Raw genomic sequence first — 72,089 nt, forward strand, 5'->3', positions numbered from 1 at the left:
AACGCTGCATGCTTCATAAATCTACAATAATATGAGTCTAACATTACTGGAGATCTGCATTGGGTGACTAGCCAAGCCTTTCAGAGGCTAGGCTAATAAATTTCATCATGGCACATTACCAAACCTTTAATCCAATGGCCCAGGCAGGCTATAAAGATTTAAATGCTCTAATGTTTCAAACAGCACTTCATCAGAGCTTCACACTAAAAGGCAGTGTTGTGTAGCTGAATATATTAGAATTAAAATATACAAAAGGTGTTTTGTTGAATAGAAAAAGTGGTCATCAATTAATAAGCTTGAATGAAGCAGACCTGGAATGTTGTCAGCTAGGTGTAACATTCACTGAAAAGGTTTTAATGCCAAGGAAAGCTTGATCAAGTCAATAATGTTTTGGCACTTGACCAAGGATGTTACATGCGTTCTCTGATGCGATGCCAAAGTTTTCCGATTTGGCACGTATTTACTGCAATATCAAGGTACTTCTGGACAATGGTCTGAATAGTTTTTTTTAATTCATTCGCAGGATGTGGGAGTCACTGCCCATCCCTATACAACTGGGTGGCTCGCCAGACCGTTTCGGGGGGCAGTTAAGAGTCAACCACATTGCTGTGGGTCTGGAGTCACACGTAGGCCAGACCGGGTAAGGACAGCAGATTTCCTTCCCTAAAGGACATTAGTGAACCAGATGGGTTTTTATGAGAGTCTGGTCACCATTTTGTTTTATTTGTTCACGGGATGTGGGTGTCACCGCAAGGCCAAGATTTATTGCCCATCCCTAATTGCCCTTGATAAGGCATGGACTTGATGGGCCAAATGGCCTCCTTCTGTGCCGTAAATGACTCTGTGATTGTCATGCTGATACTAGCTTTTTTCATTCCAGATTTTTTTAACTAAATTTAAATTCTGCGAGCTACTATGGTGGGATTTAACTCATATGTTCTGAATTACCAGTCCAGTAACATCACGCTAGCATATCCCCTAAGACCTAAGGATAAAGCGTCTGTCAGAGTGTCAATACAGAAAACTGTTGGCAATAAAATGGGAAGAAAGAAGGGAATTAGAGTAAGAATGGAAGGATAATGGATTTATGTCAATCAAGGATCTGTTTGTCCACAGGGAGTCTATCTGACAGTAAAAATCAGCAAAGTAAAGGTGATGTCAAAGGCTGGCTGTTAGAGAGTTGGGAAAGAGGACATGGCTAGTGTCTATTTGTTATGTCTGTGTCAGTCCTGAACAAAGGAAAAATAAGATATCACAGACAAAGTAAAAGCAGGGGAAATTAAATGAAGAAAAGACCAAAGACAAAAGTTTAGTAAAGGTTTCACTATTAATTTTCCGTTCAGTAGCTTCCATGTTTCATTGTCTGACTCTAGGAAGGTTTAAACTAAATTGGCAGGGGGATGGGCACCAGCATATAGAAGTAGAAAAGAGGAATAAGGTGCATAAAGGAGTGAGTGTTGGGTAGTACTTGAGAAGGAGGTAGTACCATATTAGATAGGAGCAGACTAAGAAGGGCTACGAGGAATACAAAGACAGGTTTAGAATGCATGTCTGTAAATGCACAAAGTGTAGTGAATAATGTTGGGGAGCTACAAGCACAAATAACTGTGTGGGAATGTGAGGTAGTGGCAGAAACGGAAACATGGCTTAACAATGGTGAGGACTGGCTGTTTAATATTCAAGGATACAAAGTGTTCAGAAAAGATAAGGAAGGAAAAAAGGGAGAGGGTGGCAGTTCTTTCTTTTGGGCCTCCTTATCTCGAGAGACAATGGATACGCGCCTGGAGGTGGTCAGTGGTTTGTGAAGCAGCGCCTGGAGTGGCTATAAAGGCCAATTCTGGAGTGACAGGCTCTTCCACAGGTGCTGCAGAGAAATTTGTTTGTCGGGGCTGTTGCACAGTTGGCTCTCCCCTTGCGCCTCTGTCTTTTTACCTGCCAACTACTAAGTCTCTTCGACTCGCCACAATTTAGCCCTGTCTTTATGGCTGCCCGCCAGCTCTGGCGAATGCTGGCAACTGACTCCCACGACTTGTGATCAATGTCACACGATTTCATGTCGCGTTTGCAGACGTCTTTATAGCGGAGACATGGACGGCCGGTGGGTCTGATACCAGTGGCGAGCTCGCTGTACAATGTGTCTTTGGGGATCCTGCCATCTTCCATGCGGCTCACATGGCCAAGCCATCTCAAGCGCCGCTGACTCAGTAGTGTGTATAAGCTGGGGGTGTTGGCCGCTTCAAGGACTTCTGTGTTGGAGATATAGTCCTGCCACCTGATGCCAAGTATTCTCCGAAGGCAGCAAAGATGGAATGAATTGAGACGTCGCTCTTGGCTGGCATACGTTGTCCAGGCCTCGCTGCCGTAGAGTAAGGTACTGAGGACACAGGCCTGATACACTCGGACTTTTGTGTTCCGTGTCAGTGCGCCATTTTCCCACACTCTCTTGGCCAGTCTGGACATAGCAGTGGAAGCCTTACCCATGCGCTTGTTGATTTCTGCATCTAGAGACAGGTTAGCAGTACTGATTAGGAAAGACATTGGAGTATTGGAAAGAAAGGATGTCCTTAAGGAGGCAAAGACAGAATCCATTTGGTTGGAGTTGAGAAACAAAAAGGGGATGATCACCTTACTAGGGTCTTCTATCAGCCTCCAAATAGTGAGAGAGAGATAGAGGAGTAAATCTCCAGGGAAATCACAAAGATGTACAAGAACTATAGAGTGATGATACTGGGGGACTTTAATTACCCCAACTATCAATTGGAATAATGTTAAAGTAAAGGGAAAGGAGGCGGCAGGTTGGATATTCAGAAATGTGGTCAGGAGAAATTTCTTGATCAGTAGGTTTGCGGTCCAACTAGGAAGGAGGCATTGCAGAATCTGGTGCTGGGGAATGAGGTGGGCCAAGTGGACCAAGTGTCTGCGGGGGAGCACTTAGGTAACAGTATCATATCATAAAGTTTAGATCAGTAATGAAGAAGAGCAAGGAACAATCTAAAGTAGAACTTCTAAATTGGAAGAAGGCTAACTTCGATGGGATGAGAGGGGATTTCGCCAGGGTAAAATGGAATCAAAGGTTGACAGGAAAAACAGTAACAGAGCAATAGGTGATTGTTACGATCAGGTGAGAAAGGGGTCTAGGGTTCCCTTTCAGCCTTCACCTGGTCTTACTGTAACAGGATTTAATTTTAAACACATCACGTTTTTAGCTCCCCCTTGGTGAATCCTTGTTCACCACTTTCCAATTATAAGACAAAGAAACCAGCACAAACAGGCTTACTTAGGTTTAAAGAAGAAAAGTTGAAATTTATTAAACTTAAACTTTAATTCAGTTAATGCCTATGGATACATGCCGCGCCCCACACTAGCATGCATACATGATACACACATGCAAATAGAGACAGAAAAGAGCAGAAGAAAAATAAAGTGGAAAGGTTTGAGGTGCTATCTGAAGAGTTGTTAGTACGGTTCTTCGTGCTCATTGTAGAGTCCTTGATTGTAGGTAGATCTTGCTTTTCATTTGGCCCTGTATTCGTCTTAAATCTTGTTTCCTCTAGGAGACTTTTCTCTCTTGGAGTTCATGTGTCTTCACTAGATCCAGAGGCTTGTGAGAAAGAGATGGGAGCAGACAGGAGAGAGATCTCAGTCCAGGAGAAAACCGACTTTCTGCTTTTTCCCCAAACTGTTTGTACAAGTTCAAAAAACTCAGGTTGCCCAGCAGGTTAGTCATGTGATGAGCTGGTTTGACCATGTCCATTTGTGTTTTCAGCCACCTTAGCAGTCAACCTGGAATGCGAGCTCCCCCACCTTCAATGTCTAGTGATCAAAAGTCCATTGTGGGTTGAATGTGTCAGAGAATAGCTGCTTTGTCCTTCCAACCACTGTCTATTAATATGCAAATGTATTTTCCAGCCACGGCTGATCTGTCACTCCAGTAACAGTTTAAAATCAATGTTCATGACAAAATTAATGTACCTCATTCTTGGCAGGTGGGGGCCTAGCATGACAGGTGCATCAGACCATGATCAAACTAGTTCCCCCAGAGGAGATTAAATTGGCACTGCAGGCAGATGACCATGAGGTCTGCCTGTCCAAGACTTTCTTTGGAAAGTTAGGATGAATTAAATGGATATTCCCTAGCTAAGGCTCAGCGAGCAGACCCAGTATTGTGAGAGTTAGCACAGGCTGCCCAGTCTGAAAGTGAAGCAGAGGGAGTCCCTGATTGCTACTATTTAAAGAATGAGGTCCTGATGAGGAAATGGAGTTCTCCTCACAGACCTGAGAGCAAGGAGTGGACAGTAGTTCACCAGTTAGTGGTGCTGCAGAGGTACCGGAGATAAATATTAAGAAAGGCCCACGAGACTACAGTAGCTGTACATGCCGGTATACAAAAGACCAAAGCCCGCATAAGACAGCAGTGTGACTGTCCAAAACACCACAGAGATGTGGTGGAGTACTGCAGGAGTTGCCACATGTGCCAGGTTGAGAAGAAACCCCAACCTACAGTGAAACCTACACCCCTAAGTCCTGTACCGGTGTTAGGAGGACCCATCAGCAGGGGGCTGGTGAGCTGTAAGGGGCACCCGCCAGGAACAAAAAGGCACAAGGCTGGCAAAAGGTTAGACAGAGAAGGGGAAAAAGTGACCAAGAGGGTAGGTTAAAAAAAGTCCAGGAGGAATCCCAGATGAAAACCCCTACTGTCCGGTCAGCCAACCCCGAAAAATTTGAAAAGTTAGATCCCACACCCTCCCGAGTAAATGCAGATACTAGAAGCACCCCACCCGAGCTGCTAACAGCATTTACAGGAACCTGCAGAGACAAAGAAAGACCTCTAGGGGGCAGATAAACCATGAGGCTAATGCCTCACATAGTCGCAGTGCCACAGGGGAGTGCAGTAGGGTCTGCACAAATGCCTGCAAGCAGGAATGTCCTCTGTGACAAATGGGAGATTAGCAAAGAATCCTCCCCCACAGTCAGAAAAAAAAAGCGAACCACCCATGCCCTGGTCAAAAGCCTTTGCTTGACTCAGAAAAGCACTGAAAGAAAGTTCAGTCTAGACCCACCCACTACTGACTCTTTTAAAAAGAAAATTACCTCAGCAGGAACAAAGCCCCTAGGCAGCCATGGAAATGGGCAAACGGAAGAGAAACTTCCCAAAAAAAAAAGAACCACATGTTTATTGGGATGCCAAAAAGGGGGCAATTAAAGCAGCACTGGCACCAAGAGAAGACAGGCTGTAATAAGTTTTAGGAATTATGAATGAATGGGAATGAATGAGAGAAATGCATGTTTTTTTTTCTGTTTCTTACGTTTTTCTCTCAACCTTTTTAATGAAATACACTTTTCTCAAATCGCATTTCATTCCGCTGGGTGTGGAGATGCCATGCTAGGCCCCCACCTGCCAAGAATGAGGCACATTAATTTTGTCATGAACATTGATTTTAAACTGTTACTGGAGTGAAGAAAGGACTTGTTAAACAGATCAGCCGTGGCTGGAAAACACATTTGCATATTAACAGCCAATGTTTGGAAGGACAAAGCAGCCATTCCCTGACACATTCAACCCACAATGGACTTTTGATCACTAGACAGCGAATGAGGTTTAAGAAGTATTCTGGGCCCCAACAAAAAGAAAGATCAACCTACAATCAAGGACTCTACAGTGAGCTCGAAGAACCGTACTATTGCCTCAAACCTTTCCACTTTATTTTTCTTCTGCTCTTTCCTGTCTCTATTTGCATGTGTGTATCATGTATGCATGCTAGCGTGGGGCGCGGCGTGTATCCATAGGCGTTAACCAAATTAGAGTTTAAGTTTAATAAATTTCAACTTTTCTTCTTTAAACCTAAGAAAGCCTGTTTGTGCTGGTTTCTTTGCCTTATAATTGGAAAACAGTGAACAAGGGGGAGCTAAAAACACGGTGAGTTTCTTCAAGGAGAAGATGTTTCAGCCACAGGCCAGGTACATTCCAACAAGGGTGAAAGGTAGGGGAATCAAAACCAGAGCTCCTTGGATGATGAGGGAGATAGTGAATATGATGAAACAAAAAAGAGGGTGTATGATGCATGTCAGGTGAATTCTTCAAGTGAGAATCAGGCCAAATGCAATAAGTTGAGAGGGGAATTGAAGAGGAAAATATGACTGGCAAAGAGCAAGTATTAGAATAGAATGGCAGTTAACATAAAAGGGAACCCAAAAATCTTCTGCTGAGATCTAGTAAGGGGTAGTAAGAGGTGGGATGAGGCCAATGAGGCACAAAGAGGGTGATATATGCTTAGAGGCACAGGGCAAGGCTAGAATACTTATTGAGTACTTTGTATTGGTGTTTACTAAGGAAGAGGATGCTGACAAAATATCAGTAGAAGCTGAGATGGTAGAGATAATGGATAAAAACTGATAAGAAGGATGTAATGGAAAGGCTGGCTATGCTTAGAGTGGATAAGTTGCCTGGTCTGGATGGTTTGCATCCCAGGTTGCTAAAGAAAGTGAAGATGGAAATAGCAGAAGGGCTTCCCATCTTCCCTAGATATGGGGGAGGTGCCAGAGTGGCAATTGTGACAGCCTTATTTAAGAAAGGTTATAAGGACATTCCTAGTAACTACAATTCGGTTAGTTTAACATCAGTGGTGGGGAAGGTTTTAGAAACGATAATCAGGAAAGAAATCAACAGGCAGCTGGAGAGTTTTGAGTTAACTAGGACGAGTCAGCACGGATTTGTAAAAAGCAGATCGTACTTGACTAATCTAATTGAATTTTTTGATGAAGTAACAGAGAAGGTTGATGAAGGGAAAGCAATGGATGTTGTCTATATGGATTTTAAGAAAGTGTTTGACAAAGTACCACATAAAAGGCTGGTTAACAAACTTGAGGCTCATGGAATAGGAAGGTCAATGTTAGCTTGGATTAAAAAATTGGGTCAAGGACAGAGAACAGCGAGTCATGGTAAATGGTTGTTTTTCAGAGTAGAGGGCAGTAGACAGTGGTGTTCCCCAAGGGTCAGTGCTGGGACCACTGATTTTTTAATATATATATAAATGACTTGGATATTGGAAAACGGAGTGAAATTTCAAAATTTGTTGATGATACCAAACTTGGAGGTGTGGCAGACAGTGAAGGTGATACAAATCAACTACAAGACATAGACTAGCAGAATGGGCAGACACGTGACAGATGGAATTTAATACAGAGAAGTGTGAGGTCATGCATTTTGACAAAAGGGATAAGGATTAAATGGTACAGTTCTAAAGATTGTACAGGGACAGACGGACCTGGGAGTTCATGTGCATAGATGTTTGAAGATGGCAGGACAAAATGAGAGAGTACTTAGCAAAGTATATGGGATCTTGGGCTTCATAAATAGAGGTATTGAGTCCAAAAGCAGGGAAGTTATGCTGAACTTTTATAAAGCTCTGGTTAGGCCACAACTAGAGTATTGTGTCCAGTTCTGGTCATCACACTTTAGGAATGATGTGAGGGTCCTTGAGAGGTTGCAGAGGAGATTTACCAGACTGGTTCTCGGGATGAGGGATTTTAGCTACAAGGTTAGGTTGGAAAAGCTGGGGTTGTTCTCCTGGGAGCGAAAGGAGATTGAGGGGCGATTTGATAGAGGTGTGCAAGATTATTGAGGTTTGGATAACTTAGAAAACGAAAAGCTGTTCCCATTAGTTGATGGTACAAGGACTAGGGGACACAAATGTAAGGTTTTGGGCAAGAGGTGCAAGGATAATGTGAGGAAGAACTTTTTTATACAGCGAGTGGCAATGACCTGGAACTCGTGGCCTATGAGGGTGGTGAAAGCAGAGGCAATGAATGATTTCAAAAGGAAATTGAATGGACATTTAAGGGAAATAAACTTGCAAGGCTACAGGGATAGAGTGGGGGAATGGGACGAACTGCATTGCTGTACAGAGAGCTGGCATGGACTCGATGAGCAGAATGGCCTCCTTCGGTGTGGTTATGACTCCTTCTTTAGCTGCAGTGGACGGTGACCCCATCTCTTTCAACATTTTGTACTTAACCAGTAGGATTTTGACTCCTAGGGTTATTCACCCAGAATGCAGATTAGATTAAGCAAACAGAGAACTTCATAGCAGACCATTTACTTAAACTTGGCTTCAGTACCAGATAAATCACCTTTTACTTTACCCTGCAAAGTTCATTAACAAATACAAGATATTAACTTCAATGTTAAGTAACCTAATTAATTAAATCCCACTTTCCGTATTAACCATTTAAAAAAAAAATCAACATCAAAAAATGATTTTTTGTGAGAAATGCTTAATATACACAGTAAATAATGCAGCTACAAAAAAAGTCCTATTTCCATCACTAGTTTTCTTGCACAATATATTTGAATTAAAGCACTGAGTGGCTACTTTGTTCGGCATCAAATTCTCATCAGTATGCACAGAAACGTCAAAGGTTTCTTTGATGCGTGCCTTATTGTTGAAACTATTCATGGTTATTGTATTCCATTCAAAAATACATTACAATACCATGCAACAATTTGCATTCCTATAGCACCTTTGATGTAGGAAAACATTTCAAAATGCTTTACAGGAGGGTAATCAGACATAAATTGACACAGCCAACGAAGGAGATAGTAAGATGGGTGACCAAAAGCCTGGTCAAAGAGGTAGGTTTTAAGAGGGTCGCTGAGGGGCTGCACTTAGATGAGAAATAGGTGAGGTCCAAGGATACATTCCTGGGGAATTCCAGAGGTAATTATGCAGTAGATTCTTTGTTCACAACTGGATAGGTAAGAGTCAAATGGGGCGAGGGCAGTTCCACTTGGCTGCACAATGGAGGAGAGGTATTGGCCCTTGGATCCCACAACCACACTAGCAGATACAAGGCTGTACCAAAAGCAGGCACACAGACTGCTTCAGGAAAGGACTAAACCACAGAACCCAAGGAGATCCAAATCTTGTAACAATGTTATAAAGTGACAAAGCTATTGGAAGGAATACAACACTGGAAGATATGCATTATAAAAATATTAGCATTTCTCTTGTAGTATTGCTTGTTGGCGGAGAACAGTGTCCTTGAATGAGCAGGGTGGTGATTCAAGACAGGGTATGAACTCACCCAAGGGCCAAGGGTCTCAAAGTGCAGAAAGCCTGGGGCAGGAGCACTGAAGGAGGCTTGGAGATTGGGAGAAAAGTGGTCCACATGAATTAAGGAATGGAGAACACGGGAAGCAGAAACCAGATTGGCTGCATTGTGTGTTTTTGTCTGGAAACAATTTGTTTATGATGATTACATGACTGCCGACAACATGTAATTAGTGTAAACAAAACAGAAACTCTGGAGCCATTCCACAATCATACACCCCCTACAATTATACCATTGTACATTTTACAGACACAAAACAATTAGTAGTATAGAAATAGCCTTTATTTTTCAAGAGATTTTTTTTTAATGACAGCATAATTATTGACAAAAAAACCCTACAAACAGAACATGTTTACAATTTAACTAGAGCTACCAGAGGAATTTTTTTGCATTTATTTGCAATGTTGCTAAACAATAGAGACAAGTGGAAAGCCATCTCAATCATTTCTGCAGGAGAGAGGAGAGAAAAATGGGGGGAAAAATTGACTGAATCACGTCAATAAAGCCACAATCTTTTATATACTTTTTTTCTTTTAGCCTAGTTTGTGAAAGTCACTGGGAACAAGATAACATTGAAGATTCAGTGATCCACACAATAGACTGGTTGCAGCATAATGTACTGTACAGTCAACGTGCCTCGAAATAAATCTTTCCATGTCGTTAATTGCCAACTAGCAGCTTTTGAGTTCCATAACAAAAAACTTTAGACCCAAAATTGCTAGGGCTGTGGGTAAGAGGATGCAGTGGCTGGAGCACTCGAGGTGAACAGGCCAGAATTTCAGGCTGAACCCAGTCCCGGTAGATTCCACCCTATTTTTTCTATGCTTTCACATTGTTACAGAAGTAGAGACTGAGAGCTCCTGGTTGATGCAGGGGTACCACCTACACCAAAACCAGCTCTTATCAGAAATGAGGTCCAGAAATGCTTCAAATGCCATTTTTCCAGTGCCAACTTTGCATTATTGAAAATGTTTAACGTTTGTAACCTGTTTGTCTGGAATGCTGGTGCCCTTAGCATTGCAGCTCAGTGCCATTCCAAAACTCCCACCCCTCCCCAGTCAAGGTGATCCTCCAGGAATAGCTCAAATGACATATCCCATATCCAAATGATCGTCGCCGTGGGATCTAAAGGTCAAGACTGGCAACTCAAAGTCTTGCCCTTAGCAGGTCCAGGAATTTCAGTCCCTTTGTGACGTTTGAGTTCTATTTTCTGCTTTCTGCTCCTTCCATACAGTGAAAACTAAAATAATTTCCACCTATCAATTTGGTCATTTCTAATTGTCAAAGTGGGCTTTTTCCGGTTAATGAATGAATGGAAAAATTGATAAGTGAGCATATTGATTGAATCATCATGGTGGACTGTGTACATCGGATAATAACTAGCTGATTTATTTCATGGAAAGCAGTTGACTATCTGTCATCTAACCTGTCGATAGAAGCTGCATGATTTTTATTGGAATTTTTTTTTTAAATTGTGGTCATCAAGATTAGGAATATCGGTTGTGGAAATGCAACAGTTATCCACTTTGGCTCCAATGTCACTGTCAAGCATTTTGAAGTCATGGTCAGATACACAGTAAAGCTTCTTCTACCCTGCCCCAGCACTGATAAGCAAGGGGGTAGGTGGAAATGTGGAGTAATCAGTTCAGCCGTGAACTTATTGGATGGTGGAGCAGGCTCGAAGGGCCGAGTGGCCTACTCCTGCTCCTAATTTGTATGTTTGTATGCGTCTTACACAACCTTTCTACTGAGTCAGTATGTACTTACTCATTTCCACACCAGCATCTTTCTGTGTTGTCTAAGGGAGGTTGTCACTTTTTGTTGTTTTATAGCAGTTTTGTGCTATTGATGTGCATTCATTCCTGATTGAGGCAGATAAACTAAATTTGACAAAAACTTTTATGTGAGAGAGGAGACTTTCATTTCATTAACCTGCCTGGATCCAAACTCAACGCCCATAAGTGAAAAAACAGTGTAAAATCCACCATACCATGCAATGTCCCAAGATGAGGAATGTTTTAATGTTTTTCCAAATGGCCATACTGAAAAGACGCCAACGTGTCACCGTTTTTCTCCTGTCAGCAGACCTGGTGAAATGGAATCTGGCAGTACTTTGGACAAGGATGGTGATGCATGTTTGAACACATTCCTGCAGCAAGGAAACTGCATTTTTCTCTACTTATATAAACTGGTATGACTGGTATAACTGGTTAAAGAGCATCAGCTTCATTCGGTGTTCTGCAACCTATCATATTTTCAAATTTACCACTTGCACAACATGTAAACGTCAATATATCACTGTGCCACTTGCAGTTCACATAAACATGACTACAAGGATGCACAATGCTTTTGACTCATTTCCGAAACCAAAGCTTATAAAGGAACAACTAGCCTTTATACACCGGTTTTCATGACATGATATCCCAAGCACTTTACAGCCAATGAAGTTGTATTTTTTGAAATGTAGTCACTGTTGCAATGCAGGAAACACAGCAGCCAACTTATGAGCAGCAAGATCCCACAAACAGCATTGAGATAATGACCAGATCATCTGTTTTACTGATGTTGATTGAGATATAAATATTGGTCAGGACACCAGGGAGAACTCTCCTGCTCTCCTGCTCTTCTTCAAATAATGCCACTGGATATTTTACATCCACCAGCAAGGGCAGACAGAGCCTTTGCTTAACATATCATCTGAAAGACAGCATGTCTGACTGTGCAAGACTCCTTCTGTACTGAACTGAAGTATCAGCCTAGATTTTCTGCTCAGGTCTTTGGAGTGGGATGTGACCCCACGACCTTCGGACACAGAGGAGAGAGTGCTACCAGTGAGCTCAGGCTGACATCCGGTAAGCATATTGGAAAGAGAGGGGGCCTCTACTTAGTTCTAGTTGAGAGAATTTAGGGCCTTAGTGCTGCTACCCAAGACCTACCACCACCTTTCACGAGGCAGTCTCGGGGAGCAAAAGTGCAGCAGTGAATGGAAAAACAAAACGTGGACTGGACGCCTGGAGACCCCACAGCCTCCCCCACTGCCCGCCACACCCTGCCATGAGTATTTAACCTCAGACAGCAGGGACAGGACATTGGCAGCACTCCTGCTGGGATGGAAATGAAGCTCGGGTTGCCCAATTTTTCCTGATTTTCTGATGTGATCAGTCTGATTTTGGGAGGGTTCACGGAAGAAAATTCAATCTGTTGTATCAATTCACTAATGTTCAACACAACAGTTGCATATCAATTTCAGAGTTTGAAAATACGCCCTTTCTACTGAATCTAAGAGACCGATAGAAAGAATGAAATTGCACAGTGAAATTAGCAATATTAAAAACAAATAGGTTCATGCTTTTGCAAATTAGGATCTTCATAAAAATGAGCTAACATATTAACATACAAACATAGGCATTAGGAGCAGGAGTAGGTCACTCGGCCCCTCAAAGCCTGCTCCGCCATTCAATAAGTTCATGGCTGAACTATTCACTCTACATTTCCACCTACCCCCGATAAACTCTCACCCCCTTGCATATCAGGAATCTATATACCTCTGCCTGAAAAATATTCAATGACTCTGCTTCCACTGCCTTTTGAGGAAGAGAATTCCAAAGATTCACGACCTTCTGAGAGAAAAGATTTCTCCTCACCTCTGTTTTAAGTGGGCGACCCTTTATTTTTAAACAGTGACCCCTAGTTCTAGATTCTCCCACAAGGGGAAACATCCTTTCCACATCCACCCTGTCAAGACCCCTCAGGACCTTATATGTTTCAATCAAGTTGTCTCTTACTCTTCTATATTCCAGCGGATACAAGCCTAGCCTGTCCAATATTTCCTTGTAAGACAGCCCGCCCATTCCAGGTATTAGTCCAGTAAACCTTCTCTGTACTGCCTCCAATGCATTTACATCCTTCCATAAATAAGGAGACCCATACTGTACACAGTACTCCAGATGTGGTCTCACCAATGCCCTGAATAGTTGAGCATAACCTCCCTACTTTTGTATTCAATTCCCCTCGGGATAAACGATAACATTAGAGTCATAGAGTCGTACAGCATAGAAACAGGCCCTTCGGCCCACCGCGTCCATGCCGACGATAATGCCTATCTATACTAATCCCACCTGCCTGCATTAATTCCATATCCCTCTATGCCTTGCTCATTCAAGTACCTGACCAGATGCCTCTTAAATGTCACTACTGTTCCCGCCTCCACCATCTCCTCAGGCAGCTCATTCCAGATACCCACTATTCTTTGTGTGAAAAATTTACCCCTTTGATCCCCTTGAAACCTCCTCCATCTCACCTTAAATCTATGTCCTCTAGTTTTAGTCACCCCTTCCATGGGAAACAGACTCTGGCTATCTACCCTATCTATGCCTCTCATAATTTTATATACCTCTATCATGTCCCCTCTCAGCCTCCTTCGCTCCAGGGAAAACAGACCCAGCCTATCCAATCTCTTTATAATTCAAGCCCTTCAAACCAGGCAACATCCTTGTGAATCTTTTCTGCACCCTCTCTACCTTAATCACATATTTCCTGTAGTGCGGTGACCAGAACTGCACACAGTACACCAAATGCGGCCTAACCAACGTCATGTACAACTGTAACATGACGTCCCAACTCTTGTACTCAATGCCTCGGTCAATAAAGGCCAACATGCCATACGCCTTCTTCATCACCCTGTCTACCTGTGTTGCCACTTTCAGGGAACTATGTACTTGCACCCCAAGGTCTCTCTGTTCAACAACACTCCCCAGGGCCCTGCCATTCACTGTATATGCCCTGCCCTGGTTTAACTTCCCAAAATGCATCACTTCGCACTTGTCTGCGTTAAATTCCATTTGCCAATCCCTTGCCCACTTTCCCAGTTTATCTATATCCTGTTGTAACCTTAGACAACCTTCTTCACTGTCCACTATACCACCAATTTTGGTATCATCTGCAAACTTACTAATCATGTCCCTTACATTCACATCCAAGTCATTAATATATATGACAAACAGAGGGCCCAGCACCGATCCCTGCGGCACACCACTGGTCACCGGCCTCCAATCTGAAAAACAACCCTCCACTAACACCCTCTGCCTCCTATCACCAAGGCAATTTTGTATCCAATTTGCTAGCTCACCCTGGATCCCATGTGTTCGAACCTTCTGGACCAGCCTACCATGCGGGACCTTGTCAAAGGCCTTGCTGAAGTCCATGTAGACAACGTCCATCGCCCTGACCTCGTCAATCCTCTTGGTCACCTCCTCAAAAAACTCAATCAAATTCGTGAGACATGATTTCCCACGCACAAAGCCATGCTGACTATCCCTAATCAGACCTTGCCTTTCCAAATGCATATAAATCCTGTCTCTCAGAATCCATTCCAATAACTTTCCCACCACTGATGTAAGGCTCACCGGCCTGTAGTTCCCTGGCTTATCCCTGCTGCCCTTCTTAAATAAAGGCACAACATTAGCTATCCTCCAGTCTTCCAGTACTTCATCCCTGGCTAACGATGATACAAAAATCTCTGCCAGGGCCCCAGCAATCTCCTCCCTTGCTTCCCATAGCATCCTAGGATGCACCTGGTCAGGCCCTGGGGATTTATCCACCATAATGCGCTTCAAAACCTCCAACACCTCCTCCTTTGTAATGTTGATATGCTCCAGGATATCGCTGTTCCCTCCCTTGAACTCATTAACTTCCGTGACCTTCTCCACGGTAAATACAGACAAGAAGTATTCATTTAAGACCTTGTCCATTTCCTGTGGCGCCACACATAGATTATCACACTGACCCTTAAGGAGACCTACTCTCTCCCTAGCTACCCTTTTACTCTTAATATACATAGAATCTTTTACGATTCTCCTTTATCTTATCTGCCAGGGAAATCTCATGGCCCCTTTTCACCCTCCTAATTTCCTTCTTAAGTGTACTCCTACATCCCCTATACTCCTCGAGGGACTCGCTTGATCACAGCTGTCTATACCTGACATATGCCTCCTTCTTTGTCCTGACCAGACCCTCAATATTCCTTGTCAACCAAGGTTCCCTAAACTTGCCAGCCTTGCCCTTCCATCTAACAGGAACATGCTGGTCCTGAACTCTTCCTATCTCACTTTTAAAAGCCTCCCACTTGCCAGACGTCCCTTTACCTGTAAACAGCCTCTCCCATTCAACTTTTGAGAATTCCTGTCTGATGCCATCGAAATTGGCCTTCCCCCAATTTAGGACTTCAACCTGAGGACCAGTCCTATCCTTTTCCATAACTATCTTGAAGCTAATAGCGTTATGGTCACTGGTCCCAAAGTGCTTCCTCACTGACACATCAACCACCTGCCCATCCTCATTTCCTAACAGGAGGTCGAGCGTAGCCCCTTCTCCAGTAGGGCCATTCACATACTGCTTCAGAAAACTATCCTGGACACACTTAACAAATTCTTTCCCATCTGATCCTTAGCACTAAGGCAGTCCCAGTCAATATTAGGGAAGTTGAAATCACCTACTATTCCAATCCTATAATTTCTGCACCTATCTGTGATTTCCCTACATATATGCTCCTCCAATTCCCTCTGACTATTGGGGGGCCTATAGTATAATCCCATCAAAGGGATCACCCCTTTCTTATTTCTAAGCTCTACCCACATGGCCTTGCTGGGCGTTTCCCCCTGGATATCCTCTCTAAGTACTGCTGTGATGTCCTCCCTAATCAATAGTGCAACTCCCCCTCCTCTTTTACCTCCACCTCTGTCACGCCGGAAGCATTGGTACCCCGGAACATTGAGCTGCCAGTCCTGCCCATCCCTCAACCACGTTTCCGTAATAGCTATAATATCACAATCCCATGTACCAATCCATGCTCTGAGTTCATCTGCCTTACCTGTAAGGCTTCTTGCATTAAAGTAAATGCAGTTTAGCCTACCAGACCTTCCACGCTCCCTGTCCTGGCCCTGGACTTGCTTGCTTTAACCTCTACATTTGCCTCAACTATCTCATCGGAGAGACTACTACTTTGGGTCCCACCCCCCTGCAAGACTAGTTTAAACCCTCCTGAGTATTACTAGCAAACATCCCCGCAAGGATATTGGTCCCCTTCCAGTTCAGATGCAACCCGTTAATAGTGAAGACCAATGCAAGATATCTGTTCAATTCATCTGCCATCTCCTTATTATCTATCATTAATTCATTAATTCCCCAGAATCACTTTCTGCAGGACCAGAGCTCACTTTGTTAACACTTTTCCTTCTTAAATATCTATAAAAACTCTTACTATCTGTCTTTATATTTCTAGTTAGCTTTCTCTCGTACTCTAATTTACCTTCCTTATCAATCTTTTAGTCATTCTTTGCTCTTTTTTATATTCTGTCCAATCTTCTGACCTGCCTCCCATCTTTGCTCAATTATAGGCTTTTTTTAAAGTTTGATACTATCTTTAACTGTTTTAGTTAACCACGGATGGTGGGTCCCACCCTTGGAATTTTTCTTTCTTGATGAAATGTATCTATTCTGTGTATTTTGAAATATCCCCTTAAATGTCTGCCACTGCATCTCTATTGACATATCCCTTAACCTCATTTGCTTGTTCACTTTAGCAACTATCAAATGCTAATAACACATAGTGCAATTTCAACTTAAAGTACATTTCTCCAGTCCCAAAAGGCAATTCATAGATAGAAACATAGAAAATAGGAGCAGGAGTAGGCCATTCAGCCCTTCGAGCCTGCTCCGCCATTCATTATGATCACGGCTGATCATCCAACTCAGTAACCTGTTCCTGCCCCATATCCTTTGATCCCTTTAAACCCAAGAGCTACATCTAACTCCTTCTTGAAAACATACAATGTTTTGGCCTCAACTGCTTTCTGTGGTAGCGAATTCCACAGGTTCACCACTCTCTGGGTGAAGAAATTTCTCCTCATCTCAGTCCTGAATGGTTTACCCCATATCCTTAGGCCATGACCCCTAGTACTGGACTCCCCCACCATCAGGAACATCCTTCCTGCATCTACCCTGTCAAGTCCTGTTAGAATTTTATAGGTTTCTATGAGATCCCCCCTCACTCTTCTGAACTCCAGTGAATATAATCCTAACCGACTCAGTCTCTCCTCATACGTTAGTCCCGCCATCCCAGGAATCAGTCTGGTAAACCTTTGCTGCACTCCCTCTATAGCAAGAACATCCTTCCTCAGATAAGGAGACCAAAACTGCACACAATATTCCAGGTGTGGCCTCACCAAGGCCCTGTATAATTGCAGCAAGACATCCCTGCTCCTGTACTCGAATCCTCTTGCTATGAAGGCCAACATACCATTTGCCTTTTTTACTGCCTGTTGGACCTGCATGCTTACCTTCAGCGACTGGTGTACGAGAACACCCAGGTCTCGCTGCATATTCCCCTCTCTCAGTTTATAGCCGTTCAGGTAATAATCTGCCTTCCTGTTTTTGCTACCAAAGTGGATAACCTCACATTTATCCACATTATACTGCATCTGCCATGCATTTGCCCACTCACTCAACTTGTCCAAATCACCCTGAAGCCTCTCTGCAACCTCCTCACAACTCATCCTCCCACCCAGTTTTGAGTCATCTGCAAATTTGGAGATATTACATTTAGTTCCCTCATCTAAATCATTAATATATCTGGTGAATAGCTGGGGTCCTAGCACCGATCCCTGCGGTACCCCACTCGTCACTGCCTGCCATTTGAAAAAAGACCCATTTATCCCTACTGTTTGTTTCCTGTCTGCCAACCAATTTTCTATCCATCGCAATACACTACCCCCAATCCCATGCGCTTTAATTTTACATGCTAATCTCTTATGTGGGCCTTTGTCGAAAGCCTTCTGAAGTCCAAATAAACCACATCCACTGACTCTCCCTCATCAACTCTACTAGTTACATCCTCGAAGAATTCTAGTAAATTTGTCAAGCATGATTTCGCTTTCGTAAATCCATGCTGACTCTGTCCGATTCTACCACTGCTCTCCAAGTGCTCTGCTATAAAATCTTTGATAATGGACTCTAGAATTTTCCCCACTACCGATGTCAGATTGACTAGTCTATAATTCCCTGCTTTCTCTCTACCTCCATTTTTAAATAGTGGGGTTACATTAGCTACCTTCCAATCTGTAGGAACTGTTCCAGGGTCTATAGAATCTTGGAAGATGACCACCAATGCATCCACTATTTCTAAGGCCACTTCCTTAAGTACTCTGGGATGCAGACCATCAGGCCCTGGGAATTTATCGGCCTTCAATCCCATCAATTTCCCCAACACCATTTCTCTACTCATTCTGATTTCCTTCAGTTCCTCTCTCTCACTAAACCCTGTGTTCCCCAACATTTCTGGTATGATATTTGTATCCTCCTTTGTGAAGACAGAACCAAAGTATACATTTAGTTGGTCAGTCATTTCTTTGTTCCCCATAATAAATTCCCCTGTTTCTGACTGTAAGGGACCTACATTTGTCTTCACCAATCTTTTTCTCTTCACATACCTATAGAAACTTTTACGGTCAGTTTTTATGTTCCCCGCAAGCTTGCTCTCGTACTCTATTTTCCCCTTCTTAATCAATCCCTTGGTCCCCCTTTGCTGAATTCTAAATTGCTCCCAATTCTCAGGTCTGTTGTTTTTTCTGGCGAATTTATATGCCTCTTCCTTGGATCGAATGCTATCTCTAATTTCCCTTGTAAGCCATGGTTTGGCTAGCTTCCCTGTTTTACTTTTGTGCCAGACAGGAATAAACAATTGCTGCAGTTCATCAATGCGCTCTTTGAATGTTTGCCATTGCTTTTCCACCATCATCCTTTAAAGTAACGTTTCCCAATCTATCATAGCCAACTCGCGCCTTATACATTCGTAGTTTCCTTTACTAAGAATCAGGACCCTAGTCTCAGAATCAGCTACGTCACTCTCTATCTTGATGAAGAATTCTATCATATTATGGTCGCTCATCCCCAAGGGGTCTTGCACCACTAGATTGTCAATTATTCCTCTCTCATTACACAATACCCAGTCTAGGATGGCCTGTTCTCTGGTTGGTTCCTCAACGTATTGGTCTAGAAAACCATCCTGTATACACTCCATGTATTCCTCCTCTCTGGTATTGTGACTAATTTGATTTGCCCAATCTATATGCAGATTAAATTCACCCATTATTGCAGATGTTCCTTTATCGCATGCATCTCTAATTTCCTGTTTAATGCCGTTCCCAACATCACCACTACAGTTTGGGGGGGGTCTATATACAACCCCCACTAACATTTTTTGCCCCTTAGTGTTTCTCAGCTCTACCCATACAGATTCCACATCGTCAGAGCTAATATCTTTCCTCACTATTGCGTTAATTTCCTCTTTAACCAGCAATGCAACTCCACTGCCTTTTGCTTTTTTTCTGTCCTTCCTAAATACTGAATACCCCTGGATGTTCATTTCCCATCCCTGGTCACCTTGCAGCCAGGTCTCCGTAATCCCAACTATATCATACCCGTTTACATCTATTTGCGCGATTAATTCATCCACTTTATTGCGAATGCTCCGCGTGTTATCCTGAGATCACTACCTTTGAGGTCCTACTTTTCAACTTACTTCCTAACTCCCTATATTCTGCTTTTAGGACCTCATCCTTTTTTTTACCTATGTCGTTTGTACCAATGTGTACCATGAACATTGGCTGTTCACCCTCCCCCTTCAGAATGTCCTGTAACCGCTCTGAGACATTCTTGACCCTAGCACCAGGGAGGCAAAACACACCATCCTGGAGTAAAAGCAAAATACTGCAGATGCTGGAAATCTGAAATAAAAACAAGAAATGCTGGAAATACTCAGCAGGTCTGGCAGCATCTGTGGAGAGGGAAGCAGAGTTAACGTTTCAGGTCAGTGACCCTTCTTTAGTACCCCAAGTTCTAAAAAAGGGTCACTGACCTGAAACATTAACTCTGCTTCTCTCTGGACAGATACTGCCAGACCTGCTGAGTATTTCCAGCATTTCTTGTGTTTATACCATCCTGGAGTCTCTTTTGCGGCCAAAGAAATGCCTATCTTTTCCCCTTACAATTGAATCCCCTATAACTATTGCATTCCTACACTTTTTACTCCTCCCCTGTGCAGCAAAGCCAACCGTGGTGCAACGAATTGGGCTGTTGCTGCTTTCCCCTGAGAGGCCGTTCCCCCCCAACAGTATCCAAAGCAGTATATCTGTTTTGCAGGGGAATAGCCACAGGAGATTCCTGCACTGCCTGCCTAGTCCTCTTGCTCTGCTTGGTGGTCACTCATTCCCTTCCTGCCTGTGGGGTCTGAGCCTGCGGTGTGACCACCTCTATACGTGCTATCCATGATACTTACCGCCTCGCGGATGCTCCACAGTGTCCCCAGCTGCCGCTGCAGCTCCGAAACCTGGGCTTCCAGGAGCTGCAGTTGGAGACGCTTCCTGCGCACATACTGGTCCCGGGCACTGGAATTGTTCCCAGCTTCCCACATAGAGCACGAGGAGCACACCACGAGGAGCATACCAATGCTTTTTGTTAGAAGGTTATATATAGATTTTTTGAAAGTCTTTGAAAAACTGATATTTCAGTTTAAAACAAAAGAAATTACACTATGTGGAATGCAGGATATTATCTAATTCGAATCTTATACTCCTAGAAAAAGAACTTTGACCTTGAAAGAAAAGTGAGCAATTTAAATGGCATTGAATGTATAATAATGAACGTTAGGTTACCTACATCGAGAACAATTTTTTTGTTTGCTCACGACAGGCTCACCTCTGAGTTATTACTTTTCAGTTAATGATTAGACCAGTTATGCAGCCAAATTATTAACAAATCTGAATCTACCAATATGTACTCTCTAATATAAATACTGGTCAAAAAAAGCCAGACACTACTTTAATAAACCTTTTCCCTCATCGCCTGCAGCCAAGTCGAAAGTTGCAGCTGGAAAAATGGCATTCTCTGGAACATGGCGGGTCTACTCTCAAGAAAACATTGAAGATTTTATGCGAGCTCTCTGTAAGTTAGAGTAACAACTGTGAGTAATGACGAAACAACAGGGCCACAATTGGTGATCTGGTCCCAAGTTGCGTTCAAAATTGTGCTAGTTTCCTGAAGTGTTTTTTTTTGCATATTGCCAAACATAAAATCAACGTAATTGGGCAAACTATTAGAAAGTAATTTTTTTTTAAAATGCCTTTAAAAATATTCCTTGATGTATTTAAGAGTGGTAACCAGGTGCAGTTTTATTAACGTAGCTGAAAATGGGTTTATCAGCAAGAATAAGCATTTTTAATAATAGTTTCCAATCCACCGCCTCGAAGTAACCCAATTTTAAACTCTGAAAATGACTTTAAAAAACTATACAGAATTTTTTACCAGTCACATTGGTGTACAGTAGTCAGTTTCTTAGTTAGTTAAACAAATAAAAGCTTTTAATATTTAAAGGTGCCTATTCATTTCCTTCTGGGTCCTGGCTCTGCGCATGTGGCGCAATTTTTAATCAGCAGGAGCTTAATTAACCTGGAATCCCATTCACTGCCCAATTAGCAAAGATGGACATGGGAAGGAGGGGGGACTAAGGCTGCAACGGGCCCGATTTAAAGGGGTGGGCCACAGGCATTGCTGAGGCTGCCGTTCGTCCAAAAAATGGAAACACAATCTGAGCAGAAGGCAGTGGGCAGGGTGGGCTCCCAGGATGGGCAGACCACTCCCCCACCCCTCAACATGATCCCATTTTGCTGTTGACTCACTGGAGATGCTGCTGGAGGCGGTGACTGTGCACAGAAGCATTCTCTTCCCTGCCAGCAGCAACAGAAGGCTGGCAAGACTCACCAAGAGGGTAAGGCTGGACATGGAAGCAGCAGAGGAGTGGTGAGGAAGAACTGGGTGCAGTGCCAGAAACACTTCAATGACCTGCTTACATCTGGCAAGGTAAGTGCCAAGAGAGTCCCAGATGGTATGCCTCCTGGTCAGCAGTCACCAGAGTGCAAAAGAGAGGGGGATTCTGAGGGTGAATAGAGTTCTCCTCACCATGTGAGAGGAGTGTGCTCAGATGCCTGGCTGATCCATAGATATAGGTCAGAACCCTAGTGCCGCTGGTCAGGAGGCTGGAGTGCAGATGGTAATATCGCCTGCGAATGAGAAGCTGCAATTGGAGATGGATGGAGGGCGGGATTGTCCAAACAGCATCATTCTTCATTTTGCAGGCCAAAAGGGAGTTGAACACTCGGGAGAACGAGAGGGCATGCCTGGACAGTGGGGTGTCTCCCCTCGCGGTACTGGCACAATTCAAGGAGCAGGCCCTTGATGCGGCCAGAGTGTCTAGCCACAGGGACACTAGGGAGGGAGAAGCAGGAGTCTGCCGCAGACTGAGTGAAAAGATCTCAACATCTCCATGTTCAGGAGATGCATGGCAATGCTCCCGGTGCCACTAGGTGTCAATGCATAAGCTGAAATCTCATTACTTTAAGCAACAGAAGCATCTGTTAACTGTCCTGATCTCTCATTACCATCTTCTCCAATGTCTCTCACAGGGCCAGCTTCAGAGCAGCAGGAGTTTACGCCCAGAAAACAAGTTCCTGTGGAGTCAGAGGAGGAAGAGACCTCGGAGTCTGCACCATCACATCTTACCATTGCACTTTCCACCAGCGCAGACACTAACACCTCGGTGGGTCCTCAAGTGTTATTAGAGAAGTTGGCACAGGATGAAGCAGATGTCACTTCAGAGCAGGAGGATTGGGGAGAGGCAGAGTCAGCTATTGACAGTCCCCCATGGACAATCGAAAACAGGCGGAGCCCTGCTCCGTATTGCCTCAGGATTCACAAAGGGGCCGGCTCTACCTGGAGAACCACTGCGTGATGTGCCCACATGTCTGAGACTCTGCGGAGCTATGGGCTGAGAATGGAGGAGTCCATTCATCTCATGTGCTTCACAATGTCTCAGTGCTTTGAGCACATGAGCTCCTCCCTTGAATGAGAGACCAACCTCTTGGAGAGCCATATGCAGCATAAGGCAGAATGGATGCAGGAACAGTGTACTGACATGCACAGGATGCATGCTGCAGACAGAAGCATTGACCAGTCAGTGGCACTAATGGCACAGAGAAGCATGGAGTGGATGCCAGCTGCACCCCCAGCTGGTGGTCACCTCCAGTGATCAATGGTGCCATGGAAGTGTTGAGAAGACAACAGATTGTGATGAGGGGGCACCCCTCATGGGGCTCCGTCATCATCCTCTTCCCCCATGGCCGCTCTGACAGATGAAGCATCTATAGAGTCACACCCTGTGACAGAGGCTGCCCCTGCAGTGATGTCGCTGCAGCAGCCTTTGAAGGTGTCCCCCACCACACCTCCATGATGAAGACATCCACCATGGGCATCTCAGTCCCAGACAGGCACAAGTGAACAGACTACCTCTACCTCATCTTCAACCATAGGGGGAGAACATCATAGGAGTGGCCATCATCGGAGGCCACCATGTCAGTAGTGTCACTCTGTGGGTCACTTGGGTGTTTATGATGTAAATAATAGTTAACTGTTAAGCAATACATTGCTGGGAAATTTGTAAATTGAAGGCTGACTTGTGCATTTCCATTTCATGTTGGTGAAATGCAGGAGAATGGGCAGTGAAAGTTAGCAGAGTAATGGAATGTGCTTGTGAAGATTATGTTAGGTGCAGACTCTGGAGCCTTCCTGCCCCTCCTTCCTTGCCCCTTTGCCCCTACTGCCCAGGGGTCTGCCTCTGCTCCAGCAGATGCTGCTCCTCATCACTGGGCAGACCAAGCTCGGAGAAGTTTGATTCCATTTCCTCTATGCCCTTCCTTCATTGGCATTGGACTGTGGAATCTTCCTGAAACCCCCCACCCCCACGTCCCCCCCTGCATCCCAATGCCACCACTCCCATCAACCTCCCCAACTGTCTCAAAAAGCCCTTGTCATGAGTGCAGATATGTTGGAATTTCTCCTCATTGAGCACAGCTGTTTGCCTACCAGTGATGGCTATCTCTCAGCCTTCTCCTTCTATGCTGCCCCTTGTCTCTGTCCCATCATTCAAGATCACTCCCCACCAGGCCACCACCTCCTCCTCTCTGTCGTGCTTTGGACGGTGCATCAAAACTGCCCCTTCAAATCAAAATCCAAATTTTTCCCTTAAACAAGCTGCCAACAAGCCCATTGATCTGCTTAATTGGCCAATTACACAAAGTGGGCGGTGCCTCTTCCAGCTCCCATCGGCATCATTCAAAATCTGAGTGGGCTGGTTTTGCGTTGGGAAAGCTGCACACCGACCTGAGGGGTGGGTTTAAGTGACTGCCCAGCCCCATTCCCAACCTCATTGATGATTTGAAATCCTGCCCAATTAGTGGAACCATGGTAATTAATTCCATCTGGGGGCGTGTCAATTTTGTGGACTGGGCTAACTTCTAGTGCTGTGCTTTTAAAAGTAGTGTGAAAGGTTGTGGAAACCTGATTGGAGCTGAATGTAGTTTGCGCTTGAAATTCCTCAATCTTTTGCATTGCTTTTGGCCAAATTGCAAAGGATCTAGCGGAAACTCCAGGCCTGGATTTCAGAATATTTGTGTCATTGCTTGCAAGTTCCACTTTTGAGTTACTGTTGCCAGAATGAAAATTGTTGGGCATGTCAGAAGCTCAGAGAATTGTCTCCCTGACTGTTAATATTTAATCATAGACAGTGGGGCAGCTACTGCTCTATGATAAGCCTCAGAGTCACTGGGAGAGGATAATTGACTGGAGTTCTTGCTCCTCATCATGTGTTTGTGGCCCCTACTGGAAAGTATGCATGAGTAGTTATCAGAAGCATTGGGGCAATTCTCACTATCCACATTTACTTTCTAAGCTCCCTGATCCTGGCAGCAGAATCATAAACCCAGAAAAAACTGAGTTTCTTTCCTGGATTTTTAACAATCAGTGGGTTCAGGTATTATAGGCCACATGGGGCAGAATGAAACCAGGCCGATATTAATGGCCGGATCTCCTTGAAATTCCACAAGCTGCTTTCCCGCCAATTCCAGGCAAGAAACAACAGAAAGTTATGTTACCCCAACAGCATGTAAGTGGAGAGATCGGTTGTCAGGACATCCTGACATCCCCCAGAGGGCGGGATGTGATTCTGGCGGAGGCACCTAAGCTTTTATTGGGATCCTCCTGGCCCCACAAGGAAAGTAAGAAAATACTTAAAAATGTACATTTTTGGGCTTCTACTGGCCCCGATCATCCTCAATGCTGGGTCAGCCTGACAGGAAACTCACTGCCACTTCCCCTGAATGCCGCCCAGTGATAATATCATTGATAACCCATCATGCTTGTTAGAATGGACCAGGGAAAATGGGAAACTGGCAGCTTCTGGCAGCATCAAGCTGGGTAAATGGATGATTTTAACTGGCCACCTGCCTGTTTCCACATGAGTCTATTGTCAGTGTACGAACATACGAACGTATGAATTAGGAGCAGGAGTAGGCCACTCGGCCCCTTGAGTCTGCTCCACCATTCAATAAGTTGATGGCTGAACTGATTACTCCACATTTCCACCTACCCCCCATAACCTTTCACCCCCTTGCTTATCAAGAATCTATCTACCTCTGCCTTAAACATATTCAAGACTCTGCTTCCACCGCCTTTTGAGGAAGAGAATTCCAAAGATTCACGACCTTCTGAGAGAAATAAATTCTCCTCATCTCTATCTTAAATGGGCGACCCCTTATTTTTAAACAGTGACCCCTAGTTCTAGATTCTCCCACAAGGGGAAACATCCTTTCCACATCCACCCTGTCAAGATCCCTCAGGATCTTATATGTTTCAATCAAGTCGCCTCTTACGCTTCCAAATTCCAGTGGGTACAAGCCTAGCCTGTCCAATTTTTCCTTGTAAGACAGCCCATCCATTCCAGGTATCAGTCTAGTAAACCTTCTCTATCCTGCCTCCAACGCATTTACATCCTTCCTTAAATAAGAAGACCAGTATTGTACACAGTACTCCAGATGTAATCTCACTAATGCCCTGTATAGCTGAAGCATAACCTCCCTACTTTTGTATTCAATCCCCCTCACGATAAACGATAACATTCTATTAGCTTTCCTAATTGCGTGCTGTACCTGCCTATTAACCTTTTACGATTCATGCTCTAGGACACCCAGATCCCTCTGCATCTCAATGCTCTGCAATCTCTCACCATTTAGATAATATGCCTCTTTGTGATTCTTCCTGCCAAAATGGACAACTTCACTTTTTTCCCACATGATACTTCATCTGCCAGATTTTTGCCCACTTACTTAACCTATCTACATCCCTTTGTAGCCTCCTTATGTCCTCTTCACAACCTACTTTCCTACCTATCTTTGTGTCATCAGCAAATTTAGCTCTCATACCTTTGGTCCGTTCATCTAAGTCATCATTATAAATTGTAAAAAGTTGAGGCCTCAGCACAGATCCCTGTGGCACACCACTCGTTACATCTTGCCAACCAGAAAATGATCCATTTATGCCTATTCTCTGCTTCCTGTTAGCTAGCCAATCTTCTATCCATGCCAATATGTTATCCCCTCACCATGAGCTTTTATTTTTTGCAATAACCTTTGATGTGGCACCTTATCAAATTCCTTCTGGAAATCTAAGTACAATACATTCCCCTTCATCCACAGCACATGTAATTCCCTCAAAGAACTCCAATAAATTGGTTAAACATGATTTCCCTTTAACAAAACCATGTTGACTCTGCCTGATTACCTTGAATTTTTCTAAGTGCCCTTCTAGAACGTCTTTAACACTAGCTTCTAACATTTTCCCTAAGACAGATGTTCAGCTAACTGGCCTGTAGTTTCCTGCTTTCTGTCTCCCTCCCTGTTTGAATAAAGGAGTTACATTTGCTATTTTCCAGTCTAGCGGAACCTTCCCTGAATCTTGAGAATTTTGGAAAATAAATCTACGCATCAACTATCTCACCAGCCACTTCTTTTAAGACCCGAGGATGAAGTCCATCAGGACCCGGGGACTTGTCAGCCCACAGCTCCAACACTTTGTTCAGTAACACTTCCCTGGTGATTGTAATTTTTTTGAGTTCCTCCCTTCCTTCCATTTCCTGACTTACAACAAATTCTGGGAGGTTACTTGTATCGTCTATAATGAAAACCGATGCAAAATACCTGTTCAATTCATGTGCCATCTCCTTATTATCCATTAATTCCCCAGCCAGAGAACCAGATTCAGCAGAGTTAACAGTAGCAGCTGTCTCAGTGGAAACTGAATGAAAACAAGGCTGGTATAAAAGCTGATTTTTGGCACGAAACTTGTGTTATTGCCGCCAGCTCCCAACTCATGTACTTCATACAGCAAGCAACAATCCTCGAGTAAACTAGTCGGATTCACTAAGGCTGATAGCTGGGAAGACTAAAGAGGATCGTCAACCTCAGTCTCCAAACCACTGATGCACTTGCCTAAAGCCGTTCTTAAGATTTTAAGCTCACATATTTATAGCACATCAGAGGTGAGCAGTTTGCAATCTGCCTCAGTGTGAATAAATGGGGCACAAGCTTCCTTTAGTTTAAATTTGAAGTTCATAATCTCTTTCCAATGATAATATGGAAAGACATCTAGGCTTACATTAAGGCACAAAAACATTGTCATTGAGCTAGAAGTTGGAAGTTTATTCAGTCCAGCCAGACTTAATTGCAATGGCATCAGATGTGCTTGGTTCAAACTGACTGACACTACGTGCATATATACATGTATATGCATTGCATCTGTTTTTTTTATTTGCTCAAGGGGTGTGGCCATCGCTGGAAAGGCCAGCATTTATTGCCCATCCCTAATTTTCCTTGAGAAGATGGTGGTGAGCTGCTTCCTTGAACCGCTGCAGTTCATGTGGTGAAGGTACACCTACAGTGCTGTTAGCAAGGGAGTTCCAGGACTTTGACCCAATGATAATGCCGGAACAATGACATATTTCCAAATCAGGATGCTGTGTGACTTGGAGGGGAACTTGCAAGTGGTGGTGTTTGTTACGTATTCACTGGTTTGCTGGATATTTTATATATCTGATTTATCTCAAAGTAATGCAGAGATGGCACTCGTTCTAAATCAACAACAGGTTTATTTACAGTACTTTAAAATATCTCAGCACTTACAAGATTTCTACACATTGTCTCTACTAGAACTCAGGTCTCTTTATACCAGAACTTTCTTGTATAGTTTCAGTTCCTTAACTTTTAAGCTTCACCCACAGACTTAAGCAATTAAGCACAGTGAACATTGATGAGTAAACAGATGAACACAATCAAGCACAGATCAATTAAACCATTGAACAGTACCGTGTTCCCAGGCATCTGCTTCCCTTGTTCTTCTAGGTGGTAGCGTCATGGGCTTGGAAGGTGCTGTTGAAGAAGCCTTGGTGAGTTGCTGCAGTGCATCTTGTAGTTGGTACACACTGCAGTCATGGTATTGTACGTATTGTGTGTTGTATATTTGTGCCAGCGATCGCCAGAGCTGGCGGGCAGCCATAAAGGCGGGGCTAAAGTGTGGCGAGTCGAAGAGACTTAGCAGTTGGCAGGAAAAAAGACAGAAGCGCAAGGAGAGAGCCAACTGCGAAACAGCCCTGACAACCAATTTTACCTGCAGCACCTGTGGAAGAGTCTGTCACTCTAGTATTGGCCTTTATAGCCACTCCAGGCGCTGCTCCACAAATCACTGACCACCTCCAGGCAGTTACCCATTGTCTCCCAAGACAAGGAGGCCAAAGAAGAAGATTTATGTATGTTGACGATCAATATTACCAACAAACTCAATGATTGACAAGATCCTCGGTTGCACCGGCACAATTCATTTCTGACACTATAAGAATATAAATTGGCCCTACTGAAGCTTTATTTTTCCAAAGGATTTTCACAACTCACAAGCTAGAATGAGTATTGAATACTTGAACAGTTTAAATATCCGTAGGTAATTTGGCATTCTTGTGTCTGTCCTGATGAGTGCAATATGAAAAGCTTTGATAGCATGTCTCTTTTTTTCAGTAATACCATAGGTAATTTTTGGGGAACTGTTCTTTCATATCTGTATACACCCATAAATGTACACATAGATTTTAATTTTTCTTAGAGTTACAATCCATGTCCTTCATTCTTACTGTACAACTTAACATCCAGCACTGTAGTTGATCCTGGGAGACATTAACTTTCTCCATTTATCAGCCAATGTTCTTAAAATTGATGGTTCCTCTCCATTAATTTGTCCTAATAGACTTTTATATATTAAAATTAAGAAAGACAATAGGTGGGTTATTTAATCAATATGGGGGGATGAGTCGGTGTGGGGAATTGGAGTCCTCATCCACCCCAGTGCATATGCAGCAGGGGTAAATATGCTGAAGTCAACTTTAGCACTCTTAACAGCACCCAAGCAGAGATTAGGAACATTGAAACAGCAAGAGGTCATTTAGCCCCTCGAGCCTCTCTGCCATTCAATGACATCATGGCTGAACTGTAGCCTAACTCCATATAACCACCATTGCCCTAGATCCCTTAATATCCCTGGTAACAGAAATCTAACAATCGCAGACTTTACAATTAACAATTAACCCAGCATCAACTACCATTTGTGGAAGAGAGTTCCAAATTTCTACCACCCTTTGTGTGTACAAGTGTTTCCTAATTTTACTCCTGGAAGGCCTAGCTATAACTTTTAGACCATGTCCCCTACTCCTAGACTCCTCAACCAGTGGAAATAGTTTCTATCTACTCTCTCAGTTCCCCTTAACTTCTTGAAAACTTTGATCAGATAACTATTAACCTTCTAAATTCCAGGGAATAAGTTGTGTAATCCCTCTTTGTCAGTTAAGCCTTGGAGTTCAGTATCATTCGAGTAAATGTGCTTCCTCCAAGGTCAATAAATACTTCCTAACTAACAGGAAACAGGGGCTGGATTTTGTGCTGGCGGTGGGGCTCCCGGTGCCGGCCAAAAAGGCGGGGGGATTCCCCCACCCCCGCCCCGTGCGTTTTCTCGGCACTCCCGGAGCAATCCTCCAGTCTTTTTGTGTCAAGGTTTTGGGAGGCGGGATCCCCGTCCCTCGGGTCCCTGCCTCTAAGAGCTGCCAGCCAATCAGAGGGCTGGCAGCTCAGCAGTATTGACAGCGCCACTGGGAGTGGTGGCCACTGCCGATACTGCAGAGGCCTCAGACCCAGGCCCAGCGCTGGAAACCCACAGAAGAGGTAGGCGAGCTGGGGTTGCCGGGGTGAGTCTGGAAGGTGCCAACGAGGGGGGTTGGTGGATGGTCTTGCAGTCCAGGGAGAAGGGGTTCCCGGTGGGGGGGGCCCTGAATTTGTTCAGTGGGGGTCCTTTGTTGCCACAAATTGCCTGTGGAGGATGGACCCCTCCACCCCCAGCAAGGCCCACAGGAAGGGCACCTCATTTTACAAGGCATCCTCCCCACGCAGCGGAGGACCCCTCCCAGCAGGAAGAGGTCCCTTATTGTCCTTTAATAGGCCACCTAAGGGCCTCAATTGGTTTCTGGGTGGGAAGGCCATCGTTGGCCTATCCCATTCAAGGAAGATTGCTGGACGACGGGGAGGTGACGGACCCTCCACCTCACCGCCCCCCGCCACCTGTCACAATTCTCTGTTCCCCGCCACCCGCCCCGCCTCCAATCCCACCTTGGGGAGCCTGTAAACTCCAGCCCAGAGATTCGGGATAAATGGAGTCTTTTCCGGTTGGCAAGCTGTAACTAGAGGGGTGCCACAGGGATCAATGCTGAGGCCTCAACTATTACAATCTCTATTAATGACTTGGATGAAGGGGCCGAGTGGATTGTAGCCAATTTGCTGACGATACAAAGTTAGGTGGGAAAGCAAGTTGCGAGGAGGACACAGCGAGCCTGCAAAGAGATACAGATAGGTTAAGTGAGTGGGCAAAATTTGGCAGATGGAATATAATGGGAGAAAATGTGACAAAAGCAGAATATTATTTATTTGCAGAGAGACTGCAGAATGCTGCAGTACAGAGGGATCTGGGTCTCCTTGTACAAGAATCCCAAAAAGTTAGCTTGCAGGGACAGAAAGTAATTAAGAAGGCTGATGGAGTGTTGGCCTTTATTGAAAGGGGGATGAAGTATTAAAGTAGGGAAGTCTTGCTACAGCTGTACAGGGCATTGGTGAGACTGTACCTAGAGTACCGTGTACAGTTTTGGTCTCCTTATTTAAGGAGGGATATACTTGCTTTGGAAGCAGTTCAGAGAAGGTTCACTAGGCTGATTCCTGAGGTGAAGGGATTGTCTTATGAGGAAAGGTTGAGCAAGTTGGGCCTATATTCATTGAAGTTTAGAAGAATGAGAGGTGATCTTATCAAAACATGTAAGATTCTGAGGAGGCTTGACAGGGTAGATGCTGAGAGGATGTTTCTCCTTGTTGGGGAATCTAGAACTAGGAGGCACAGTTTAAAAATAAGGGATCTCCCATTTAAAACAGAGATGAGGAGGAATTTCTTCTCTCAGAGGGTCATTAATCTTTGGAATTCTCTTACCCAGAGAGCAGTGAAGGCTGGCTCATTGAATATATTCACGGCTGAGTTAGACAGATTTTTGATCGAAAAAATTTGAGGGTTATAGGGGGGCCTGCAGGAAAGTGGAGTTAAGGCCACAATCTTATTGAATGGCAGAGCAGGCTCGAGGGGCCGAATGGCCTACTCCTGCTCCTATTTCTTGTGATCTTAGATCTAAGGTGTAGTGCCCAGAACTGAACACAATACTCTTGATATGGTCTTAGCAGAGCTTTGTATAGCTGTAGCATGGCTTCTAACTCCTTGTATTCTAGACCTCCAAATATAAAGGCCAGCATTTCATTAGTTTTCTTGATTGCTTTTTGTACCTGTCCATGACATTTTAATGATCTATGTACCTGGAATGGTTAACTCAGAAAACAATGGCAAGTGTACCCAGCAGAAAAGGACGTAAGAGTACAGAGGTCAGATACCAGCAGGTAAATGGATTATATGTGGTCTCAGCTGATTTGGAAGGCTCAGCCACCCCTACAACCTCCTTAAAAGTGTATTTTGAATGCACCTGTAAAGATTTTCATCCATTTCAGTAACAATAGTTCTATTTGTTCAATGATGCAGCTCTCCCAGAGGACGTAATAAAGGTTGGAAAAGATGTCAAGCCAACCATTGAAATCAAACAAACTGGAGACAACTTTGTTGTCACAACAAAAAATCCACGTCATTCTGTCACGAATCAATTTACCATTGGAAAAGAGGCTGAGATCACTTCCATGGATGGCAAAAAGATAAAGGTATTTTCAGTCCCTTTTTGTTTATAATCCCTTGTGCTGCCTATTTCATATTGTCAGACATGAAGCAGTGCTCCTGTACATTCATAAATTATTTCAAATTCTTGAGCATGGTAGAAAATGCATTTTGGAAATGTTTCCTTATGGCCCATAAGCTGGAAAGTGTAATGTGCACACATACACAGTTTTACATAGCAGAGGTTTGAGTGCAAGTATTTAGTTGATCTATCCCTCAGTATCACCAGGACAGCTCCATTAAATCCATCTATGAGCCTAGATTACAGCTCTCTGGTCTCAATGTGAACAAGATATTTAATTCCCCAGCTTCTTTCTGGGAGGTTGGAAGGCAAAATACCAAGCATTTGTGCACACTTACAATAATTTTGTTTTACACAGTGTACTGTTCAGATGGAAGATGAGAAGCTAATATGCAGGTTGCAAAACTTTGTCCATGTACAGGAAGTGCAGGGGTCTGAAATGATTGAAGTAAGTACAATATTATATAGTTCCTCCAAGTATTCTACATGCAGTGCAGCTTTTGACAAATGCAAATAATAAGCTGCACATCAGTATGAGTTGTAGCCTAACTTCATAAGACAATAGTTATATAAAATCCATCTATAAATGATTTTGGAGTAAATTATAATTGATAAAAGACACTTTACCAACAGCAGCAGAGAGGTTGAGGAGTGTTCTTAAACATAATTGACATTTTCCTATCATTTTTGTCTTTGTGTCAATGTGAACACTGTGTGGCCTCACTAACTGGACAAATAAGTCTGGGTCTATCAGCCCTATCTCCCACTGGGTGCTATGAACCTCACAAACTAATATGTATATGTAATACAAACTCCCTGCTAACAGGAGCAGATGTTTCACATCGAAGTGCTTGGTTCTCATTGAAGATGAGATCAGGCCCAAGGCAGGAAACCTGCGCCTGATGGTCCTTTTAAAAATAAAACTGTCTTCTTTTTAAATTTGACTGTCAGCCAATTGGCCGGATTCTTGCTTCAATAAGCAAATGGTCCCAGAAAATTGAATTTTTATTTACAAACAAAAGTTTGTTAAAATTTTCTTCAAATTCCCCCTCCCTGTGAAATGAGTTTGGTAATCTCAATCAGGTACAAGTTTGCACTAAAATCTAAATTTTCAGAGTTTGGGCCAGGGAGGTATTGGAAAGCCTTGGCATTGCATGCTGCCAGGGAGCAAGCTATGTCACTGCAGCCCAGGGTTGAAAAACCTATCCATAAAATGACTATTTCAGTCAAACAACAACAACTTATATTCATGTAGTGTCTTTAATGTAATAAAACATCCCAAGGCACTTCACAGGAGCATTAGAAAACAAAATATCAATCAGACAGATGATAAGGATGGCTGACGTTACACCAATCTGGTAGTTGGTTTAAAACCCATTGGCCCTGAAATTCCTGCGTAGACATTGAATCGGATCTGGGGTGGTGCAGGACATCTGCCAATCCAGTACAGAAATCCAAGACCCTGTCCAAAATCCCAGGCGCAGGGTGGGTGACTACCTTTTCGAATACAACTAGGACACCCATCTGACTGTGTTGGGTTTGATGGGAAAACATTTGGGATTGTGCAGAATGGGGAAAAAATTATTGGAAAACTAATTTGTTTTGCGCTTTGTGGCAATTCTTAAATAGCTGAAACCAGCCTGATAATTTTAAAAGCCCTCTCTTTACTACACAAGCTGAGCAAATCTAGATACCAGAGGCTCAGAGATGGCCAAGGCATCCGGTTTGCAGAGGGCCCAAATGAGGAAACTGATCATATGGTGCATTTTCCTAATTTATAAAACATTATAATAAGCCAACACCGATCTAATGCATTTTCACTGTCACCTATTGGCTTTATTCTATTTGAAGATGCTATAATATTATGTGCACACGTGATGATATTTTTGCCATTGCGTTGACTCATTTAATTCCTATTTTTTTAACAGAGACTTACTGCAGGCACCACCACCATGATAAGAAAAAGCCAGCGAATTTAACCATAATGGAACTGGTCTCCTGTGACCTATTAAAATAAATGACAGAAATGCTGTTGTTCTTTGTGTGTGCTTGTATTTTGGTTCCCAAAGCATCAATAATAGACTCGGTAAAGTAACCCTAAACTGTACAAAAGATCACTGGGTAAGGTCTCAATCAAAGACATTTGAAATCCTTCTAGCAACTAGTAGCTTCTGAAAACTTGCCCTTTGATGTCTATATGATATAAGTATGTATATATGTATCAGTATCTCTCTTACCGAAATACTTTAGGGGCTAGTTTAACCATAGGATATACCAGAGGGCAGAAGAGACATTATGAAGGCAATGTAATGCCCGCATTGTGACAACCTCCAGTGTGGCCATGGAATGGAAATGTGTGGTAATGATCAGCACCCAACTCCACTTCTCCGCCTGCTGTAACAATCTAGGGCTATTGTTATATTCTTCAACTGCTTGCCTGACATCATAAACTAGATGAGCCAAACGTTTCTCTAGCTTATTGTTGGCAAAGACTTGATTGGCACCCCATCTACCACCTTCAACTTTCACTCCCGCCACCACCGACGGACATTTGCAGCAGTGTGTACCATCTACAAGATGCACTGCAACAACGCACCAAGGCTCCTTCGACAGCACCTTCCAAACCTGCAAACTCGACCACCTAGAAGGACAAGGGCAGCAGATGCATGGGAACACCACCACCTGCAAGTTTCCCTCCAAATCACACACCATCCTGACTTAGAACTATATCGCCGTTCCTTCAGTGTTGCTGGGTCAAAATCCTGGAACTTCCTTCCTAACAGCACTGTGGGTGTACCTACCCCACATGGACTGCAGCAGTTCAAGAAGGCGGCTTTTTTTTATTCATTCAGGGGATGTGGGCGTCATTGGCTATGCCAGCATTTATTGCTGATCCATAATCGCCCTTGAGAAGGTGGTGGTGAGCTTACCACTTCCTTCTCAAGGGCAATTAGGCATGGTCAATAAACGCTGGCATAGCTGGTGATGCGCACATCCCATGAAAGAATTTTTTTTAAATGCCCCGGTCCCAACTTGAAAAGCCGCCAAACACCCACCACTGTGAATAACGCTGAACACTCGATGAGAGGTATATGGAGACATTAGTGGAAGTGTACCCCAGCAAGGAATTCACACATTCAGCAGAGGGAAGAAGGAAGAAAATTAGTGGAGGAAAAAACAGGAAGTGTAATCAAATGGTTTTTGCAATCAATAGTTCCCAAATTCCCAGATTACAATTGCAGAGCTAAATGTGAAGGATGAATTGGATATTTCATGTAACTGTTTTACTGAGGATACAGGCCTGAGTTTACACAAATCACTAAATATTCAGATCTCAGTGGGTCTCCAACAAACTTTGATTGACTGTTGTTTGAAGAAGGAACACCGGCTATTCTTTTTTTTATTGTTTTCCACCGGAGAGAGACTGCTTACACTGAATAACACAGTATCTCACAATCAAATAGCACAGTTCAGCAATATTCAGCAAGATGCATACAGCTGAAGTCACTAACATGAAAACAGTAAAGATTGTTTTCTCAGTTGGCCTAGAAACAAAACAATCCACAATATTAGGACAGGGATATTCACTGCATTTGACAAGTCTAAGCATCTTGTAACCTTCATAAACCCAATAGAATAAGTACATAAAGACAGCTTCAAATAACATTTTGAAGAAAATGCTGACCAAGTAAGTCCGAAGAAGAGGAGCATCGATTTTTGCTTTCTGCAAATCTGCAGACTGATTAAAGACTTTTATATTCTTCTTGCTTTTTTTCCTTTGATATATATGCATACCAATGAGAAATGATGGAATGGACACAAAAAGAAGCTGGAAAACCCACAGCCTAATGTGGGAGATGGGGAAGAAACGGTCGTAGCAAACATTCCTGCAGCCAGGCTGCTGTGTGTTGCACACAAAGTCACTCTGCTCATCTCCCCATACAGTCTCAGCTGCCACCACCAAGACCAGGATACGGAAAATGAAAATGACCGAGAGCCACACTTTCCCCAGCGACGTTGAGTACTTGTTGACCCCATTCAGCAAAGAATGAAGGGAATGCCAATCCATTTTGGATTACCCTAAAAATAAATAGCACCAGTTACCTTACTGCAACTAGGAATCTGATAGGAACATAGGAATTGATAGACAATAAAAACAAAGGCCTCTCTGGTTTGCCTGCTACCAACCAGTTAGTTGCATGATACAAGGATAATGGGGTGTTGACTAATAATAGCAATCAATTTCTATCAATTAGTTTACAATAGCCCCAAACAAGAGGCAAGGAAAACCCCAGTGGCGGAATATTGATCCAAAGTCACCTGTTCTTCCTAACCATGCTGAATATGTCAATGTCATGTCTCAATTTACTCCTATACTGTATCCCCAAAATATCTGCTTCCCAAATTGCTGTAAATTCTGTTATTTAACTATCAATAATAATATAAAATTAAATAAAGTGAACAAAATGGATGCAAAATGGGTGCAGATTTGACATAACTGATCTCCACCCAATTTTCTGACTGATGACGCTCAATTATGTGTAAAAACATCTACCCTTCTATGCCTAAATGCTAATCGTCAATCATGGTTTACATGACTGTTTATCATCAAAATCTCATGCCTTTCCAAATTAGTTAGCATCAAAACTAGTATAGCAACGGGGCTACGTAGGATATTCCAAAATTCATTTTGGCAATTGGTCCTATTGAATAGATGTTGCTGGAGACTTGTAGACACAATGTGGAAGCCTGAAATTCCCCACATTGTGAGTTCCTAGTCACAGCTGGAGCTGGTACTAAATAAAGATGAGGTTCTTTGCATAAGAGGTTGGGGGGGCAGTGTTGGTGGGCAGGTGTGGGGGAAGAGAACATCAGTCGAGAGAATGTGATACCATGGCTGTCTATACTCCCTGACTGCTGATTAGCAGAGGCTATGGAACCTCAATAGGCTGGCTGCTCCACCAATTTCAAGTCAGAGGTTTAAAATTCTGATCCTCTCAGTTGGAAGTTTAAATTTAACACGGCCAACAAGAACTCCACCAGGAATTAGATGCATACTGCCTGTGGATCAGCTGGAATAGGCATATATATATCACACCACACTTCCAGAAACTAGGATAAATACCCATTAGAACATTAACTGCATATCCATTACCTCAAAGGAAATAGCCACTTGCCCATCAAACCAGCACAAAAAGTAAAACACAATAAATTTACCTCATTGATACATATTCAATAAACCACCATGTAGGTGAGCCATAATCTCATGCGATATCATTAGCAAAAATAGGAAAATTGCACCTTAGTTTGCACTCACTCCAACAAACTGAAACCTTTTATGATGAAGAGTGACATTTGTCAAGAGAAATTAAATTATGTTGCAGGTGCACATCAACATTTTTTAAACAGGACAGTCACAGCTATATTGGAAAAAAACAACATTGAAGAAATCTGAATAGGGTCGACTTGAATTAATTCTGGTCATTTCTACAAATTTGACACTAACTCCTGGGCCATAGCTGGCACTGACTTTTGACTAACTCCCTGAGTATTGGTTGTATCAGCCAAATGCTGACATATATCTTCGTCTCAAGAATTTCCTAAAAGTTGGTGAATATGAAACCTTTGTGTTATAAACACAATTTATGGGAACCATTGATTATAGAAAATATTCCATTTGTTGCTTAACAATAAAGCCTATTCATAATTGTTTGATAGAGATTTAACTCTGTCTATCCCAGCTCATACCTGTGCTCAGTATTGCCCTCGCTCCTTTATTTCCAAATTCAGAGATAATCCAAGGCACACTTTAATTGAAACAAAAGCTATTTATTGTAACATATAATCAGGTTTATAGCTCTAGGCAGATTATTATATTCCAAACAGGCCACTGCACTGCCACTTTCTAACAAACAGAACAAATGAGTTGTATATTCCAGTTAATATATCTTACATAAGCTTAGGAGTTAAAGTCATTCAGTTTCTTGGTTCAATATCCAGGTAACCAGACCCCCTTCATGGGCTGCAGAATAATGGAGCAAAGATAGCCTGACTCCACTCCCCAGGCAAAAGAAAAGAAAAAATACTGAATCTGAAAACTTATTCACGAATATTCTAAGATTCCTTTAGATTTCCTCAAAAAATGACTTAGGTTGAATATAAACTGTGGTAACCAGGTCACAGTGAGCATTTGACTAATGGGCCTCAGAATGTGTCAAGCAATGATGCATTTTCTGCATGGTGTTTACATTCCAACTTTATATAACTCAGTAGAATAACAAATCTTGACTGAAAGTAGAATTTGTCATTTCATAATCTGCTACACCAAAGACTAATCTTTCTTCTCTTGTTCACTTTTCCACAATCAGTCATCACTGATGGACACAGGGTTAAGGCAACATACCAAGGAGAAGCTCAGTCTAAATCACATTGCACTTAATGAGCTTTCCACATTCCGCTGTTAAAGGCACTTTCATACTGAAGGACTGCCAACAACAGCTACTGTACAGCACTCCCACCATTGACAGCATATTTAAAATAAAAGCCCTGAAGTTCTGGAGATATAAAAGAAATGCAGACCCAAATTTCCAGCAGGTATCTAGTTAAAAGTGAACCTGGGCAACCAGATTCCCACCTTCAGCTCTGAAAATCACAGGTGTCAGCCTCCAACTGCCTTGAGTGAAGCAGCATCAGGAAATATGATAAACAGGAGACAGCCGTGCATTGAAGTTATGGACTTCTGTTTGAATGTGCTCTGAGACTTCTTATGACAAGCTCCACTCCTCTATAACTCAACTTTTGTTCATTTACATGAACATCAACCAACACTGAGTTATCAGGCATTTTAGGCTCAATTATCTGGTTTTATATAAAATATTGCATTTCATCTAATTCTCTAAGGTTCTAACATCCATCTTCTATTCAAAACATAGCTTATAATGATAAGACTTCTAATCTGCTTTAGGTTCTTTATCTTAAATGTTCTATGTATGAATCAGTTTATTTATAATCCTTTTCTGTTTGGTGAACGTATTTTATAGAGTCCGCATTCCCAGAGATCTACTGAAGGTTACAAAAAGCCAGTGATCACAGGCTCACAAGGAACCTAGAAGTGAATAGGTTATAATGGCTGTAACATTTAACAATGATAAACAGAATAATCTGAAATGCTAAATAAATAGGATACACGTAAGGAGAAAATTAATCATTTTCGCTTGATAATATTTCATTGCAAAGTCACACAATGATTTAGTGAGCCATGAAATACATGTGTGTTGTATAATCATAAATAATTCAGAAATCATTGTCTTTTTTAACATGTGGAATTGAGATCTGAATAGCTCTCTTGATCATTATCGAACTTTGCTGTGCTGTTATTTGAGGAAATAATAGCAGCCATTAATTGTTTGTTTTTTTCATTGCTCTCTGCTACAGAAATCAACCTTCGCTTCCATTGCATAAAGCAATACCTTACAATCAAATAGCACAGTTCAGCAATATTCAGCAAGATGCATACAGCTGAAGTCACTAACATGAAAACAGTAAAGATTGTTTTCTCAGTTGGCCTAGAAACAAAACAATCCACAATATTAGGACAGGGATATTCACTGCATTTGACAAGTCTAAGCATCTTGTAACCTTCATAAACCCAATAGAATAAGTACATAAAGACAGCTTCAAATAACATTTTGAAGAAAATGCTGACCAAGTAAGTCCAAAGAAGAGGGGCATCAATTTTTACTTTCTGCAAATCTGCAGACTGATTAAAGATTTTTATATTCTTCTTGCCTTTTTTCCTTTGATATACATGCATACCAATGAGAAATGATGGAATGGACACAAAGAGAAGCTGGAAAACCCACAGCCTGATGTGGGAGATGGGGAAGAAACGGTCGTAGCAAACATTCCTGCAGCCAGGCTGCTGTGTGTTGCACACAAAGTCACTCTGCTCATCTCCCCATACAGTCTCAGCTGCCACCACCAAGACCAGGATACGGAAAATGAAAATGACCGAGAGCCACACTTTCCCCAGCGACGTTGAGTACTTGTTGACCCCATTCAGCAGAGAATGAAGGAAATACCATCCCATTCTTGATCACTCTAGGAATAAACAGCACCAGTTACTTTACTAAAGCAGAAAATCTAGAAATGTATCTGCAGATCACTTTAACAATCTTGTATGTGCATACACTTCCTGTTTAACTTCTAGCATTGATTTTTGGTCGCACTTTTATGTCAGCATTTAACAGTGAAGCTGCGTAAGTGAAAATTTACAACAGAACTTCTGTATATAAACAGTTCACTGTAATAATGTTGCTGCAGGCTCTGGCTGGTAGGTGGCACTATGGAGCAAATTTCTTTAATTCATGTCTCTAATTCAGGTGGTCCTATTGACCAGTGGATTAATGTGTTGATGGTATGGAGTTATCGAGAATACATCCATGCCCCAAATTTTCTGCATTGTGAGTTTCCAATCACTGCAAGAAAAGATGAAGTTCTTTACATAGACAGAAGAGGGATGTAGCAGAGAGAAGAGATTCCCACCTTTAGCAGTATTCTGTCCCCATCTCCTTTTACACCATCAGGTCAGCAGACTGGCATGGTAAGGGTTGTAAGTGAACTGCTCTCTGTTTTCCCAGTGAGAGATTTGAGCACAAAAACTGAGAAAGGAAATAAAAGGTGATGTTTTCTGTAACTCCCTGAAAGGTGCCTGTGGTATAAAAATTTAAATTATTTGTTAGCTGGACAACAAGCCAGTCCTAATATATTCCTGGTCTCTGTTTAATATCTTTCTACCTCTCTTTAATAACTCTCTTTTCAGGAATCTGTGATTATTTTGGTTTCTTATAACATAAATGCAAAATATATTTTTCTTTCCAATTTTCTCTGCTCCTGAAGGCTTTTACTCGGTATGCGTCTATAGGAATTGACAGCACTCCAGTTCTGCGCCCAAGTGATCATTTCCCATGTGTGTGTCAGTAAGCTGTTTGATTTATGCAGTCAAGTGCAGTACAAGATACTTATATTTCTGTAAGATGTTACCATTATCTTTAATTTGAAAGGCAAGTTGAATGTCTTTTATTTAAATGATGCATCTTACAACAAGTTCATTGTGATGTTTTAAAAAGTGGTGTCAACATGATAAAGCATTTTTCAACAGTGTTTATCACGTGCATGCACAGATGTGATTGATAACTCAATGTTGTTAACTGCACTAGGGCTGACAAATTCACTACTAAAAAACCATAAAAATTCATTTAAAAAGTCTGTGCTGTTATTCCACCTAATGCTACTTTGATTTTTGACATAGAACTATTGAGACTCGAGTGAAAGCATTATTTGGTTTGCCTCCTGCTTTCGGCACATAAACACAGATGAGCTTGTAGATTGTGTATTGAATATGCAGGGACTGGCTATAATCACACTACATTTACCTTCTCCATCTACATCTTGTGCGCCAGTAACAAATTTGTTTCGCTCTATGTACCTTTTGGGCTATAACTTAAAATTTGATGATCTTAATCCTGAACTTTTTTTTAAAATCAGCTTTGCTTTCTGAGAGACTTTTAAGTTCTGCATAAACAGATATTAACATCAAGGTGCCTGTCAAGTATAATGAAAAGCAGTAAAATAAAAATAAAATACTGCAGATGCTGGAAATCTGAAATAAAAACAGAAAGTGCTGGAAATGCTCAGCAGGTCAGGCAAGCATCTGTGGAGAGAGAAGCAGAGTTAACATTTCAGGTCTGTGACCTTTCATCACAGACCTGAAACGTTAAGTCTGCTTCTCTCTCCACAGATGCTGCCTGGCCTGCTGAGCATTTCCAGCACTTTCTGTTTTTATTATTTAGAATGAAAAGCAGATCATTTTGGACATGCTACTTAATATTCAGTTGTTGTGCAAAATTCCAGGGTTCTGTTTTCAGGAGAGATCATTGGTGGCTGTTCCAGGAACCATATCGCCTGGGCAATTCCTTAATACAGCAGTAGCAATTCCTTAATTATAATGCATTCTGAGTTTTCAGTGAAACAAACTAAAAATGAAATTTTGACAGCATGTTCCAGTCTTAAGAATTCTTGGTCTGTTTCTTGCAAAATAGCTCCCATCATATTTTGCAAGAATCACTGAAATCTACAATGTTAAAAATCATAAGCCTTGTGAAGACTTCATAGTGTCAAATATTATATTCATCTGTATCACATTTGGGTATGAAGCAAACTTCATGGCATAAGTAGATTCCAACAAGTGTGAAAGGTAGAGGAACCAAAAAAAGGGATCCTTGGATGACGAGGGAGATAGAGATTATGATGAAACAAAAAAAGAGGGTGTATGATACATGTCACGTGAATTCTTCAAGTGAGGAACAGGCCACATATAACAAGTTGAGAGGGGAGTTGAAGAGGAAAATGAGAATAGAATGGCAGTTAACATAAAAGGGACCCAAAAACCTTCTACTGGCATGTAAATAGTAAGCAAGCAGTAAGAAGTGCAGTGGGGCCTATTAGGGACAAAGAGGGTAATGTATGCTTAGAGGTGAAAGGAAAAACTAGAATAATTAATGAGTACCTTGTATCGGTGATTACTAAGGAAGTGGAATCTGACAAAATATCGTGTGAAGTGCAGAGAGAAGAGGCAATGGAGCAGGTAAAAATTGAGAGGGAGGAGGTACTGGAATGGCTGACTACGCTTAGGTAGATAAGTCACCTGGTCTGGATGGCTTGCATCCCAAGTTGCTAAAGGAAGGGGTGGAAATATAGGAAGGCTTTCCATAATCTTCCAATCTTCCCTAGATATGGGGGAGATGCCAGTGGATTGGAGAATGGCAAATGGCAACCTTATTCAAAAAAGGGTATAAGGACAGTCCTAGCAACTACCAGTTAGTTTAACATCAGTGGTGGGTAAAGTTTTAGAAACAATAATCAGGGGAAAAAATCAACAGGCACTTGGAGAGGTATGAATCAATTAAGGATAGCCAGCATGGATTTGTAAAAGGCAGATCATGCTTGATTAATCTAATTGAATTGAATTTTGATGAAGCAACAGAAGGTTGATGAAGGGAACACAGTGGATGTTATCTCTTTGGACTTTAAGAAAGCGTTTGATAAAATACCACATAAAAGGCTGGTTAACAAAATTGAGGCTCGTGGAAAAGGAGAGTCAGTGTCCAATTGGATAAAAACTTGGCTTAAGGACAGAAAACAATGAGTTGTATTAAATGGTTGTTTTTCAGACTGGAGGATGGCGGACAGTGATGTTCCCAAGGGTCAATGCTAGGACCACTGGTTTTTTTTGCTAACTCTAAATGGCTTAGATATTGAAGTGCAGAGTAGAATTTCAAAATTTGCCGCTGATACCAAACTTAGAGGAGTGGCAAACAGTGAAGATGATACAAACTGCCTGCAACAGGACATAGATAGGCTGGCAGAATGGGCAATCAAGTGGCAGATGGAATTTAATACAGACAAGTGTGAGGTGATGCATTTTGACAGAAGGGATAGGGAGAGGCACTATAGACTTAATGGTACAGTTCTAAAGAGTGTGCAGGAACAGAGGGACCTGGTGTTGCATGTGCATAGATCTTTGAAGGTGGCAGGACAAAATGAGAGAGTCGTTAGCAAAGAATAGGGATCTTGGGTTTCATAAATAGAGGCATAGAGAACAAAAGCAGGGAAGTTATGCTGAACCTTTATAAAGCTCTGATTAGGCCCCAACGCCCAGTTCTGTTCAGCACATTTTAGGAAGGATTTGAGGGTCCTTGGGAGGGTGCAGAGGAGATTGAACAGAATGGTGCCAGGGATGGAGGATTTTAGTTACAAGATGAGGTTGGAAAAGTTGGGGTTGTTCTCCTGGAGCAAAGGAAATTGATGCGAGATTTGATGGAGGTGTACAAGATTATGACAGACTTAGATCAACTAGACAAGGAAAAGCTGTTCCCATTAGCTGATGTTACAAGGACTAGGGGACACAGATTGAATGTTTTGGGCAAGAGATGCAGGGGATTGTGAGGAAGAACTTTTTTATGCAGCGGGTGGTAATGACCTGGAACTCGCTGCCCACAAGGGTGGTGGAAGTGGAGACAATCAATGACTTCAAAAGGAAATTGGATGGGCACTGAAGGAAATAAACTTACAGGGCTATGAGGATCAAGCAGAGAATGGAATTGACTGGATTGCTCTGACAGCCAACATGGACTCAATGAGCCGAATGGCCTCCTTCTATGTCATAAGTGACTCTTTGATTCTAAAGATCCAAAAACCAAAATAAGCAATGAATAGGTGTCAGTCTTGGCTTAGTGGTGGAACTCATCTCTCTGAGCCCAAAGTTCATAGGTTCAAGCCCCATTGCAGAGACTTGAGCACATAATATAGGCTGACACTTCAGCAAAGTGCTGCACAGTTAGAAATGCTGTCTTTTGGATGCGATGCTAAGTGCCTTCTCTCTCAGTGGGTGTAAAAGATTTCTTGACACTATTTAAAGAAGAGTAGGGGAGTTGTTCTGCCCTGCATTTATCCCTCAATCATAATCATTAAAAAAGAGCATCTGGTCATTTATCAAATTGCTATTTCTGGGATCTTGCTTTGCACAAATGTGCACCCCTCCACTGCCTTTGTTCGGCGGAGAGTTTCACCCGTTGTGACTTTTTTTTATTAGAATAAAACCACCCAGTTTGTATATTGAAGCGGTGGCTTCATGTGTATCTCTACATGACAACAAATGTTCATTGTCAAGTGATTTTGGAGATTCAAAGATTGTGAAAGGCACTAAATAAAGTTAGCTTAATTTGTAGGATTATTTGGAAGTGAAAAATAACCTGCTCATTTAAACAATTTCTCAAATTAATTCCTTTTCGTCACACATTACGCAATGTAGCTACATCCACATTTCAACAGATGCAGGTCAGTGCAACAATAAATATTAATAACTGCAATTTCCCTTTTTGGGAAGCTGGACCTTATGCTTTCCGTTTCCCAATTTTTTTTTTTGTTTAATTAAAAATAAATGTGGCCAGATAAAACAAGTTATTGAACTGACTCCTTACACAGTTCAAATAAAACATTATATGATTAATAAAAAAAGCCCTACTGTGCATTTTTTTAAAATTTAGAATACTGAAAAAGCCTTCTGTGATGCACCACACTGATGCACTAATCTCCTGGGTTGTCAAGGGTTACATCCATATTATAAAATAAACACAGTGTAGTCAGCCCATACGTGTGAATACCAATCAGATTGCGTCTCAAACGTGGGCTTGTACCAAGATTCCTATACTGAACATTCAGTCAAGAACATGATTCTATGGGCTGTTTTCACCCACCTAATTGTGGCAGATCACAAAATGGTATCTGGGATTGCCAGTACAGTGTGGAAAATACCGTCATTTGAGAAAATCAGAAAGAGAGAAAAGTAACAATAATCATGGAAGTAAAGAAAAAACTCTGATTTAAGAAAACCAAAGAAAGACAGATGACTAATATCAATCAGTTAAATGAAGCAAAACTTAGAATATCCTTTAATAATGCATTGTGTCTATTTAAAGCTGTCTTCTAAATAGGTTTCAACTTTTTCTCCCAAACAAGTCACAACTTTTCTCTTATTGATATCACTATGTAGTAGTAGTTCCACATTCTCACCACTCTTTGGGTAAAAAGTTTCTCCTGTTGGATTTATGAGCAACTATCTTATATTAATGACCTCTAGTTTTGGCCTCCTGCAAATGGAAACATCTTTTCTTCATCAACCCGATCAAAGTTGGATCCTGTCCTCAATGCAGCTTGCAGAACTATTACTGGCTGCCTGAAACCTACTAAAGTGGACAAAGATAGATTGGAGAAGTTGGGACTGTTTTCCTTGGAGAAGAGAAGGCCAAGAGGAGATTTGTCGAGGTATTCAAAATCATGAGTGGTCTGGACAGAGTAGATAGAGAGAAACTGTTCCTACTTGTGGAAGGATCAAAAACGAGAGGGAACAGATTTTAGGTAATTGACAAAAGAAGCAATGGCAACATGAAGAAAAAAATTTTCACGCAGTGAGTGGTTAGGATCTGGAATGCACTGCCAGAGAATGTGGTGGAGGCAGGTTCAATCGAGGCATTCAAAAGGGAATTGGATAGTTACTTGAAAAGGAAGAATGTACAGGGCTGTGGGGAGAAGGCGGGGGAATGGCACTAAGTGATCTGCTTGCTAGGAGAGCCGGTGCGTCATGATGGGCCAAATGGCCTTCTTCTGTGCTGTAACAATTCTGTGAGGATGCCCTCTACTACCAGAGCCATGCAGCCCTGAAGATCTGAAGGCCTTCAACTGTTGAGCCAAAGCCTGCGTGGAACAGTGACGAGGGAAGGTGTAGTGACACAACAAGACCCTATCAAAGCCCTTCTTAATTTTAAAGACCTCAATTAGATTACCCCTCAGCCTTCTCTTCTCTAGAGAAAAGAGCTCCAGCCTGTTCAATCTTTCCTGATATTTATACCTTCTCAGTTCTGGTATCAAATTGCAAATCTTTTTAAAAAGATGATTAAAGGCAAAATTTTGTGGGAAAACATTTCTTTCTATAAACAGATGAATTGTATTTATAATATATAAAATGTACTGGACACAAAATGAATTCAGCTTATCTTGTTCCAAATTTAGAATTACAATTTCACTGTGAAAAGCATTGGGTGAAACCCAATCTGCGATGTCATAGAGCCTAGGCTGACATTGAGACTGAAACCAGGGAGCTCTTCTTCCAACATGTTTAGAATCAGTAGCAGAATCAGTTTGAAATAAAAACCCAAACGGGCATCCACAAATGAAGAACGTAGGTGGGCCTGCTATAAAGGAATATTGTTCCCCTTAATATTCTTCTATTGTTCCTGCAAAGCTACACTCATTTCCTCTTCCCTGCATTCTCACTGTATATACTCAGGAGTTAGCTCACTCCCACACTAACACATTCTTCCCCAAGAACTTGAAACTGTGGAATTCCTCAACTATTCCTTTCTCCTGCATACAGATTTTCAACACCTAAACTTGTGATAGCTCTTTGTTAAGATCTCTCAATTACACGGACATTCGATCCAACTGGTCTAGGCCAGTGTTTATGCTCCACACGAGTCTCCTCCCATCCCTCTTCACCTTCTATTCCTTTCTCCCTCCTGTATTTATCCAGCTTTCCCTCAAATCATTCTATACTATTCGCCTTAACCACTCCATATGGTAGTGCGTGCCATATTCTCACCACATTCTGAGTAAAGAGTCATAGAGTCATATACAGCACAGAAGCAGACCATTTGGCCCATCGAGTCCATGCCTATGCAGACAGTCCCACTCCCCGGCTTGATCTCCGTAGCCCTGCAAGTCTACTTCCCTTAAGTGGCCATCCAACCTCCTCTTGAAGCCATTGATTGTCTCTGCTTCCACCACCCTTGTGGGCAGTGAGTTCCAGGTCATTACCACCTGCTGCAAAAAAAAGTTCTTCCTCATATTCCCCCTGCATCTTTTGCCTAAAACTTTCAATCTGTGTCTCCTAGTCCTTGTACCATTTGTTAATGGGAACAATTTTTCTTTGTCTAATTTATCTAAGCCTGTCATAATCATGTACACTTCTCTTAAATATGCCCTCAATCTCCTTTGTTCTAAGAAGGACAAACCTAGCTTTTCCAACCTAACCTTGTAATTAAAATCCACCATCCTTGAAATTATTTCGGTAAATCTCCTCTGCACCCTCTCAAGGACCCTCAGATCCTTCCTGAAGCGTGGTAACCAGAACTGGACGCGATACTCCAGCTGGGACCTTACCAGAGCTTTATAAAGGTTCAGCATAACTTCCTTGCTTTAGTACTCAATGCCTCTATTTATGAAGCCCAAGATCCCACGTGCTTTACTCACCACTCTCTCGCTATGTTCTGTCACTTTCAAACATGCACTCCCAGGGTTCCTATTGGATTTATTAGTGACTGTCTTATATTTATGGCCTTTCGTTTTGGTCTTTCCCGCAAGTGGAAACATTTTCTCTATGTAAAACTTATCAAACTCCTTAATATTAAAGACCTCAATCAGGTCATCCCTTAGGCTTCTCTTTTCTAGAGGTATGAACCCCAGCCTGTTCAATGTTCCCTGATAGTCCTGGTATCATCCTTGCACATCTTTTAAAAAAGATGATTAAAGACAACATTTCTGGAGAAGTGTTCTTTTCTATATCAGATGAGTTGTATTTTTAATCTATAAGAATCACAGGGCATAAAATAAATTCAGCTTACCTTGTTTTAAATTTGGAATCACAATTTCCCTGTAGAAAGTATTGGGTGAAAACGCCGTCTGAAATGTCCTGATCTGATATTGAGACTGAAACCAGGGAGCTCGTCTTCAATCAGCAGCAGAACCAGTTTGAAATAAAAACCCAAAGAGGCATCCACAAGTGAAGAATGTAGGTGGACCAGCTATAAAGGAACAAATATTTTCTTATGACATTACAATACTTTTGCAATATGGTTCAGATGAATTCTGTAAAAGCATTCGGTCACCTTTGGTATTGCAAACACCTCATTATAATACATTATTACAGGTGTGTAATTGTTAGTGAGTTGTTTGGAAGTACTATATATCCTTTTTAAATGCAGAATAATGAATGGCCAGGGTTGCTGATATAACAACATTTTTATCATTTTTATCATTTTTTGGAGTGGCATGGCAATTCCATGCTGTACCAAATAATATTTTTTAAAATTCTTTCATGGGATGTGGGCATCTCTGGAAGGCCAGCATTTGTTACCCATCCCTAATTGCCCTTGAACTGAGTGGCTTGCTAGGCCATTTCAGAGGGCATTTAAGAGTCAACCACATTGGATCTGGAGTCACATGTCAGCCAGACCAGGTAAGGACAGCAGATTTCCTTCCCTAAAGAACATTAGTGAACCAGATGGGGTTTTACAACAATTGACAATGGTTTCGTTGTTCCTTTAAACTAGCTTTTTTAAATTCCAGGTTTATTAATTGAACTTAAATTTCACCATCTGCCATGGTGTGACTGTTGATGGAAGACTTTCTGTTCTCATCATTAGCATTCCTATTTTTGAATGGATTGGTGTATATTATAAGGAAACTCTGTGCAATTTATATTCAATCACAATATTGTTTTTTTCTTCAAGGTGGGGAGTTTTATCACATCAAGTAAGTTCAACTGTTCAATATCATTATTTAACTATCTACACTGAGAGATTACTGCTGTTGTCCAAACAAAAAAAAAGTAGGTTGGGAGTGACACCTTCCAAAACAAGGGTCAGTAAAGGAATTTGGGCCTGAAATTCCACTTTTTTGGTGCAAAAACAATGTAGTTCTGGCATAGGGGCATAGTAATTTGAGACACAATGCCCAGTTACACTTAGCCTAAAATACACACTAAATTCTGCTGGAATTGGCTACTGACAAACAATGGGCCCATGTTGCAAGTACATGATGGAATAATGAGATCAAGGGTTGCTATCCAGAAATTCAAGCATGCATGCAGAATTGCACCTGACTTTCATTAAGCTTGTATAATAGAGCAGTGAATTACCTGCATGACCTGTCAAACAAGGAGGTGACTGAGTCCACAAACAGGCTTAGAATGTCCACAGATTTTGTCTGAAGCAATTCGAAAAATATTTTCTCAGCTGCATAACTGAAAAGGAATTCTTCACAATACCTTTCAGCAGTTTCAGACAGGGGAATCTTTTTCTCCACCCTCCTGTTACAGAGGCCTTACCACAGGGCTAACATAAGCATTCTCATATATGTCCTTATAATGGGGGCACAGAAGCAGGAAGAAGAGGAAATGAGAGAAACAATAACAATGAAAAAGGTAACCAATTAGGAGAAACCCTTCCACCAGAGTCTACAGACCATCTATCCCTTGATGATGTCTCAGAAGAAGTCTTCTAAGGAGACAATGATTCAAATAAGGAGGCAGAAACTGACCTCCAAATATCCTGCAAACACAGAAAAAAAAGAACAGACTTACTTCAGAATACAAAATGATTTAGCTGTGCACATAGCATGCTTACTACCACTGAGCCTAACACTGGTGCCATGCCGTGCCATTCGTAAACCTCTCCTGGTGTTACACCAAGAGATACCCAAGGGCCAGATTACTAAAAGCTTTCCTGGATTTCAAGGCAAGGACTGATAATTTCAAAGGTTTGGCTCACTGACGAGGATGGTCTAAAACATCAGATTAAAAATAATCTAAGATAAGACTTTTTTTTTTAAAAAGGAGATTGTACCTATACCAGCCAATCATTCACAGAGGATCAGTAATCACTGTGTTGATGGCTGTAGTCCTTTGTGCTTGAAGATGATGACCTCATTGGAAATACAAACAGTCTTGATGAATTCTCTGATGACTATGAAAGCAAAATGAGAGGAACAAACTCTTCTGCACATTTCAAAGACCAAAAACTTGTCTGGGGTCAAAACCTTTCTGGTGTTCACACTTCTGCTGCTTTCAGTGCTGAGATCAGTGCTGGTACTTAGTGGCTGACACAACAACTTACAAATATATAGCTGCTTTAACATAGAAAAACATCACACGGCACTCTGCAGAGGCGTAATCACAAAGATTGGCACCAAGTCAAAGGAACCGTGGCCAAAAGCTTGTCAAAGAGGTGGATTTTGAAGAGAGTCTTGCTTGCCAACTCATGTAATCAGCCACAAGATTTTACCTACTGGCAGCATAACTTCTTTAGCTGTCCACCTGTTTCAACTCAATGTACATGATCTTTCTTGGCATTCTGGAATCCTCTATCATTATTACATGTTCTGATCAATGCAGTTGTTCTTCCAGCAGCATGGCCTCGGCAGCAAATGTCTGATTATGCTGGAATGTCTTGCAGTTGGTAATGCCATAAGATGCCTAGAGCAGGGTATTTGCAGATGCATCCACTCAACTGGGATGCTTTTCACTTGAGTAGACTACAAGCCTCAATAAAGATCACAGGGGAGATCAGAGGTGAGCTTCTGTTCACAGATGCCTGCGTGCTAGGGATACGCATTAAAAAGTATCAGCAGCCTAACTGGCTTTCAGCAGCAGCAAGTAACCATAGCATTATCATAAGCCTGAAGAAAGAGATAGTGCTTCAGGTGTCGGGCAAGTGCTACACCAAACCCACCATCACCACTGGTAATACTGAAACAACTGGTGACAGCTGGTAATCAATGCAATATCACTGTGTTAGAAATCATCAACTTTAGTTCATAACAGACCAAAATTACATAGGGTAAATTTGCACTACAACTTTATAAAGCAGTTTCCATCTTGTACTGATGCTAAAGTTGTTGTGTATGTCCAGAGTTAGGTCCTGACCTGACATTGAGGGAAGTGGAGTGAAACTCCTTGGAGCGGGTAGATTCACACAGCTTTGGTTTGACACTGTTTGGCACATATTACAGCCAGTTTAATTTGGATTTATGCTTCATGTACTGTCAAATCAGGTGCAAAAAGAGCCAAACCATTTCCCTTGAACCTTCTGGACAGTTTATAAAACTAACAATATGGGCACTACTGCCTGCTCCGTCCAAACATTTAAAATGTAATTATTGGAGGAGGAGCTCTGCCTTTAAGCATGGATGCAGACTTCTGACCTGGGCGTACAATGGAAGTTACTGCCAGACAGTGTGAATCAGGAAGCAAAGGAACTGCAGATGTTGAAATTCTGAAATGAAAAATGAAAATACTGGACACACAGAGCAGATCAGACAGCCTCCGTGTAGAGAAAAGATAAGGTAATGATTCGGGTGCATACCTTTCTGGTCAGGTATAATAATAGAAGGCGATGGTGGCATAGTGGTAATGTAAATAGTAATCCAGAAGCCCAGACTAATGCCCTGGTAACCCGGGTTCAAATCCCACCAGGGCAGCTGGTGGAATTTAAATTCAATTAATTAATACAAATCTGGAAATGAAAACTAGTCTCAATAATGGGGCTGGATTTTAAGGAGCCCTTGACATCCGAATGCGTGGCAGGGGGCTGAAAGATGACACCGGATGAGGCCTGCCATGGACCTTGACGCTGGCAGGGCCTGGTCCAATCCTCCCAGCTGCAGCAAGGCGCTACAGTGGCCTCCCCACTGCTGGGCGAAGGGATTACAATTTAAATCAGTTAAATTAATTAATTTAAATATACTTACGCCTTCTCTTGATGTCCCACCATGATCTTTGACCTTGCAGCTGGCACTCCCGCACCTTCAGATCCCCGTCCGGGGAAATGAGGCACAACACTGCTGGGGAGGGGGAAGGAAGTAACTTTATCAATGCGGTGGGGTGGGGGAGAGGGGTGGTGGTGGGTGGACGAGGTCAAATTAATGTCATGGGTGTAGAGGATGGTGGGAAGGGTTGTAGTTTAAGGTTTGTGCAGTTTTGGGGGGGAAGGTCAGATGGTAAAGGTAAGTGTTTTGTGAAGGGAAGAGCAAATCATTAATTTTATTGTTATTGGTGGGGTGGGAGAGGGGCAAAAGAAATGTATTTATTTAATTTAATTCAATCTTTCTTTAACTATTTAAATAAGCCGGTCAGGCTAATAGGCCTTTAAAGATGGCGTCAGTGCCTGTGCACAGGCAGCTGATGCCATTTTGAGGACTGACAGCCCGCCCCCTCCATGTGATTGGGTGTTGGGGGAGAGGGGCGGTGACCCGGCTATTTAAAAAAAAATTTTATTCATTCATGTGGACATCGCTGGCTAGGCCAGCATTTATTGCCCATCCTTAATTGCCCTTGAGAAGGTGGTGGTGAGCTGCCTTCTTGAACGCTACAGTCTATCTGATGTAGGTACACCCACAGTGCTGTTAGGAAGGGAGTTCCAGGATTTTGACCCAGCGACAGTGAAGGAACGGTGATATAGTTCCAAGTCAGGATAGTGTGTGACTTGGAGGGGAACTTGCAGGTGGTGATGTTCCCATGTATTTGCCGTCATTCTCCTTCTAGGTGGTAGAGATCGCGGGTTTGGAAGGTGCTGTCTAAGGAGCCTTGGCGTGTTGCTGCAGTGCATCTTGTAGATGGTACACACTGCTGCCACTGTGCGTCGGTGATGGAGGGAGTGAATGTTTGTAGATGTGGTGCCAATCAAACGGGCTGCTTTGTCCTGGATGGTGTCGTGCTTCTTGAGTGTTGTTGGAGATGCGCCCATCCAGGCAAGTGGAGAGTATTCCATCACAGTCCTCACTTGTGCCTTCTAGATGCCGGCCCTTTTGTAAAATTGGGCATGACCCGAATAGAGCAGGTATCTTATAGACCACTGGAGGACACCATCAAAAACTAACCTGAATGTACTATTGTCCTTGGCCCTTCATCAAGATTTCTTAATAAAATAACTCTGAAGCACTAGGTAACGCTGGGTATGACATTTATGATGGCACACAATTATCTCTGAGAAAGTGCATTATATTAGTTTCTGTCTGCCATCCATCCACTGGAACCAGTGCATGATAATAATGGCTGATGTGCTACCACTTAAACGTCATGGCCTGAAAATATCCTGGGGTCTCTCCCATCAGTATAAGAGCAGGAATTTCAGGAATGGGGTAATTTGCATAACTGGAACACACCATTTGTGTCTGTAAGGGCACAAGCTGAACCAAGCTAGTCCCCCATTTCAAGGCACATTGAAGTCCTCTGGAGGCCTAAATGTGCTGAAGAATTTTTTCAGCACTCTGATGAAAGAAGGGAAGAAAGAAAGCCACTGAAAGAAACGCAGCAACCAATTTGTGCACAAGTCCAACAACCACTAACAAGATAATGATCAGATAATGTTTTTTTCTTAGTGATGTTGGTTATAAAGTTTGATTTATATAGAATTGCACACTAGTTTTATGTTGGCGTGCCAAGTATTAACCCGGAATTTGTGGTGAGAATAACAGTTAGGTTAACAGCGATCACCATTATTGTGGAGTAAATCAGATAGCACCTTCCAGAGTATGGACGTGCACAGTTTATACACAGAAATCTGAAAGTTGCGGTCCGAGTTTCCTTGCTTCTCCACAGGCCAAGCTATAACAGTATCTTGCCAATAGACTCAGCATTAAAATCAATGTAAGGGCAGGATGTTTCTGTACTTACCAACTAGACATGGCAAAAAAAGGCTATGGCTGGTGTATTCAAGTGCAAGTGATTTTTTAACGGTGTGATCAGTGATAATCATGACCAAATAATTTTGTTGGCCCTAGTGTTGGAGATCTTAAAAAACAATTGTATTTACTTTTCTATTTGTCGCTTTTATCCCTTGCTCTCTCTCATAATCATATTTTTTTCCCAATCCTTATATCACTTCCTGTACATGATTTAAATCTAATTTATAATGCCAGAATTATACTTCCTGGTTTAGACTTTGTGGGCTGGATTTTAAAGGATCCCCGATGCCGGGAACAGTGGCAGTGGGGGCATGAAGATCACAGCGGATGAGGCCTGCCACCGACCTCGACGCCGGCAGGGCCTATCCCAATCTCGGCGGTGGCAGTGAGGCCTCATGGTAGCCCCCCACTGCTTGGCGACGGGACCTGCATTACAATATGCAGATGGGTACTTAGCATTAATTAATATGTAGGCCGCAGCGATTCTGGCGGCAGGTTGAGATCTTCATTCTTGCGGCCAGCAATGCAGCACCTTCGAATCCCCATTCGGGGAAACGAGGTGCAACACCTGTGGGAGGGGGGCAGGAGGTGATTTTCTCAGTGTTGGGGGGGGAGGGAGTGGGGTCAAACGCTTTGGATTGGTTGGGGGAGATAATGGGAAGGGGTTGAGGGTTACAGTTCATGAACTTTGTGGGGGGGGGGAAGTCACGTAGTCAAGGTAAGCATTTTGGGGGGGAGTGAGTGGGCAAGGCATTAAATGCAAATGTATTTTAAATAATTTTATATATTTTTAAATGGACTGTCACTTTAAAAATTCAACCTGTAGGGCTCTAAGCCCTTTAAAAATGGAGCCGGCGCCTGCGCAGTGGCCTCGGACAACATCGCGGGGGACAGCTCGTCTGCCCCTTCCACATCATTGAGGGTGGGGGGCTGGGCAGCCGCCCTGACCATGCTAATGAGCCGCCGTGTTTGGAATTGTGGCAGCTCCGCAATGTGCGCCCCATATGTGCAGGCCGCCATGCTTTTCACCCACCGTCTGTTTTGGCGGCGGGTTTTTAAAATGCAGCCCTGCAAGTCTCAGTTGAAGAGACTCGTTGTTTCTTGCCCTGCTCACACATGCCATGGAACTCCTGTAGATGGAGCCATCCATTGACAGTAAGTCTCTGCTCAAAACCCAGTGAAATCTCCGTGGGCAGCTGTCAGCGTAGTGAACAGCAAACGCTTTTCCTTTGCTACTTACTGTAAAATCCGAGCCTTTATTGTGCCTCAGAACAGTAAAATATAATGCTTTGTCTATAATGCCCATCAGTGTTAATTCTGAGTTGTACCTGCACTATCAGATGAGGTAGTTGACTGGAAGCTAAATAATTCTTGATTGGAAGAAACGAATATCAGAGAAGAAATCACCTGGACTGCTCTTGTGGTTTGGGAAAGCCCCAGAATCAGGGCACTGTGCATGCTCACTGGGAAAGGTACATTAAGAAGGAAATGGGAGGGAAATAGGTAAATAAATAATGGTGCAAAAAATGTAAAAAACTTCAATATCAATCTCGGCAAACTTTTATCAGCTGCATGTAACCATCAAAGAAAAAGCAGAGTATTCAAAAATACCTCATTTATTGGCAGAATATTTGATAATATTAGTAAATTGTCCATGTTATTACTCATAGTCAGTTGATGAATTTTAAGTTTTTTTATATCTTAGATGGAGACTAGGAACAATGGCTTCAGAAAATATATATGTGAATGTACTTTCTTGAGAATCCATTTAAAAAACTATATAAAAGATCTAGAAAACAAAACACCATTAAATAAAATTATTTTTCTTACTCATATACTACCTAGAAAATATTTTTCTCCATCAGGTCAGCTCATCCCTTGGCATCCTCACTCTCAGTTTATCCCCAGTGTCACTCCTTCTCCACTGCCCTAAGACACTTGACACTCTCAGCTCTCCTGGAAAGTGTTCTGCTCCCTAACAGCTAAATAAGCATATGTGTTGATGCACATGAGGTTTCTTTTTAAAATTTATGTATCAACTTTCAGTTCTTGTTGTAGCATTTTAGCCCAATTCCAAATCTGCCACCTTGCAAACTCTAATTCCCCATCTGATGCTATGGCCTCCTCGAATCCCCAAGCTCCCAATTCAAAATTAATGCAAAAGGAGCACTGTTCGCTTAATCCCTTTGCTCTTCCTAGCAACCTCTACTCCTCTCAAGCACTGTGTAGTTTTGGCACAGAAAACCCCAGTGATGGCAACTGCAGGTAAAAAGTTACCAAACAGTGCTAAAACACTGTATTGAAACTCCCTGCCAATTCTGAGCTATTTGTAATGTAAACGAGACTTCCTGCAGGTTACAAAAAAGACTTACATTTATATAGTGCCTTTCACAACCACCAGATGTCTCAAAGCACTCTACAGCGATGAAGTACTTTTCAAGTGTAGTCACTGTTGTATTGTAGATGTGTTTCACATCAATCTGCTAATGTGCCATTCATACAATTACTGATAATATAACAGTGCAGTGAGGACTCAGTGAAAATTGTTATTTTTTGTTTACATAGACAAATAGTAACTTAAAAGTAGTCTGTATTTTGCAAAGGCATTGGGCTGGATTTTACGTTGGGCGGACAGGAGCTGGCCACCGACGTAAAGGTCAGTGGTGAACCCACTTCCGCCTGGCCCAGGGATCCGTCCCACATTTTACGGGCCCCCGGGCTTTAATTATTCTGAGGCGGGACTTCCCGTTTGAGGGAGGAAGTCCCGCTTGAGGGAGGAAGTCCCACCTCATTGAGCTGCCGGCCTATCAGCGGGCCGGCAGCTCTTAGTCCCAGCAGCGCCACTGGGAGCGGTGGCCACTGCTGGGACTGCAGCCCAGAGAAGGACATGGAGCCAGGAGTCCAGGTAGGTTAGGGTTGCCTCACCGGGCTGATCGTGTGCGCCCCAGCGAGGCAAGGATGGTTGTTTGGGGGAAAGGGGGTCGTCTCGGGTCCTGGGGGTGGGTGGGGAAGCGGGGGTGGCCCTCAATAAGGCACTCCATGCCCGTTTGTCCGCCCACCCCACCCTGGTGCACTGAGAGGCCGCCAGGTTTCACTGGGCGGCCTTTCACGTCTCCCGGACACCCGCTTGCCACGGGTAAAATCCCCATGGAGGTGGCAAAGGCCTTTAAGTGGCCGTTAAGTGGCCAGTTAAGGGCCTTGATTGGCCTGGGGCGGGCGGGCCGTTTCTCATCGCCCCCACCCGGCACACGTAAAATGGGGCAGAGGTGGGAGCGGGTCAGTAAGGCCTCTTGGAGCCTCCCGCTCCATTTACACCACAACCCCACCACCACCACTGCACCCCGACCCCCGCCACCATCCGGCTCGCTGGGGTGGCGTAAAGGTCTGGCCATTAACTCCTAAAACACTGATATTTAGCCATTGCAATAATCGAAAACTGATACATTTTAATTTTAAGTCATACAGTTTTGGTAAAGGAGAGAATCAAACAAAAGGAAATAAACTTGTGACATGAGGGAGCACAGGATTCCTTGGCACTGATGATTGGACTTGAACTGTTGCATCAGACAACATAAAAAGCTTCTCATTACAGATAATTCAGTTGATTAGTCACTTGTAGAAAATGTGGGGTTCTATGGTGTAATGGTTAGCACTCTGGACTTTGAATCCAGCAATCTGAGTTCAAATCTCAGTAGAACCTGTTTTTTTTGGGGGGGGGGGGGGGGGCGGGGATAGTGGATATGTTACTGATTAAGTAATCCAGAGGCCTCAACTCATAATTCAGAGAATGTGAGTTCAAATTTCACCATAGAAGTTTGAAAAATATGAATTCAGTTTAAAAAATCTGTAAATAAAAAAGTGTTTGCATCAGTAAAAATTATTATGAAACTGTCAGATTGTAAAATCCCACTGTTTCAGTAGCATTCTCTAGGAAAGGAAACCTGCAAACTCTACCAAGTCTGGGCCAAAATGTTATTCCAGTCCCATCCCAACTTAGCTGACCTTTACCTGCGCTCTGAAGTGGCCTAGCAAGTTTGCCAGTGATGCCCAAAAATATGAGGTTCTAAATTACACAGCCTGTGGTTTGATCCCTCAGTAAAAGTTGGCCTCAGCATACTTGAGCTTGGGAGAAAATAAGACAACGAAGTTTCCTGCTCTTATTCATTGTCCTGTGACCCTTGCTGGAAAGGACATGCAAGTGGACATGTAGGGCCACTGAGAACTATCTGCCAATGTCTGACTCTGCTGGTTGCCCAAAACAATGTTGACCAGATATTCCAGTTCCAATGCTCCACAGGACCCATGGAATCCTCCCTGAAAGAGGTGCTTACCCTCTGCCAAAAATCTCTTGCGCCTCACACCAGTCTAACTCTCTGGTACAGTGTGGCAAGACTGCAGACATTGCCTGGCTGACATTTTCTCAGTGATGGATCTTTTGTCAAGCTGCTTTCACATCTGTCCAGTGGCTGAAAGCTATGCAAGGGCACCACCACATGTTCTTAGTTGTATAACTGCTGCCTAGTTGATGCAGCTGCACCTGCTAGAAGCTCACTGTGCTCACAAGTAGTTTGCTATTGAACCATCCCTACCCCTCCACTCCACATACTTCTTTTCAGCGCGTAAGATACAAAAGGTGTGGATGTATGGCAGTACAGGCTTGAGAGGCTCAGTGGCCTTTTCCTGATCCTTTGTTGTTCAACTCAATGAGATCATGACTGATCTGAGACCTAACTCTATACATCCGACTTTTCCTATATCCCTTAGTACCTTTGGGTAACAATAATTCATCAATTTCAGATTTAAAATTAACAATTGACCCAGCATCAACTATCATTTGCAGAAGAGAGTTCTAACCCTCTACCACCATCAGTGTGTAGGAGTGTTTCCTAACTTTACCCCTGAAAGGCCTAGCTTTAATTTTTAGACTATATCCCTTATTCCTAGTTGCCCTAACCAGAGCAAATAGTTCCGCTCTATCTACCCTATCAGTTTCCCTTAATATCTTGAAAACTTTGATGAAATCACTTCTTAATCTTCTAAATTCCAGGAAATTCAGCCCTAGTTTGTGCAAATCTACGTTCGTGATTTAACCCCTGGAAACCAGGTATCATTCTGGTAAATCAACACTGCACTCCCTTCAAGGCCAAAATATTCTTTCTAAGGTGTTATGCCCAGAACTGAACACAGTACTCCAGGTGTGGTCTGAGCAGGGTTTTGTGTAACTGTACCATGACATCTATACCCTAGTATTCTAGCCCTCTAGATATAAAGGCCAGCAATCCTTTAGTTTTTTTGATTTTTTAAATATCTTGATGGTATTGAATCATATCGCATTCGCTGTTCCCAATTAACCGATAATGTGTTATCTGAATGAAATAGCATAAGAGTTTGGATTGTCCCATGAGGGCAGTATTCTCTCGTCATCTTCACAAAGTCCCTCGTGTACAGTTAGAGTGATGAATAACTCTCAGGCCTACATGGCTCAAACTGTGCTTCTTCCCTGGACTTCCATAAATCTAATATAGTCTAGTGCTACTCTGCAGTATTAAGAGCTAAAGCAGCAGGTTTACCCCCACCCTGGGCAGTTTGATCACCTGGCCTTATTCAGGTTGGTGAAGTCTCTACCCCATATAATGCTGCCATAATTCACTGGAGTTCACTGCATTAAGTTTGCAGAGGGCGGAATCTTTTCTCCAACCCTAGCCTTTTCCCCATTCAATAAGTCGAAAACAAATCTTTCACCATCGAAAACATTCTCTAGCTAAACCTCAAATGGCATGGATGCTGAAACTCCTCTCAAACCAATATGTCCATACTACTTATATACTGGTCAGCTGTGCATCTACCACTACTAAAAAATCACAAGTGCAAGCAATTTCATCCATTCCGTACTAGTCTTTCTGCACTGGATGCGACATCAGTACATATCCAAAAACCTTGCATTGGCCACATGTTTAGCATCAGACATGAAAATTATGTTAGATTCCCTGCAGTGGGTATCACAGCACATGCAGCAGTCTCATGTCCCACAAGGATAATTAGGTTCTGGACAGTCTGCCAGACCGTCTCAGTGGTTCTGCAGTCAATTTTTTTGTACCCCATCTTGTTGCATTTATAATACTTAATTTTCCATGCATCACCCCTACACTTCCCCTCTAATCCACTGAATTGACACGAGATTTAGGGCGATCTTCTAGATTAGTGAGCTTCCCACCAGTTGGTAGCTGTGGGTATCTGTCTATCCAATTGCTCATCAGCTTCCCTTCACTCACAGGGCCACAAAATGTTTGGCACATTGAGCTGTCTGATTCAGGGTTGTGCACTCCTGCTAAAGCAACCGAACATAGGATTACATAGAATATGCAGCACAGAAATAGGACTTTCAGCTCAATCAGTCCTTGGCAACATTTCTACTCCACTCAAGCCTCCTCACATCCTTACTCATCTAACTCTATCATCATAACCCTCTATTCCCTTCTCCCTCATATGCTTACCCAGCTTCCCCATAAAAGCATCTATTATATTCACCTCAACTACTCCCTGCGGTAGCAAGTTCCTCATTCTCACTACTCTCTAGATAAAGAAGTTTCTTCTAAATTCCCTATTTGATTTCTTGGTGATGATCTTATGTTGATGGCGCTAGTTTTGCTCTTTCCCACAAGTGGAGACACTCCTTCTGCCTTCTCTAGCAAAACCTTTCATAAGTTTAGACTTCTATTAGGTCACCCACTCAGCCTTCTCTTTTCAAGAGAAAAGAGACCCAGTCAGTGACACTTATGTCATCTGCAGCTGGTTCTAGAAAATGATCTCTTACTGTAATTGACCTAGTTCCATAATAAAAACTTGACATGGAAGAATGAATGGAATGGTCTGCAGGAAGGCCGTGGAGGTTGATTTTGTCAGCTATTTCAAACTGATTATTGGCTATATGCCTAGTGAAACATTTTATAGCGAGTATGAGAGGTGCCCTGTGATATGATTTTCCTAGATAATGAAACTGCTTAGACTGCAATGGTTTTTTAATGATCCTGCACGTTCCTATATTCTCACACAGTATGTTAATGAGCAGTGACACCTAGTGACTGTGATGGCCAGGGTATGTCCATGCTAACACATCTGTATCATACAACACAGTATTTCCTAATCTGACCAATTACAAGATGAAACTATCTAGCCTGATCTCTTGCATGTTGACTGATGGTGATCTCAAAACAGAGAAAAAGGCTCCCACCTTAACACTAGCCAGATCAGGAACAAATATCTGTTCATAAAAAATAACAATAGAAATGTATAATGCAATTTATAATTTGAACCAGGATGTACTTCGTGTTATGAGAGTGCTTTTTTTGTGAAATATGTTTTAAAGACTTATAGTTGAATTATGGACACTGATACATCTGAAATCTTGAAGAGATGCTGAACTTTGTGTTTTTTTTAAAGAAGTCACCGGAAGGTTCCTGGACTTGGCTTGTAAACAAGTCTTACTTGAAGGTACCTGTCTGTGGATAATCACCTACCAGGGATTGTTTTTGACTTGGGGAGGTGTTTAGAAAGAAGTGACAGGTCAAGATTTGTAGTGGTCAGGAACATAAGAAATAGGAGGAGGAGTAGGCCATTCAGCCCCTCAAGCCTTCCCCGCCATCCAATAAAATCATGGCTGATCTGTCCCAGGCCTTAACTCCTCTTTCGGGCCTGCTCCACATAATCCTCAACTCCCCGAGATTTCAAAAATCTATCTACCTCCTCCTTAAACACATTTAGTGACCTGCCTCCACAACTCTCTGAGGTAGAGAATTCCAGAGATTCACCACCCTCTGAGAGAAGAAATTCCTTTGCATCTCAGTTTTAAACGTGTGATGCCTTATTCTGTAACTATGTCCCCTAGTTCGAGATTCCCTCACCAGTGGAAACATATTCTCAACATCTACCCTGTCAAGCCCTCATTAGAATCTTATATGTTTCAATAAGATCACCTCTCATTCTTCTAAACTCCAATGAATAAAGGCCTAACCTGTTTAGTCGTTCTTGATAAGACAACCTCTTCATCCCAGGAATTAGCCTAGTGAACCTTTTCTGAACTGCCTCCAATGCTAGTATATCCTTCCTTAAATACAGGGACCAAAACTGTACGCAGTACTCCAAGTGTGGCCTCACCAACATCCTGTACAGTTGTAACAAGACTTCCCTATATTTAAATCCTAACCCCCTAGCAATAAAGGCCAAAATTCCATTTGCCTTCCTAATTACTAACTTTTTGTGTTTCAGGTACAAGAACACCCAGATCCCTCTGTACTGCAGTATTTTGTAGTCTTTCTCCGTCTAAATAATAATCTGTCTTTTTATTTTTCCTACAAAAGTGGATTACCTCACGCTTTCCTGCATTGAACACCATCTGCCAAGTTTTTGCCCACTCACTTAACCTATCTATTTCCCTCTGCAGATTCTTTGTGTCCTCATCACAACATGCCTTCCCAACTATTTTTGTATTGTCAGCAAATTTGGATACACTACACTCTGTCCCTTCCTCCAAGTCATTAATATAGATAGTAAATAGTTGAGGCCCTAGGACCGATCCTTGTGGCACCCCACAAGTTACGGCTTTCCAACCTGAAAAAGACCTATTGATCCTGACTCTCTGCCTTCTGTGTGTTAGCCAAACCTCAATCCACGCCAACACATTACCCTCAATACGCTGAGCTCCTATTTTGTACAATAACCTTTTATGTGGAACCTTATCGAACGCCTTCTTAAAATCCAAATACACTGCATCTACCGGTTCCCCTTTATCCATTCTGCTTGTTGTATCCTCAAAGAACTCTAACAAATTTGTCAAACATGATTTCCCTTCCATAAAACCATGTTGGCTATGTTTTTCTAAATGTTGAGTTGTTTAGTTGAGAGATACAGCACTGAAACAGGCCCTTCGGCCCACCGAGTCTGTGCTGACCATCAACCACCCATTTATACTAATCCTACACTAATCCCATATTCCTACCACATCCCCACCTGTCCCTATATTTCCCTACCACCTACCTACACTCTTCCTCTTCTTCTCTCTTTTGGGCCTCCTTATCTCGAGAGACAATGGATACGCGCCTGGAGGTGGTCAGTGGTTTGTGAAGCAGCGCCTGGAGTGGCTATAAAGGCCAATTCTGGAGTGACAGGCTCTTCCACAGGTGCTGCAGAGAAATTTGTTTGTCGGGGCTGTTGCACAGTTGGCTCTCCCCTTGCGCCTCTGTCTTTTTTCCTGCCAACTACTAAGTCTCTTCGACTCGCCACATTTTAGCCTGTACACTAGGGGCAATTTATAATGGCCAATTTACCTATCAACCTGCAACTCTTTTGGCTTGTGGGAGGAAACCGGAGCACCCGGAGGAAACCCACGCAGACACAGGGAGAACTTGCAAACTCCACACAGGCAGTACACAGAATTGAACCCGGGTCGCTGGAGCTGTGAGGCTGCGGTGCTAACCACTGTTCTGCTATTTCTTCCTTAATAATGGACTCCAGCATTTTCCCAATGACAGATGTTAAGCTAACTGGTCTATAGTTTCCTGGAGACGACTTCTGGACTGTTTTTAGTTCCAATTTGAATTGTTACAAAAGACAGTTGTTTTTTGCCTACCAGAAGAAGACCCAGCTCATCTCTCTCTCTTGAAAAGAAATTCTGCATTTCCAGTGTGTCAGTTTCCTAGTTCCGACAGTTTTTCAAAGAAACTCTGTGTATCAAATGTGTGGGAACTGAAACCTTGTTGCCGCATTTCTGCAGTAAGATCTATTTGATGCCCCTGTAGTTGCATTTCTTGGGAAGCCTACCCAAACTGATCTTCAACATCGCCTGGAAAGAACTGTTCTAAGAAGATCCCAGTGACAGTTGTCCATAGGTATTTGGGACGCCGAACCAAAACAAAGGACATCTTTCCATACCTTCTTTTCTTTTCTTCAAGTATGAGCAAGTACTCTGCCTGAGCGATAGTGACAGGAGATTCTGTGGTCGCGAACGAGACTCCCGGATGGTATGTTGCCTCCCGGGTGCCAGGGTCAGGGATGTCTCGGATCGAGTCTACGGGATTCTTAAGGGGGAGGGGGAGCAGCCAGAAGTCGTGGTACAGATAAGTACCAATGACATAGCTAGGAAAAGGGATGAGGACCTGAAAAGCGAATATAGGGAGTTAGGTTGGAAGCTAAAAGGCAGGACGAGCAGAGTAGTAATCTCAGGATTTATACCGGTGCCACGTGCTAGTGAGGCTAGAAACAGAGAGCGAGTGCAGCTGAAAACGTGGCTACGTTGCTGGTGTAGGAGGGAGGGCTTCAGTTATGTGGATCATTGGGATACCTTCTGGGGAAGGTGGGACCTGTACAAGAAGGACGGGTTGCATCTGAACTGGGCAGGTCATGCCTCACAAGCCTTATTGAATTCTTTGAGGATGTGACAAAACACATTGATGAAGGAAGAGCAGTGGATGTGGTGTATATGGATTTTAGCAAGGCGTTTGATAAGGTTCCCCATGGTAGGCTCATTCAGAAAGTAAGGAGGGATGGGATACAGGGAAAGTTGGCTGTCTGGATACAGAATTGGCTGGCCCATAGAAGACAGAGGGTGGTAGTAGATGGAAAGTATTCAGCCTGGAGCTCGGTGACCAGTGGTGTTCCGCAGGGATCTATTCTGGGACCTCTGCTCTTTGTGATTTTTATAAATGACTTGGATGAGGAAGTGGAAGGCTGGGTTAGCAAGTTTGCCGATGACACGAAGGTTGCTGGAGTTTTAAATAGTGTGGAAGGCTGTTGTAGGTTGCAACGGGACATTGACAGGATGCAGAGCTGGGCTGAGAAGTGGCAGATGGAATTCAACCTGGAAAAGTGTGAAGTGATTCATTTTGGAAGGTCAAATTTGAATGCAGAATACAGGCTTAAAGACAGGATTCTTGGTAGTGTGGAGGAACAGAGGGATCTTGGGGTCCATGTCCATAGATCGCTCAAAGTTGCCACCCAAGTTGATAGGGTTGTTAAGAAGGCGTATGGTGTGTTGGCTTTCATTAACAGGGGGATTGAGTTTAAGAGCTGTGAGGTTATGCTGCAGCTCTATAAAGCCCTGGTTAGACCACACTTGGAATATTGTGTTCAGTTCTGGTTGCCTCATTATAGGAAGGATGTGGAAGCTTTAGAGAGGGTGCAGAGGAGATTTACCAGGATGCTGCCTGGACTGGAGGGCATGTCTTATGAAGAAAGGTTGAGGGTGCTAGGGCTTTTCTCATTGGAACAAAGAAGGATGAGAGGTGACTTGATAGAGGGGTACAAGATGATGAGAGGCATAGATAGAGTGGATAGCCAGAGACGTTTTCCCAGGGCGGAAAGGGCTATCACCAGGGGGCATAATTTTAAGGTGATTGGAGGAAGGTTTCGGGGAGATGTCAGAGGTAGGTTCTTTTGCACAGAGAGTGGTGGGTGCGTGGAATGCGCTGCCAGCGGTGGTAGTAGAAGCAGATACATTAGGGACATTTAAGCGACTCTTGGATAGGTACATGAATGATAGTAGAATGAAGGGTATGTAGGTAGTTTGATCTTAGAGTAGGTTAAAGGTTCGGCACAACATCGTGGGCTGAAGGGCCTGTACTGTGCTGTACTGTTCTATGTTCTTTGTTCTAAGTGTTTTTTTTTCTGTTTTCTTTGTAATAGCGCTATAAACAAAAGTCCCCTTTTATTTTTCCGGTTAACTGGGTATGCATGTGTGTGTAAGGGGCTAGGGTAAATAAGGGGCTTTAATATTTCAATCTATGTGCGTATGTTTTACTTCATTATTGGTTAAGACTTGTTTTATAATAAACTGACAATTTTGTTGTTTACCAAAGAAACCTGGTTGGTGTGTTTTATTTTGGGAAAAATATATGTTGTGACCTGTGGAGAAGTGTGACCAGAATAAACAGTGCACACCTCCTGCCTCAGTCATAACACTTACTTTTTTAAAAATTTCTTCATTCATGGAATGTGGGCGTCGCTGGCCAGCATTTATTGCCCATCCCTAATTGCCCTAACTGAGTGGCTTGCTAGGCCATTTCAGAGGGCATGTAAGAGTCAACCACATTGCTGTGGGTCTGGAGTCACATGTAGGCCAGACCAGGTAAGGACAGCAGATTTCCTTCCCTAAAGGACATTAGTGAACCAGATGGGTTTTTACAACAATCGACAATGGTTTCATGGCCATCATTAGACTAGCTTTTTAATTCCAGATTTATTAATTGAATTCAAATTCCACTTTCTGCTGTGGTGGGATTTGAACCCATGTCCCCAGAGCAATGCCCTGGGTCTCTGGGTTACTAGTCCAGTGACAATACCACTACGCCACCGTAGTTAGAAAGAGTTAGAAAACTACCATGTGTGAGATAAGTAACTTTGGATGAACAATAGCAACAACAACTTGCATTTATGTAGCGCCTTAAAGTAGTAAAATGTCCCAAGAAGTTTCACAGCAGCATAATCCGACAAGAATTGACTCTGAACCAAAGAAACAGACATTGGGGTAATGAGCAAAGCTTGGGAGAGGTAGCTTTTAAGCAGCATCTTAACAGAGAGCGGTTCAGGTAGAGTATTCCAGAGCTTTGGGTTTAGATGGCTTAAGACATGGCCGCCAATGATGGGGCGATGTAAGCGGGGGCTGCACAAGAGGCTAGCGTTGGAGGAATGCCGAGTGGTTGGAGGGTTGTAAGGCTAAAAGAGATTACAGAGATAAGAACATTTAACAAATATTTAGATGAGCACTTGAAACGTCATAACATACAAGGCTACGGGTCAAGTGCTGGAAAATGGGATTAGAATAGTTAGGTGTTTGATGGCGGGCATGGACATGATGGGCCGAAGGGCCTGTTTTGGTGCTGTATAACTCTATGACTTTATGACAGGCAAGGGCATGGGGGATTTGAACATGAGGGTGAAAATGTTAAAATCCAGGTGTCAGTGGACTGGATGCCAATATAGGTCAATATAGCATCATGAATGGGATTAAGTTTATGGAGTTGGATGGAAGATGGGAGGCCAGCCGGGAAAGCATTGGAGTAGTTGAGTTTGGAAGCAACAAAATCATTGAGAGAAAAACACTTTTCTCACCTCTGTCTTAAATGGGCCACCCCTTATTTTTAAACAGTCACCCCTAGTTCTAGATTCTCCCACAAGGGGAAACATCCTTTCCACATCCACCCAGTCAAGACCCCTCAGAACCTTATATGTTTCAATCAAGTCGCCTCTTACTCTTCTAAACTCCAGCGGATACAAGCCTAGCTTGTCCAACTCTTCCTCATAAGACAACCCACCCATTCCAGATATTAGTCTAGGAAACCTTCTCTGAACTGCTTCCAACGCATTTACATCCTTCCTTAAATAAGGAGACTGTTAAGACCAGGTGAGGAAGGGGTCTCAGGCTCCCCTCTGGCCACTTTCCTGGTTTAGCCATAACAGGGTTTAACTTTTAAAAACAGTGTTTTTAGCTTCACCTCAGTGAGTCCTTGCTCACTGCTTTCGAATTGTAATTGTAAATGAACCAATCAAACAGGCTTTCTTAAGTTTAAACAAGAAAGAATGTACGTTTATTAGCCTTAACATTCTAACTCAGTTAAAATTTCTAGAAATATGCGATGCAACCCCGCTAGCATGCATACGAGATATGTCTCTTTGGCCTCCTTATCTCGAGAGACAATGGGTAAGCGCCTGGATGTGGTCAGTGGTGTGTGGAGCAGCGCCTGGAGTGGCTATAAAGGCCAATTCTAGAGTGACAGGCTCTTACACAGGTGCTGCAGAAAAATTTGTTTGTCGGGGCTGTTACACAGTTGGCTCTCCCCTTGCGCTTCTGTCATTTTTCCTGCCAACTGCTAAGTCTCTTCGACTCGCACACAAATAGATGTAGAGGAGGAGAAAGAATTCAACGGGAAGGGTTTGGAGTAGTAGATGGAATTCAGTTACTGTTTTTAGTTTTGCTGTAAAGTCTTTGGTTGGAATTGCGGTATTGTAGTTCTCATTGGGGCCCAATGCACACTTTCAAACTTACTTCTCTGGTACCAGAAGGATGAAGAGGTCCTCTGACTTAAGGCTTAAGTTGCTTCCGTGGGTCCCTGTGATTTTGCTTGACAGAGAGAGAGACAGGGAGATAGCTTCCTTCTCTTTTGTCTTCAAATTGCAGTCTGCCCTTTCTAGGTGGCGCAATTCAAAAAGTCCCCAGGTTGGCCAGCAGGGTAGTCATGTGACCAGCTCTTTGTTTGAAACAGCATCGTCTGCGAGGATCATTGATTTCAAAAGTTCTCCAGTCACACTCAGTGGGGGGTGGAAGTTTGACTCTTACAAAGTTAGTGGCTCTCAATGTCTTTTGATCACCAAATGATGACAAAACCCATCTCGCGAATTGAATCAGTGAGTACTCCCATTGTCTCTCTATGCAACTGCCTCTTGGAATGCAAATGTGCAGCCATGTTTTAGGTGTTCAGCTCTGTGGTCCTTTTAAACAAGTTATGTTCAATGTCCAGTAAAAATTTCAAGTAGTGTTCCATATGACAAAATTAATATGTTTCTATTTGGCAGGTGTGATTTCCGTCACAAGACCAATACTGTACACAGTACTTCAGATGTGGTCTCACCAATGTCCTGTATAACTGAAGCATAAACTCCCTACTTTTGTATTCAATTCCCCTCACAATAAACGATAACATTCTATTAGCATTCCTAATTACGTGTTGTAACTGCATACTAACCTTTTGCGATTCATGCACCAGGACATCCAGATCCCTCTGCATCTCAGAGCTCTGCAATCACTCAACATTTAGATAATATGCTTCTTTATTATACTTCCTGTCAAAATGGACAATTTCACATTTTCCCACATTATACTCCATTTGCCAGATCTTTGCCCACTCACTTAACCTATCTATATCTCTTTGTAGCCTCCTTATGACCTCTTTACAACTTATTTTCCTACCTATCTTTGTGCCATCAACAAATTTAGCAACCATACCTTTGATCCTTTCATCCAAGTCATTTATATAAATTGTACAAAATTGAGGCCCCAGCACAGATCCCTATAGCACATTACTCGTTACATCTTTCCAACTAGAAAATGACCCATTTATGCCTACTCTCTGTTTCCTGTTAGCTAACCAACTTCTAACCATGCCAATATGTTACCCCCTACACCAAGAGCTTTTATTTTCTGCAATAACCTTTGATGTGGCACCTTATTAAATGCCTTCTGGAAATCTAAGTACAGTGCGTCCACTGGTTTTCCCTTTACCCACAGTACATGTTACTTCTTCAAAGACCTCCAATTAATTGGTTAAACATGATTTCCCTTTCACAAAACCATGTTGGCTCTGCCTGATTACCTTAAATGTTTCTAAGTGCCCTGCTATACTGTCTTTAATAATAGCTTCTAACATTTTCCCTATGATAGATGTAAAGCTAACTGGCCTATAGTTTCCTGCTTTCTGTCTCCCTCCCTTTTTGAATAAAGGAGTTACATTCACTATTTTCCAATCTACTGGAACCTTTCCCGAATCTAGGGAATTTTAGAAAATTAAAACTAACGCATCAACGATCTCACTAGCCACTTCTTTTAAGACCCTAGGATGAAGTCCATCAGAACCCAGGGACTTGTCAGCCCGCAGCTCCAACAATTTGTTCAGTACCACTTCCCTGGTGATTGTTATTTTCTTGAGTTCCTCCCTTCCTTCCATTTCTTGATTTACAGCTATTCTTGGGATGTTACTTATATACTCTATTGTGAAGACTGATGCAATATACCTGTTCAATTCATGTGCCATCTCCTTATTTTCCATTATTAATTCCCCAGACTCACTTTCTATAGGACCAATGCTCAATTTGTTAACTCTTTTCTTTTTTAAATATCTATAGAAACTCCCACAATCTTTTTATATTGCTCGCTCGCTTTCTCTTGTACTCCAATTTTTCCCTCCTTATTAATCTTTTAGTCATTCTTTGCTGCTTTTTATATTCTGTCTGAACTTCTGACCTGCTGCCCATCTTTGCGCAATGATATGCTTTTTCTTTAATTCTGATAACAGCTTTAACTTTTTTGGTTAACCACAGATGGTGGGTCCTCCCCTTGGAATTTTTCTTTCGCATTGGAATGTATCTATTCTGTGTATTCTGAAATATCCCCTTAAATGTCTGCCACTGCATCTCTATTGATCTATCCCTTAACGTACTTTGCCAGTTCACTTTTGCTAGCTCTGCTTTCATGCCCTCATAACTGCCCTTATTTAAATTTAAAATACTAGTCTTAGATCCACTCTTCTTTCGCCCAAACTGAAAGTAAAATCCAATCATATTATAATCGCTGCTGCCTTGGGGCACCTTCACTATGAGATAATTAATTACTCCTGTCTCGTCGCACAATACCAGGTCTAGTATAGCCTGCTCTCTGGTTGGCTCCAGAATCTGGTGTTCTAAGAAACTATCCCGAAAACATTCTATGAACTCCTCATCTAGGCTACGTTTGCCCATTTGATTTTTCCAGTCTATATGTAGATTAAAATCCCCTGTGATTATCGCCGTACATTTCTGACAAGCTCCCATTATGTCATGCAGTGCAAAGTGCAAGAAACAACTTTCTGCACTTTGCTGATGGGCAGTTGTGAAGGCATGAGTTTGAATAGGTAATAACTATAATCATGTCATCTCCTAAAGTGAATAAAGTTTTCTATGATTTAAAAAAAAATCAAGTGATGCCAGGATCATCACATAATAAAAGTGAACTGGATACTAATGAATGAAATTAGAAATTTTAGTTCTGAATGATGTTGAATGATGATAGAAAGCAAAATAGCATGAGTAATGCAATTGAAGGAGCGAAAACTAGAATTGGGACAATTTTATGAAAACAAGGAGAAACAGTGGAAATTGACAACACAATAATAGCTGCTTTGTTCAGAGTTAAAAATAGAACATGCTTTAACATATCCTACGTTTGTGGATATCTTATTCTATCATCACAAATTTCATTCATATATTGATGGCTTTGAAAATGATTTTTCAAAATAATCTATCACTCTCTTAAGAGACATTATAAATAAGCATACAATCCATCCTTTTCAACGGATTTTGACCTTAAAAATGTTTAAAACCAATGTGAAAACTAAAATAATAAATAGACTGTAGTGTGTTTCCAGTAGACCAGGCAGCATCTGGACCAGAAACGGAGTCAGGTTCCACCCATCTATTTTTTAAAGCCTGAAAGAAAGGCTTTTCAGCAAGATGCTCAGAAATATGCTAGAATGTAATCCCAAACATTGGAGGTCTGATTTTTAAAAGTCCATTTCTTTCCCACTTTGATTTCTTATGATGTGGATTCATTAAATATTATGGGGTGTCGATAAAATATGCACAAATCCATTGACTGAATGTCCCCTTGCTGAGTTTGGAACAGCAGTAGAGGCTGACACACACTCAGAGGCCTGAACTTGTATTGAAACTTGGTCAGGTCACACTGGCAGTACTGCGTACAATTCTGGTTGCCAAATTATTAAAAAAAGAGGCACTGGAGAGGCTGCAAAAAAGTTTCACAAGGTTAATACCAGAAATGCAGGGTATACTTATCAGG

At 42.5% G+C, this 72,089-nt stretch overlaps 3 protein-coding genes and 1 non-coding gene across 4 annotated transcripts; 2 read left to right on the forward strand and 2 right to left on the reverse strand.

The window, feature by feature from the left end:
• The first annotated feature begins 20,974 nt into the window (after nucleotides 1-20,974).
• fabp10a (fatty acid binding protein 10a, liver basic) lies at nucleotides 20,975-34,447 on the forward strand. The gene is made up of 4 exons (XM_068011746.1): nucleotides 20,975-21,108; nucleotides 32,209-32,381; nucleotides 32,775-32,864; nucleotides 34,345-34,447. The coding sequence occupies exons 1-4, from the start codon at nucleotides 21,042-21,044 to the stop codon at nucleotides 34,393-34,395; spliced, it is 381 nt and encodes a 126-aa protein (XP_067867847.1). The 5' UTR covers nucleotides 20,975-21,041; the 3' UTR covers nucleotides 34,396-34,447.
• A 1,369-nt stretch (nucleotides 34,448-35,816) lies between these two features.
• Nucleotides 35,817-36,539, reverse strand: LOC137347052 (gap junction beta-2 protein-like). Its single transcript, XM_068011059.1, has one exon. The coding sequence runs from the start codon at nucleotides 36,483-36,485 to the stop codon at nucleotides 35,817-35,819; it is 669 nt and encodes a 222-aa protein (XP_067867160.1). The 5' UTR covers nucleotides 36,486-36,539.
• A 3,189-nt stretch (nucleotides 36,540-39,728) lies between these two features.
• On the reverse strand, nucleotides 39,729-40,505 carry LOC137347053 (gap junction beta-2 protein-like). Its single transcript, XM_068011060.1, has one exon. The coding sequence runs from the start codon at nucleotides 40,503-40,505 to the stop codon at nucleotides 39,729-39,731; it is 777 nt and encodes a 258-aa protein (XP_067867161.1).
• A 17,616-nt stretch (nucleotides 40,506-58,121) lies between these two features.
• trnaq-uug (transfer RNA glutamine (anticodon UUG)) lies at nucleotides 58,122-58,193 on the forward strand. Its single transcript has one exon. It is a non-coding gene; the product is annotated as a tRNA-Gln (tRNA).
• Nucleotides 58,194-72,089: the final 13,896 nt, after the last annotated feature.

Source organism: Heterodontus francisci, chromosome 31, assembly GCF_036365525.1.
Source record: "Heterodontus francisci isolate sHetFra1 chromosome 31, sHetFra1.hap1, whole genome shotgun sequence".
Taxonomy (NCBI): Eukaryota; Metazoa; Chordata; class Chondrichthyes; order Heterodontiformes; family Heterodontidae; genus Heterodontus; species Heterodontus francisci.

Excerpts from the sequence above, each read along its gene's own strand:
- fabp10a (XM_068011746.1), top strand. The coding sequence starts at position 21,042 with ATGGCATTCTCTGGAACATGGCGGGTCTACTCTCAAGAAAACATTGAA. Across the intron at positions 32,382-32,774 it reads TGGATGGCAAAAAGATAAAG|TGTACTGTTCAGATGGAAGA; the intron begins GTATTTTCAGTC and ends TGTTTTACACAG. Across the intron at positions 32,865-34,344 it reads AGGGGTCTGAAATGATTGAA|AGACTTACTGCAGGCACCAC; the intron begins GTAAGTACAATA and ends TTTTTTTAACAG.
- LOC137347052 (XM_068011059.1), bottom strand. The coding sequence starts at position 36,485 with ATGGATTGGCATTCCCTTCATTCTTTGCTGAATGGGGTCAACAAGTAC.
- LOC137347053 (XM_068011060.1), bottom strand. The coding sequence starts at position 40,505 with ATGGGATGGTATTTCCTTCATTCTCTGCTGAATGGGGTCAACAAGTAC.